The sequence below is a fragment of the Magnolia sinica genome, chromosome 3, assembly GCF_029962835.1.
Source record: "Magnolia sinica isolate HGM2019 chromosome 3, MsV1, whole genome shotgun sequence".
Classification (NCBI taxonomy): domain Eukaryota; kingdom Viridiplantae; phylum Streptophyta; class Magnoliopsida; order Magnoliales; family Magnoliaceae; genus Magnolia; species Magnolia sinica.
The window spans coordinates 3,021,045-3,093,133 of NC_080575.1; the positions used below are offsets into that span (position 1 = coordinate 3,021,045).

A 72,089-nucleotide genomic window follows, 5' to 3' on the forward strand; every position below is an offset into this window, starting at 1 on the left:
ACGAGTGAAGACTGTACTTGGCTGGCCCGGCCCGGTCATTGGAGGATAAAATTGAGTTAAATGGGGTCCACATTCCTTTTTAGGTGACCGGTTGGATTTTAATTTTTAATTTTTTAATTTTTAAATAAAATAATGGAAAGTGATTTTATAATGTTGCTCCTTAATTGATACTCTATCATGTTCGGGTCATACCATCTCCACAATAACATCTATTTGCTGCCTTTTGGTGATCCAATTTTTCATCTCCCGTACATCATTTAGTTGGGCCACACTCTAGAAGTCTCACTCCCAGGGCTGTCAACAGGTTCGGTTTGGGTTGGGTCCTATAGTACCCATTCCGGATTCGGGTCTTGCTCGGTCTAGGTCCTTTTGGGTCTGGTTCTAGTTCTTGAAGGCCAAGACTCTGATCCGATCTGGATCACATACTCATGGGGTCTTTGGATTCTACATTTCAAATTTGGTTCAGGACAAATAAGCCTAGTTACATGGTTTGACCCACGCAATGGATGGATTAGATTGCAAACCCATGTACTACTTCTTCGACATGTGCATTGCCTGTGAACTGGGTTTCTTACACACGGGTTCTAAAGGATGGGACCTGGACCCACTAAAATCAAGTTGGGTACATAGGTTACCCATGGTCCGAGTACCAACTAACAGCCTTATGCCATCCCCCATGGGGTGACTTGAACCATCTGACTTGGTCTTTTTTTTTTTTTTTTTTTTTTTTTAGGGCACCAGGGATTGAACCCTGGATAACTCACATACACTCTAGCGGGAGGCACCATCCGACTGGTTGTTGAGTTTAATTAAATGTAGAGTTGTGGATCATTTGCTCTATCGATTCAAGCTACCCATTTGTGACCCACCAATTAGACCATCAGGATGAACTATTTATCAGACTAGGATCGTTATGTGGGGGTATTTTTAAGACTGGACCATCCGATCGTGAGGCCATAGATGCATGTTATGCATAACTACAGGGGCAGCCCAGCTACCATTGTCAGCCATCTTTTAGTTATGCCATGGGTCTGGACAGCTAAAAGGTGGGCCTCACCTAATATGCACCCATGAGATGAATGGTCTGGATAACTAAAGGTTGACCTCAACTGGATGGTAGCTGGGCTGCCCCAGAAAATGCTATTTGTTTATGTGTGGGTGCGGGTGCGTGTGATTGATGGTTTCACGAACTCGAGATTTTCCCATACTAATTTTTTTCGTTTTAAAATAAAAATAAATCACCACAAGCCTGTGCCTCATCATAGATTAGTCTTTTCTTTCGGTGATGCAATCTCGTCCATACAGCATACGTTAAGAGTGATATGACAATATAATATACGTTTGCTGATTTTCGGAACAATTTCCTCCCTTAATTGCTACACAAGTACAATTTTCAAGCTACAAGATCGACTTCATCGCGGTCAGGAGAAACCACATCCAACCTCATCATACTCTGATACTCATCTGGGACCGGTGCCCCAGCCTGCATACACAGCTCTACAACTGCAGGCGCCTTCCCGTAGTACCTCTTCAGCTCATTAGCTAAAGTCGGGCCATGTGGGTCCCGCACATGCCACACGTAGTTTGGCCAGATCAAATCGTCGATAGTAGCTTCCTGCCACGCGTGCAGGCCATTCCTAAACTGATGCCTTGCAGCTTTGCACATCCTCACCTTATGTCCTTTGGGCCCCACCTGAACTTCAGGGCAGTATCCACAGGTTTTTACACTGTAAGTTTTCATCATCAGCTCAGCTCCTGATTTCATTTCAAGCCACGACTCCAGTGTCTTCACGCTCAACTCATTTGAGTTCTCTTCATAGTGACAAGAGTTCTGATCGCCACTGTTGGATTGAAAGGACAGAAGGGGATCCTCTGCTTGTGGGGCCCCTTCGACATCCTCATGTTCCATTTCCGGCTCGAAATCGACTATCCTTCCCTCGATCGAGTAAACTGGTTTTGTCCTTCTTCTTGTCGGATAGTCTTCGTGATCCAGACCGGCTTGTATGCACAGCTCTAGAATTGCAGGGAGTCGTTTAACTTGGAATCTTTCATCATGGCCCACCCTTGGCTTTCCCACTCTATCATGGAGATGATAGCAATAGGGAAAGCACACCATGTCCGCGAGGCATCCGGTCCTCCATACATGAGTGGAGTTCCTGAGGCCATTCTTGGCCCCCGAGCAAGTCCGTATCTCATGGCCCACATGGCCAATGTGAATTTCAGAGCAGTACCTGATCATAAACGTCCAAGGAAAATTACTCTTTCAGTTGAGATGGCAGAGCGGTCCAATATTCCACAATCCAACCAAAGGAAGAAAGGACAAGATTCACTCAGATCCAACAGCCTAGTCGGCACTTGGACCGAGATCAATCTTGATCAATGGACGAGATTGCTTAGAAGTGGGCCATCTCTAGTATCCAGAGGCTCCATGGGACCCGTGCTGCTAGTTCAGTGGGCCATCATTCAGAAGATGTGCCCACCATGATGAGCAGGCGCCCTAAAATCAGGCCATTCCAAAGCTCAGGTAGGCTACATGCACAATCTAAAATGTTTTTGATGGTATGCGTCCCCATCTCAATTGTTCCCTGTGGCATGGCCCTACTGAGTCTTGGATGGCCCAAAGAGAAACATGATGGACGGATTGGATGACATGCCCATCCAACTTTGGCCTTTTTCTGGTTAGGAATTGGCTGTTGCACTTTTCCCACTGTAGGTCCCATCAGTTCAACGGTTAGGATCACCGAAACATGGATTATACTTCTAAGAATCCAAGGCCCGAGGATGATAGTATTCATATCCTGGGGCGAATGATCTTTAATATAAATTCCTCAGGACAACAACAACAATCGAACATAAGGAAGAGAGATTTGGGTCGTCGATCTTACCTGCACCTCTTCACAGGAACGACCACCCCAGCGAGCTTAGACAGGCCATCGAGGAGCGATTCCCTGGCTTGGTTGACCCGACGAGCCACGTGGACGAGTTCAGGAACGAGTAATCCGTTCTCAGGCGGTTGGAGGATCCTGCACGGTTCGGCCTTCCTCGCCGCCTTCTCCTCCTTCGCCCTTCGTATCAGCACTTTCATCGGCGTTGGATATGGCTTCCGTTCCGATTTTCTCCGTCGCGGTTTCGGAACGTCCGCATACCGGGCATCTTCCGTGCCTGTTGCGGAGTAGGAATAAGGCTCGCATCGGAACGGTGGGGATATCCTAAGCCGAAGAATTTCCCTAAATGCCCTCCTCTGCATCATCGCTCTTTTCTCTCTAGGCGTCCAAACCCTTTCGCCCGTTTTGCCCCTGCTGCAATGATTCCATTCTACCGAGTTATTTGAAATGCATCAACCCAAATTAGACTGACTAAATCGTGGAACCCACCTATTAAACCATGACCATGATCGAAAGGGTCCGATGGCCATCAACCCTAGCCCATCTGATCAGCAAAGGGCTTGAATCGTCTGACTAGAGGACTTGCTGGGTCAGGCCTGAAAGCCCGACAGGACGGCCCAGCCCATTTACTGCCCCATGTAGAGGGGGCTTGATCTTTTGGTATGTGGATTGCCTGCAACAGGCCACAGTGATGTTTGTGAGAAATCCACCCCGTCCATTCATTTTTCCAGATCATGTTAGGACATGGGTCCAAAAAAGGCAGATCAAAAACTCAAGTGGGCTGCATGACAGGAAACGGTGAGGGATTGAACGTCCACCACTGAAACGTTCATGAGGCCACATAAATTTTGGATCAGGCTAATATTTTCGTGTATTCAGTTCATCCCAGCAAGAATAACCTTATGAACGAATGGATAGCCTATAAACATCACGGTGGACCCAGGGAGGTTTCACTGGTAGGCATTTCCCTGCCCGCTTTTTCCTTGTCGTGCAGTCCACTTGAGTTTTGAATCTGCCTCATTTTTGGGCCATGTGATCTGGAAAAACAGATTGATAGAATGAATTTCTCACATACCTCATGGGGGGCCACCTAACTTCCGGTCATAGGAAGTTCTGCCTCATGCTGTCTCAGGCAATCCGTGTCCTATCTTTTGCAGCCATTCCTTTTCCAAGCCTTGGATGGAATGGTTAGGATTTCCATTCTTTAGAATCATAGGCAATCATGCCAAGAAATACCATTATTAGCTATCAAGCATCAAGCACTCAAGTTTTGGATTTTGCTTCATTTTTCTCCTCATGGTTTAACTTGAGCTGGCGAAACTGAGGGTCCAGGCTATGAGTTCTCAATGGTGTGACCCACCTGATTGGATCAACCCCATTTTGCAGGCCCACATGAATTGATTAGGAGCAATTGATGCACAGTTCGGATGGGTGAGGTGGTGGGGGATTTTGGACTGTTAACACCCATAATCGTCCCACCTGTGGGTGTTGTAAGTGGAGGCTGTTTGGCTAGTGACCCAAACACCAGCCAGCTAGCTGGTTTCAAAGCTCTATGGGCCCACCACAATGTAGCTGTCCGTCCATTTTGTGGGCCCTAGGAAGGTTTCAAGGGTGGACACTAGTCTCCATACTGTTTCCTGTGGCGTGGTCCACTCAAGGTTTGGATCTGTTTTATTTTTGGGTTCATCCCTAAAATAAGCTGGCACTCACTCAATTTGTAATTCAATTATAAAGACTACCAAACACCAAATTGTAATTCAAAACATTGTGGTTTTGTACTATCTTTCCCCCTGGCATGCCACTTCTGTAGGATATTCAAGTTAAGAAAATTGTAAACCAGCTATGATGAGTATACCCAAAAAAAAATAAAAATCAGGTTGATCTACTCACCAGGTGGGCCACACCTGTATGTAGAGTTAGATTGACAGTTGTCCATTGATTCCAACGGTCTGGCACATCTGATGAGTGGCCTGGCCTGATTTTGGGGCCAGGTGATCCTAATGGTGGGGCAATTTGGGTGTGTGCTATCGAATCAAATTGCAGCTATTCACATTGAGGGTCTGATCGCCAAATTTCAATTTGTTACCTTAAAGTCAGATTAGAAAGAAACCCAACTGCAATTTGAGGGCTATTTCCTCACAATGATAATTTGATTGGCTTATGCATCCGAATGGTGAACTGTTTGGCACAAGGACAAAAAAAGAGCAATTAAAGGAAACAGAGATACTTACGGGCACATGCACGGACTATAGATTCAACATAATCCGACTTCCTCAAAAAAACCTTCCAGGAGTTTCAGCATAACGCATATTTGGCTTGCTGCGAATGGAACGAATATCAGTCCGCAACAAATTCCAGATGTGGTTTAACACAAATAAGCCACTGATCTTGAAACAATTATCGACTGATGAAGAAATCATTCTAGCATTTACCTCTCACTCGAGGGCTTATCAGACTAGTCCCTAAAGTAGAATATATTATTTTTTAAATTTTTTATTAGGGTGTTAGCTGTCGCCAGACTATAAATAAGACCCTTAAGGGATGTGTGACTTTTAGAGCTTGAATATCGAGAAAAGGTTCAAGAAAGTACTCTCTCTCGGCATGCTTTCCAATTGTGGCATGTGTTGCCTCTTGAATCTTTGCATGTGTTGCTAAGACTCTTCATCAAATCCCCTTCCCCGATGCATTTGGGTGTTTGGCTGTGTCACCAAGGGAAGCCCAATAGGAGAAAAAGATGGAGAACAGATTGAGATGGTTAAGATAAAGGGTCCATGAAAATTGGAGACAGCACAGTAAGGAAGGAAACTTTGATTACAGTTTAAGGGTCTGAAAGGAGGATGAAAGCAAGGGAAGAAAGGATTCAAACGATCGTGATGAGGGATCATATTAGCTTCAGGGCGTCTGGTTGGCTTGTTGCAATCGAGTCTCACAGTTAGACCATCTTGGCGACGGAAACATGAATATTTTCTAGAGATGCTGAGAATGTTAATCATGTTTGCCTCCAGTGCCTATTTGAGGCTGGTGCTTTGCTCAGTTTGCAAGGTATTATGTAATAGTATTGGTAAAAATACCGGCTGTATTTTCCGATAAAGCCCTGTAATTGCCCTACTTTTGTGTGTGTGTCTGTGGTGGTATCTCAAAATTTTATTGGTAAGTTTCTTCTTCTTCTTCTTTTTTTAAGTGAGGATCCCAAATATGTATACCATTAAATAAATAAATAAACAAACATGTATTTGATAGTGTAAAGGGTCATTCTTTGGTAAGAATCTTGTCTATTGGCCAGTGTTAGGTTGATCTGCTGAAAATTGACCATGTAGGCCCCAATTGAACACTGACCTAATCAAACATACTTGATTTGTGTCCAATTAGGGCCTTTTACATATAAATACAACAAAAAAGGATGGAAATTTTTTTATTTTTAATTTTTTAAGTGACGGTTTACAATTCTTTTGATGTCTCACAAAATGGTCCACTCTGCTTTGGTTCATTAAATCATACTCAATTTTTGTGTTTTAGTCCTCAAAATTGGCCTAGGTCTAGTTTAAAATTAGTTTTCAGCTTCATGGTTAAAATGATTAAAGAAGTTGAAAAACGAGAGAATATTGAAAATGGAAACTTTAATAATGGACCCTTTATGACCATATCAACCTGTAACAATCATATCGACCCCCTAACAATGCCACTAAGGCCCATTTTCTATCACAACAGACCAACTCACCCCCTGTATCGCATAATAAGGCTTACCATTTATTTTACATAATGGTCAATATGGCCATCACATAAACATTTTTTAATATCATGTAAGCTTGGCTTGGATTGCGAGATGCATGGATCGTTGGCATCACTTCTTGTGGCTTGATTACCAAAGCCCAGTGGCTGCAAGGGAAAGTTGTGATGGAAGCTAAGTTGTCTTGCACTATTGTGGGCAAGATATGGAAAGAGATGAATGGTAGCCGTAGCTCTAACAATTGAAGTGAACTGATTATCCAGGAGATGGAAAAAATTTGGACCTTGGTGAGTTTTTGGTCCCTGTCCTTAAAGGAATTCATGGGTTAAAAGATACTCGTCTTTGCAAAGGGTTGGGAAGGCTTTCCCTTGTGATGTCTTAAGCTGGCTTGCTCAGGTTGTATCTTTTGCCTTTTGGATGAGATGAAGAAAATTAGGACCTTGGTGAGTTTTTGGTCCGTCCTTAAAGGAATTCATGGGTTAAAAGATGCTCGTCTTTGCAAGGGGTTGGGAAGGCTTTCCTTGTAATGTCTTAAGCTTGCTTGTTTGCATAGGTTGTATCTTTTGCCTTTCGGATTTGTTTCTATAAAGTCATTTATGGTCCAGCCTGCATCAATCCAACAACTAAATAAGATTGGTTGCTCAAAAGGCTTCTAGGAGAGGGCTCAATTAACATCCTCGAAAGGTTTTATTGTGCATGGGCAACTGAAAAGCACCCCACTTGGATGATTTATCAGCATGTCAAGGAAACCATAAATAAATTAAATGTATTTATAAATATTTTTAAATAGTGATATATAAATAATGGGAAAAGATATAAACAAATGATGATTGACTTGCTAGTTAGAGACGCCCTCAGGTTCAAAGCCTCCTTTTTACCCTTTCATATAAAATCCTATGCGAGTGGCTCACTTCTAATTGCATTGAGTCGAGTCGACTGAGTCATTGAGTTGACTTGACGAGTCATGTTGAGTCGAAGACAAGTCACCCTCACAACAGAGTTTCATGGTGACTCGGTTTGAAATCTCATCAAGTTGACTCGGACGAGTTTCAAGTTGAATCATCGAGTTTTAGAACTATGCTAGACACTATAAGGAAATATTTTCTTTTTCTTTGTTTCTTTCTTCTTTTCTTTCTACTTTTTCTTTCCTTTTCTTCTTCTTCTCCTTCTTCTTCTTCTTCTTCTTTTTGGAAACTTATGGATACCAGATACTGACTTATCTGTTACAGTACAGGTTCAGGAGATGAGTTTTATAAAGAAAATCACATCCTTTGATTGAAAGAACAATGCAAGGATGACATGGACTGCTTGTACATGCTAGAAAACTTGAAGAGAACCAAAAAAGTTTAAAGACAAGGATCTGACCTTTCAAGCAGTGTTCAGAGCATGAGAAGCAGCCAGCCATTGATTTGTTTGCTTTGTGTAGCGCATAACAGTACTGGCTAGAGCACGTATCTCAAGTTCAATACACTTCTCATTTACAAAGGATTCTTCCACCCCAATATTTACAGTGTTGACCAGAAGTTCCGATACATGCATAGCACTTCTTAGAGCATCTGCAAAAGGGTATAATGTAATAAGCCTCAGTGACAGCAGTAAAACGAAAAAGAGAATGCCAACAAGACGATATGGGTGTTATGAATGAAAGAGATTTTTCTCCTTTTGCTTTGAGATTGAGCAAAATTTCATCATGTAATTAGATTGGTGGTGCGAAACCACGGGAAGCGATTTCCTAGTTATCTTTTCTACTTTTCTCTCTTCTCAACAAGGTATCATCTTTTCTCATCTTCTTCTTTTCTTACTTCTTCATCTCTTCTTCTTTTCTTCCTTCTTCTTTCTTCTTCTTTTAAACATTCATTCTTCTTCTTTCTACAAACACCTAATCCATCCAAACCTAGTTTTCAAAAACATAGTTCTCAAAACCCTAAATCCCTAAAACCCTAACCTAAATCTCTAAAACCCTAATCCTAATCTCCCCAAAATCCTAACCCTAAAATTCCCAAATTCCAAAATCCATAATTCCCACAACCTAAAACCCATATTCCCAATTCTAGAAACCCTAAATCCTAAATCCCTTAAGCCCAAAATTTGAAATCTTAACCCGAAACTTTCCAAAACCTCAACCCTAATGCTCCAAACCCTAATTCTTTTGAGCCTAGATACTCCAAACCTATTTCCCACATTCCCTAGTCTTTAAACAGCCCTAATACATCAAAATTCTTACAAGACACGTGATGTCTATTGAATTCATATTTAACCCTATGCTAGGATGGGGGTTTTTATCACCCATAGGTCCTGGTTAATCAGTAACTTATGAGATTAGCATTGCAGGACTGTCACAGGCTTGAATTTGGACATATCATGAATCTAAAATTTCTGAACTAATGGTAAATTAGCTTTATTTTGTCATTCCATTGCTCTAATGAATCTGCCTTTTAATTTCATGGCATCATATTAGGTTATATCATTCCGTCGTGCATCAAAGGCCAAACAACGGCTAGGATACACTGATTAGTGAGGTTTTTGACGCATTGGCCATCCATGCCAGGGTCCACCATACCCACGGTGGGGATCACTAAGCAATGGGCCCCAAATGTACAAAAATCATAAACAGATCAAACTGAGGATCACACAATAACTCTCCAGAGAAATCCTGTCCTCTCATCCGCACCCGCAATACTGAGTAGCGGGATCTCCCACCGTCCAATGATGTCCCGACGCAAATGCAAAGCAAGGTAGGTGGAAATCCCAAATTGAAGAGTGTGCGAAGTGATTCCGAGTTGCTTTAATTACGAAATTACGAAACCCTAGAAGACACAAGAGGGTAGAATGGTGAATACTGACCAGTTTGGTGTCGAATTCGGAGGGAGGACTGGTGATGTTCCCCAACGATTCGCAGCAGCGACGTTTTCAAGCTTCCAATCTCTCGTCCTGCAGCAGCGACGTTTTCAAGCTTCCAATCTCTCGTCCTGCAGCTGCTGCCGCTTTCTCCATCCCATTTACCAGTGAGGTAGGGAGGAGAAATTTACCACTGTGGTCGCTACCTTTTATCCAGCGGTTTTTATGAAATAAACGAAACTTAACTTGCCAACTTAGACTTACACGTACGGACAGCGAATTTGAGGACGACAACACCCCTCCTTTCCGCTACAGATCGATGGCTACGGATTATAACCGTAGCTATAAGTATCATTGATTGACTTGCCGATCGGGACTGGTCGACCGGGTCAACTAGTCGGGGTCGACCGAGCCAATTGTCTTACCCACTTGTTTTTTAGATTTGTCTCATTTTTATCTTATATCATAGTAAGAGTAGTCAATTCTTTTTTTTTATATTTGTCTCATTTTTTGTCTTATATCACAACGAGAGGTAGTTAAAATGAATTGAAGTGAGACCCACTTAGCTTTCAATAGTAAGAAGTTTCTACTTTAAGTTGTTGTGGACAATCTACATCCCTTTGGATTATAGGGAATTCATATAACCCTAGGTTACATGCAAGTTGCATAACTTTTAGATAATTTAGTTTGCATATGGCTCAATTGAGTTCAAAACTTTTTAATTGAGTAACTTAGTTAGAGTCGAACAATCCTACTAGGGGCTTTTATAAAGCTCACTATAATATGTGTGTTTTATTTAAGTTGTTCATTCATTTTGAAAAATCATTTTAGAACACAAACTTAAAAAGAATGCTGTAACACTCTGAATTTTTGCTATTTTGGGATTTGCTAAAAATTATTTAAATATTTTTTTATAACTAGTCACGTCATCACTTACTGACCCTTGACACTCAAGTTGGCTTATACACGGCTGGTACCGACAAGAACCGAATAAATAAGATTGATCAACCATAGAGAATTAATGAATCCAACCGATCACTTAAGCATCGAGTTCAGCCCTATGATTTATTCACATAGGCCCCAAATTTAACCGACCTACCACTGATCAAGATAATCGTAACTTAATTAGAGATCTACCCAAACCCAAGCCAGCTATAGGTCGAACCTTAACTAATGGACCAAATCAACCCAATTACTCTTTTAGCTTAAAACTGACGGTTTAGGGTGATCATGATCGAATCACCATTTTCGCTAATTTTGAATAGGCCATACTGTGAACTTATATAATGCCTCGGTTTTCAGAACTCGAGTACACAACTCGAATTGTAAGAACCCAGGAGTTAGCTAAAGATAATGGTAATCAACGAGTGAATCAAAGTGCAGATAGTAGGAAAAGAAACATGATATATATCTGAACCATCATACGAACAATATTCTGGCCCACTCAGCTAGGGACCAATTACATAGCCTCAAGTTTTTCAAGTCCCTAAATGTACTGAAAATAAAAATAAAGAGCTAATCTACTGGTTTAGCCCGAAAAAGGTGGCCGCCTCCTGTTGTGGCTCCTCGTCATAGAGTTCCTTCTCGACTGCCACATCTTCCAAGTCTGTCGCATACTCATAAGCTCTTCTACCTATGTCCTCTGTACAGTTGAACATTGATGAATGGGTGGCCAACTCAGTGTGATCTTCCCTCAAGATTACACACCGCCGCCCTAAACAAGGAATAGCATAAAAACATACAGACATTCCAAAATACAGTAGATGTAGTCTTATTAAATGCAGGAATATATGAATGTAATTATCACCCCTGATAAAACATCCAGACGGACATTGGGGTCATCACCCATGCAATCATTGACCCAGGTAAAACGTTCAGACAGTGTATGCCCCGGGCAAAACATCCAGACAGGCAAACATGTACGATAATAATAGATGATGGTTTGTACCCCAGGCAAAACATCCAGTCAGGCGAATCTGTATGTTACGTACGACAGCAATAGATATTGATCTGTGCTATGCATGCATGATTTGTCAACCCATTATTAGTCCACTTGCATCCAACTGATTTAAATAAGCTCACGGTCACTACGGGGAGCACATGGCCCAGCGTAAGCTGACGGTCCAGGCATAGTATCCCATGACTACCATCCCTGGCCCATGAGACTGCCGTCTTAAGGTGTGTGTAGTACCCACTAACATGTGGTCAATCAACAAAACCTCCATGTCGAGGGGCCTACTTATGTCATCCCTAGTTTAGTTACACCCCAAGCACGGACTCTCCTTCTACCGGGATTCCCATGGAGAGATTTCACCAATATGTGTGTTACATCATCATATCAATAACATCGATCTTATCATGAATAAGGAATAATGCATATATTTATATCAAAACACGCTAATTGAATTAACATAAGATACATGACATGAGTGGTTGGGCTGTTCACCTAGATAGTTCAGAGTATATAATCAAGAGCCTAAATAATGGTAAGCATGAGAATTATTTTGGTTAAATAGGTAGGTCAAGTGAAAGCAGTCCATTTCTACACACAATTTATCATTAGTCCAACTAACCATTAAAATTCACAAAACTATTATTTCTGGTCTAGTTATGGATGGAAAGCTTAAGGGAAGGAAATCATCACTTGTAGGGTCGTGTTTGCGAACTTGGTCCAAGTCTTCTTGCGGCCCGAGGTCACTCAAGGAATCTCATATAATTACAGTTTATATTTGTCAGGTATTCCTATGGTTTTGTTTAGTCAACATAAAGGTTCAAAGGAGTACAACAACAAAGCATTTTTAGGCTCTTCATATACTTATTCAATCAAGGTGGTCCAACTGGGCTCAAGCTCGTCCTTACCAGGGGTGGAACTGATCCTCACACATGGACCCCATATGTATCAAGAGGGCCCCGTGGATGGGTTTGGGTTACCCACAAAAGAAAATCGCTTCAATAGTCGCAAGCGCAACGCATGTGTCATGGTATATTATCATCTTTTGGGGCACATGGCTTACTAATGGTGTTTAAAATTTCCTAGCACAGCTCATGTAAATCAGTGTTGTTCAAATATAGCTCATGTGAATCGGCACCGTCCAAACATAAAATTGGCACCGTTCCAATGTAGTTCAGGTAATTCAATGGCATTCAGATTTGGCTCAACAGTGTCCCAAACGTTGTCCATCACCGTCCAGCATAATCTGGACGGCGTGGATGAAATAAATACACCATGGTGGCGTGACCGGCTGGGATGGATGACATTAATAAGACACATACACCATGCCTGGACCCGCTGGATTTATTGAAGTCATCACAGCAGCTACATGCTGCTGTGGCCCACAGAACTTGGTGGCATCAATGTAGCAGCTTAAGCTGCTAGCTGCAATGGGCCCACGTCGAATGAATGGACGGTGTGTACAAGACGCATACCTCACAGTGGGTCCACACCACTGTCCTGGCAGGTGTAAGGAGTGGGTATATAATACACACCCCAAGGTGGGCCCCACACAGATGGACGGAATGTTTAAAACACATGTCCATCAGTGGTGGACCCCCACGTGGTGTGGCCTGCATAGAATATAGATATTATATATATATACACACACATGTGAACATGTATACCTAATGGGTCCCACGTGGATGTGGGGCCCACATATAATATTTTATTATATGTTACTTGTAATGGAGGGGTACTCCAGTTAATCACAACAGTCGTGGGACCCACCACATATAGCATTATATTACTATATTATTATATATCCACCTTTCTTCCCTTTTCTTTTTTTTTTCTTCATACATATGCAGCAGTTTGTCCAGCACTGCACGTCCATTGATGGACGGCCAGGAGGCAACGTCCGTTGATGGACGGGCTGGATGTAAAACACACATCTAGGTGTGGCCCACCGTGATTGTCTGATGGTGCGGCCCACCAGGAATTCAGCTGGGGTCCAACACAGATGCAGCCCACCTGCATTTTGGTGAGGCCCAGCACAGTGCAACCCACCCGGACGTGATTTCCTTCTAATGGGCCCGTCCTCAGCCTTGCTGAGAGCTGTTCCCATGCAGCTCGCTCGACTCCCTGTTCAAAGGGCAGATTGAAGCTCGTTCACAGCCAAGCAAAGTGCTGGAATAGGCCTTGACCTGCGTCGGCCCGCTTCAAAGTTCTACTGAGAGCTCAACTCAGGCCCCTTTTTGGTGTCGGTTCTCAGCCAAAAACGTGGCCTGATGGAGCCCGATTTTAGCTCAACTGGAACCGATTCCCACCATCTTCTTCAAGCCTGATTTTAGCTTGGACAGAGGCCTGGATAGACCTGCAGCAAACCATGAACCGCGGCCATTCTTTGGACAACTCTCAGTTCAAAACAGAGCTTCGGTTCTACCCTGTTTATGGCCTGACACACGGCCATCGTTTGGCCGGGTCCTGGCCCGAAACGGGTGCTGCAGTTGGGTCGGATTCCGGCCTGGGACAGCCATGGATCGGCCCAGCTTCGGTTCAAAACAGGGACCCACTTCAAGCATTATTTTAGGCGTGAACACAGCCATTACTTAGCTGGCTTTCAGCCCATCTATGGCCAGCATTCAAGCCTAATGTCTGCCTTAGACTCGGCCATCGTTTGGTCGGTCCCAGCTCAAACAGAGGCTCGGAATGGGCAGCCTTTAACTCAACAACACAGTGGTTTTGTTGGTCGGTTTTCTATCCGAAAGCATGGCCATTGGTTGGCCAGCTTTCAGCCTGATACCAACACCACTATGGCCTCATCCTAGCTGAAACGGAAAGAAGGAAATGGAAGAAAATGGTCACCTGGGATGGGTAGATATCGTCCCCTGCGCTCGAGCTACAACAGGAGAAATGGCCTCCCCGTTTTTTTCCTCTCTCTTTCCACTCTCCCCTCTCACTCCTTGGCGTCCATCCCAAGGCTACAGGGCCCTTTATATAGAGGGAAAGAGAGAGGAACGGCTAAGAATGCTCCTACGACGGACGGCCGAGATTTCCCCAGCCCGTCTTTCTTAGAGAGGAAAGTTTTCTCACTGTTTTTTCCTACGCAGGCTGTTGCTTGGCCGTTTTTTGAAATGGGAGAGCACCGCCTCAGCTGAGAAACGGACGGGCCAGACTGGAACGATCATGGGCCGTTCACGCGGTCACAGATGGGTCCTGTCTCGCTGATGCCTGCCACGCTTAACCTAATGGACGGTGGCAACCCATCTCCCCCATCCACTTACAAGATATCAAGTGGCTATGTGGTTTTGTTAAGTTGGGCCCCATGAAGAAACTGAACGAATCAGATGGCTCGGAAAGTGGTCATGGTGGGCCACTTTGGGGCCAAAGATCCTCCGTTCAAATTTTTAGAAAATGGCGGGAGAGAACCATTTCTCTCATTTACACGGTCAAAGGTCTTTTGACCGAGCTAGTGGTTTTAGTGCAACTCATGCACAAACTCTCTCGGTGCACACACGTCATGTAGGGGCCTACTGCAACGTTAGCATCATAATCCACTCTGTCCATTTGCATTGGGGACACTACGCGAGGATCCTGACCCATTTTGGGTCGATGGTGAGCCCTAGGTGGGCCATTACACACTTCTTTGGGCTATTCTTGGCCCATATGATGCGATCTGTTGATTGGGTGGGCCTGATACTTATTTTCAGCGGTTAATATAAGGTACTGGTTATGATGAAGGCTTAATTTGTTGCTAAGTAACTCTCAAATCTTGGCAATACGTGTTTTGTAACAGTATCCATCGGCATAAGGGTCTTATTTTAGAGTGTTCGAATAACCTCACCCTCTTGAATGTTGTAGGGCACATTCTGACTCCTGAAGACCCTGATGGATGGTCTTAATTTCTACCGAAATCTCCACCCTGCATATGTTGATTCCAAGCTAGTTGGTTAATTCATTTCGATCTCGGTTGATGCAGGTGAAAAAGGTAACACCCGTGCACCAAAAGCATGGAGTGTTACAACTTAGTTAATCCATACCTCAACAATTGCGCCCAAGAAATTCCCCTACCCAATTTATTCCAAAAATGTCCCAATTACCCGAACAAGCTCTAGACCGCTTGTTAATGGGCCCTTAGTTTCGAAATTATAGAATAATGTTCATCCCACTGGGCTTGTGGTCCATCGCGGATAATAGACTCAGATAATGCCTGGAAATAGATAATTCACGCTGTCAAGTCTGCACTTGTAAAGTGCAACTCGCCCTAGCACAAGTCAACATTATGAATTTTAAGACAAATGGCCCCGCCACTTAGGACAATAAATTAAGACATTTGACCCATCGAATTTTACTCAAATTTGCACCATAGGCTAGAAATATTTCCCTGCCCTTGCTCATAAAATCTGACCATTGATCGTGGAACGGTGACCGTTGATCGCAAATCAGGCTGCTGCGGCAAAATCTCGCATCCGTTTGTGATCAAATTTTACCCAGCCCTTCGTTGGGCCACAGGGCACGTATCCCATGAATTAGATGGGTCAGGGGGGCATCAGGGCAACCCCAATAACTAGAATGGGCCCCATAGGGTCATTGAAGGCACTTCATAAAACTCAGGGCCAACAGAAATAAATCTGGACCTATATAAGTTCAACCCTCTCTCATTTGTTAAGATTCCAACAGCTGAAATCTGAGGGAAAGAGAGAGAGAGAGAGAGAGAGAGAGAGAGAGAGAGAGAGAGAGCAAGGGAGGAGAGAAAAAGGGCCATGGTGGTGTGCATGTGAGCGTGGTGCTTGGAATTTGGAAATTCCGGCACCCTCACCTCTTCATTACCAGAAAGCATCGACACATTTCGTTGTTGGAGCGAAATTCCGCCCCATCTAAGGTAAGATAGGGTCCTAAACCTCATTTCCTTGTTTATTAGCAACATGCATGTGATTTTCTGTCCGCTCTATGTAATACAGGGCCCCGACACCTCGAGCTTGCGGACTCGGCGCCGCTAGGACAATCCCAGCAACTTCCGGACAAGAATAGGTGCGGACCATTACCTTTAAGTGACCGATTATCACGCCTAGTGTATGTTTAATGAATATGTGTGGTGCAATGTTAGTGCGTGTTGCTGAAATTTCATTTGGATTGCATGAATGAGATAATAAACTAGGAATTGTTAAATTTATGGGAAGGGGTTTGGCCTTAATACCCCCAAATATGTGACTTGCTGATTTGCATGCTCATGTAGGGTATAAATATTTAATTTTTCCCAAAATATTGCTAATTAGTTGTTGATTTCCTGATTAGGTGTTAATTATGCTTGGGAATGAAGGCATGAAATGTTGTGAATTGCTAATTAGTGGTTGATTTCCTGATTTTGTGAATAATTATGCTTGGGTGAAGGCATGGAATATTATAAATTGACTGACTGGTCGAGTTACTTGCTTTAATATTCGATGTACGACTGAATTGAGTACTTTATGATTGATCTATTGAAGATAAACTTCGATGTATTGTTATATGACTGCCTATATGATGTATAGGCTGGATTATGATATGCATAATCTGTAAATTTGGGTGGAGCTTTGCATGTTGCTATCCATCTTGTTACGATTGTTGGAATATGTTGAACATGATCCTCGTAGTTTGGTGAAGATTGGTATATTGTTATCCATATACTTAGAATGCTGGATTTTGTTGCCATTTGTGAATTTATTCTTGAATTTGCTGAATTTATGTTATCCATATGTGAACTTGTCCTCTCATGGATTGGCCGATAACCGAAAATTATTTGGGAATCCCATCGTTGGATCAGCCCACGGTTAAATCTGACCCAACTAGTTAAGCTGCAAATTGTTTCAGGCCGTTCAGTTTATAATTCAACTTGTGGGAGCATATTGACTCTTAGGTCGGCCATCCTTGTACGTTAACCATGTTTGATCACGGCTGTATGAACCTGAAGTGCCCTAAGACTTTTGCGTCCACTATTAATTGTAATCTATGGCCCACAAGACTCATGAGCCAGGGATGGTGGTATGGGACACTATGCCCATGCTGTCGGCCTACGCTGGGGTGACGAGCCTTCCTATAGTGTCCATTGAGCACTTAGACTCGTGAACCGGGAACGGTGGTATGGGACACTATACCCATGTTGTTGGCCTGTGTTGGGGTGACGACCTCCCTACAGTGACCGTGAGTAGAACGTTTAAGTTCCAATTGATTTTGTCTCTATTTATACTTTCTTTCGGGATTGACGACCCCAATATATAGGGTTAAGGGTCGCAAGAGTCACATAACCACGACCCCTGAGCCGCGCGATCGGATTAGGGTAATAACCTCACTAAGGGTATTTCAGTTTTCCCAACTTGCTGGACGAATGAATTTAACTAATCAACTAGGCTAACATATTTCATGACATTGTATTATATTTATTGGCGATTATGCAGTCGAGGTCACTTTTGAGGGAGTATTGTTTCATTAGAATCATTAGATGTCATTACTTGAGGGAGCGTTGGTTGGCGAGGAGCATGCACATATCATAACCATGCAATTGCATTAATAACAGTATTTAGGGTTATATGTTGTTTGTTGTTCATTAAACGTATTCTATGCATGATAATTTGTGTGGCCTATTGCTAATGGTACCACTGAGTTAGCTACTCACTCCCACTCCGGGACGGTGTTCTAAAACACCAACGAGAATCCAGCATAGATGCAGGTATCTTGGAATGGGACACGCTGGACCATGTCGGTGCAGATGATGAGGAGGAGCAAGCGCACTCCCAGATTTAGGCAGTTTTTTCTAGTTTATGGTTGGATGGTCACAGGACATGGGCCAGGGCCCTAGTCATTATGGGATATTTATTTGGGTGGGTCTAGTTCCCGGTTGGATTTTCTTGATACTGTATTTTAGATATCTTACCTGTTTAGCGGCCTGTATTTACATTTATGATATTCTCATGATTATGGTTTGCTAAACCCATCATTGCTTATTTAAAATAAACTCAAATATATTGAAATCTAGAGCCCATTAATGCATACATGGCACCCGAGAATTCGGTAGTCGAGTTCTTACTCGCCTCTGAATTTTGGGAACGTTACAAAAGCAGATAAAAAACATAAGTAAATCACACCCACATCACAAGAATCAATAATGATGATGATATTGCTGTTGAAACCTTCTTAGAGCCCATCGTGATATATATTTGTCATTAAAGCTATTCATAAAATAACGTAACCCTGGTTAAAAGGAAAATATAAAAATATCAGCTTGATCCAAAACTTCTTGAGTCGCTAAAATAAGTTTTTGGCAAGTCGTATTTAAGTCCCACCATGTGGTGTAGTCTACTTTAGCACTAGAGCTTCTTCATTTATTTTATCATTAAAACCTTTCTAGTAATTCAGTGAGGGAATTTAGGAATTGAGTAAAGGAACCTAGGAATCGAGCGAGGGAACCTAGGAATTGAGCCAGGGAACCTTGAAATTCAGCGAGGCAACCTAGAACTTGCACGATGCAACGTAGAAATTGAGCGAGGCACCCTATAAATTCAGCGAGACAGCCTTGAATTTGAGTGAGGCAACTTAAGAATTGAGCGAGGGAACCTAAGAATTGAGCGAGGCAACTTAGGAATTGAGTGAGGCTAACTACAAATTGAGTGAGGGAACCTAGGAATTGAACGAGAGAACTTAGAAATTGAGCGGGGCAAACTAGAAAATCAACGGGGCAAACACGAAATTGAACGGGACAAACTAGAAAATCAGCGGGACAAACTTAACAGATAATTTCATGGCTTGAGCTCAAAAATCTAAATATATCCAATGTTCAAATGGACCACACCACATGATAATTTTGAATTGAACTTCTATTGTTGATAATTTTTTAGGGGCCATAGAAGTTTTAGATCAAGCTTATAATTGTGTTTTCTATTAATCCATGTCTGTATGATCGTATGAACAGGTTTGATAACAAACAAACATCACTATTGGGCCTACTATGGTTTCAACAGTGGAAATCATTATCCCCACTGTTTCTCATGGTATGATCCACTTGATCTTTTGATATGCTTCAATTTGGGGCTCAACCCCTTAAATTAGATGGAAAAATGAATGGACGGCGTGGATATACTACATACATTTGATGTGGGCCCAACTGAGTTTAAAATATACTTGTGGTGCTTACTTTCTTCACTAGACCGACCATTTTCCGAAGATGACAAAATGCTTATGTATGGAGAGGATGCAATCCAATGCTAATAAGGAAGGGGCCACAGAAAATGGGCTTTTGTCTCTCTTACTGGAAATGGAGTGGGGAAAGGGGGTGAAAGAAACGGTAGTGAAAGCATCGCAGTGAAAAGGAGGGGTATTTTTGTCCTCAATGTGGGCGTCCGTTCGTGCAAGATCTAAGTTGGTATGTTAAGTTTCATTTATTTTATAAAACCACTGGATAAAAGGTGGGGTCTACAGTGGTAAATTTCTCGGTAGAGAGAGAAAGGGAGACTGATGGTTTATAGTGCTCACGTGCACAGAAACCCTGCACGTGGGATACGTGTAACTCAAATCAGACCGTCCAGATAGAGAGATCTATTGCAGATGGAGGCTATCCCGAATATCAGATTGAAAAGACTACTCTAAATAGTGGTTGATGGGAATTTTCTTATTGGGTTCTAACCAATGGTTAGTTTTGTTTCGACTGTCCATTTAAGATATCTAGAAATCGTCAGTTTGTGATGTTTATTTCGTGTAGTTGTCAGTTACTGATCCATCTAAAGTGGATTCTACAATTTATACAGTTTGATTTGATTTAAGTACGTGCAATGTGTATCACTTTTTAGTGCATGTGTATTAACCTTTGTGTACTTCCAGAGCATCAGATTGTTTTCATAGATCGGGATGCGCGTCAGTTGCCTGCGACCGGAAACGGATTGCTGCTAGGTCGGTACTCTATGGGCCCCACCAGGATGTATGTGTTTCATCCATTCCGTTTATACATTTTTACAGATCATTTTAAGTCATGCAAAAAAATTCAGAGGTAGATAAGTCTCAGGTGGACCACACCACAGGAAAAGAATAGTGGTTGGATATCCACCATTAAAATCGTATTAAGGCCCCCTGTACTTTTAATTTGACATCCAATCTGTTGATTAGGTCATAAACCCTCAGATTAAGGGAAAAACAAAAAATCATCTTGATCCAAAAACTTTTATGGCCCCCAAAATATTTTTAATGGTCGACGCTCATTCAACGCTGTTTCCTATAATGTGGTCCACTTGAGACTTCTATATAACTCAGTTTTGGTCTCATACCATAAAATGATCTGAAAACATAGATGTACGGAATGGATGAAACACATTTGGGACCCACAGAGCACCGACAACCAGCCATTGACCGGTGACAGGGAGGGTAGCCAATCCGTTTCCCCTGCGACCCCGCCCGTTGGAAGTTCCCGCGGTTGGAAGCTACGTGGGGCCCACCGAGATGTCCATGAGAAATCCAACTTGTCCATCAGTTTCTACGGATCATTTTAAGACATCATCCTAATAATGATACAGATCCAAAAGTTAAGTGGACCACACTAGAGGAAAAAATAGGGATAGAAACGCACACCATTGAAGCCGTCCAGAGGCCGTCTATGATATTTAATTGCCATCCAAACAGTTCATAAGAAGTCATTTCTACTGAGATGAACTGAATAAACAAATATTAGCTTGATCTGAATTTCTGTGTCACCATAATGGTATTGAGGGTGGGCGTTCCATCCCTACTATTTCCTGTAATGTGGTTCACTTAAGTTTTTGATCTCGCTCATTTTTTGGGATCTTATCCTAACATGATCCGGAGAAACTGAGGGACGGGGTGGATTTCTCACAGACATCTCGGTGGGCCCCGAGTAGCTAGCTTAGGAGTGCAGGAACTTCCCACGTGCAGGGGTGGCAGGTAGGGCTATCAATGGGCCGACTGGTTCCGACGGGCCTCGGGTTTTGCCGGTATTGGGACGGGTTTGGTGTGGTGTATTAGGCTGGACAGTTGGCCTCAAGGTTAAATCAGGAGGCCGATAATAATCGCCTGACTCTGGCCTAGTAACTTAAAATCCCGTAAATCTGGCACGGCTGAATAGGTCTTTTCTAAATCTAAATTTTCTCATTTTATTTTATTATCTTCCTCTCTCTCTCTCTCTCTCTCTCTCACACACACACACACACACACAGACGTAAGGCACACCAAAATATCATTTATCCAAAGAAATATTGAGGGTCTGGGTTCAGTGGGTTCAGGCGGACTCGGGTCGAGCTTTGGTAAATGCCCTGGGTCGAATTTGAGCTGGACTATTTCAGCCTGTCATGGGCCCGGGGTAGATTTGGGCTTAAGTTTAGAATTGCAGGTTGGGTTTGGACAAAGCTCGACCAGCCCTAAACCGACCCATTGACAGCGTTAGTGTTAGGCAACTTGGGTGAGGTGGCATGGGGGGACCCGGCCCGGCCTGCTTTGGACAAGGCTTGGACTTATAAGTTTGGGCTGGCATCAACGGGCCCATCAAGTTTTGGGCTGGAAAGACGAGCCTGGACCACTTAATTTGGATCATCTATTTATTGATCATCGATTAAGCAATCCAAGGAGGGCACCCAGTTGAACCATTTTTGTTAAAATCAATTTGGACCATTCATTTTTACTAGCGACTAATCCAATGACTAGGATCATCCCATCAACACAATTGTTAGGATGTGGGTAATTCGAGATGTGATGCCATGTTGGACAGTTTACTATGGACCATCCCACCTCTTCCTCCCTCTCTGTCAGTCCGGCCGGCGAAGCTCCTCCCTCTCTCTCTCTCTCTACTCTCTGACTCTCCCTCATCCTCCCTTACCTGCACGGCCGCACCATGGCACGGTTGTCTTCCTCCCTCTCTATTAGTCCATCCGGTGAAGCTCCTCTCTCTCTCTCTCTCTCTCTCTCTCTCTCATCCTCCCTTACCCACACAGCCACATCGACGCACGGCCAGTCTTTCTCCCTCTCTTCTTCCCTCTCTATCAGTCCATCTTCCTGTTAGTCGGCTCGAAGTCTTCTCGAACTCGGCCGAGCCGGGCACGAGCTGATGTTCCAAGCTCAAAGGCCGAGCCAAGCACTAGTTGGGACTCGAGTAGTCCGAGTCAAGCATGAGCTGGGCAAAGCTCGGCTCGGCTCGATTCGTGTACACCTCTAAATGATGACCCTGACATAGGCCTGGATATTCAAATGTAATTACCTTCTCTCTCATCGGGCGGCATGCGTTGCCATCCAACTGCATCAACGCCCCATGGTGAACAAATCAGGCACATCCATCCATCAAGAGAACTATACGCCTACCAAAAATGAATGGTTATGAAAAATGGACCACGTGTATCCCACCTGATGCGTAGATAACCCCGAACTGTCGCCCAAAGAATTTAGACAGTGGGCGGTTAATGAATTGCCCGGTCTGATAGTTAATGTGTGAAGCCACTTGCAAGTGCTTCATAAATCCTGGCCATTAGTCAGGTGGGACCCTCCCTCGAACTGGGTTTCTCCTAAATCAAGCTCAGATACCTTTCATGTGGGGGGCGTGTGCTTGAGATAAAAGGGAGTGCCTCAAACGATGAGTAGTGTGGCCCGATTTTGTAGGGAGCAGATTAGGTGTATGGGGGCCATCTTGATTAATATGTTGTATATCCACACCGTCCATCCATTTTTCCAAGCTTGTTTTAGGATGTGATCTAAAAAATTAAGTAGATCTAAATCTCAAGTGGACCACACCATTGGAAACATTGGTGAATGATCATTAAAAACTTATTGTGGGCCACAAAAGTTATGGATCAAGATGATCTTTGCATTTTCCCTCTATAGAGGTCTGTTTGACCTTATCATCAGGTTGGATGACAAATAAACATTAGGTTGGCCCCATGAAGCTTTTAACGGTGGGTGTTTAATTACCGTTGATTTTTATGGTGTGGTACACGAGATTTGGATCTACTTACCTTTTTGGCTCACTTCATAAAATGGGCTTAGAAAACAAATGGACGGCGTGGACATATGAAAAATCATCAGGGTGGGCACCACGATGAGGGAAACACCGAAGGGAGGACTCGGATTGGCTGGTGCACCAGCCAGCGAGGGGTGCGGATTAGGTACTACCCCCCCTTATTCCGAGCTCGGTACAGGCGGAGGCTCCCAGGGCAACTGAGGGGCCACTGTGATGTATGGAATTTATCCACACCGTTCATACATTTTTAAATATCATTTTTTATCATGAAACCAAAACTAACGATTGTCCAATGCCCAAATGGAACACACAGTCAGAATTAAATTCCTACCGTTGAAAATTTCTTAGGGACCACAAAAGTTTTGGATCAAGACGATAATTTTTTTGGTCACTTCATCCAATTATATATGACCATATCAACAGGTTGGGTGGAAAATATTTGACACAGTGGACCCTAAAAAGGTTTCAATGGAGGGCGTCCTTAGTACCGCTGCTTCCTATGGTGTGGTCCATTGAGCTTTATATCTACCTTATTTTTAGTTTAGACATTTAAAATGATATGAAAATATGGATAGACGGTGTGGATAAAAGTCATAAATCTCGGTGGCCCCTCAGTGGTCATCGGAGCCTCTGCATGTCCCCAGCTCGAAACGTCCGCCAGTGAGCTATGTGGATCTCACCAAGATTTATTTGTTTTATCCACACCGTCCATCCATTCGGACAGATCATTTTAATGCATGAAGCAAAAAATGAGGTAAATTCAAAACTTATGTGAGCCACACCACAAGAAATGGTGGGAATTAATCTTACCATTGAAAACTTTTTATTCTCCATCCAACCCATTCATGAAGTCAGATTAAGGAAAACTTAAATATTAGCTTATCTAAAACTTCTGTGGCCCTCAGTAAGTTTTCAATGGTGGGCGTTGAATCCCCATTGTTACAAGTGGTGAGGTCCACTTGACTTTGGAGTTTGGACTGGCACAATGATGGACTGTGTGGATACCATGCATACATCATGGTGGGGCCCACGGAGCTTTTACCCCTGCTAGCTGGCTGGTGTAGGGTCACCAACCAATCCGCATCCATTCAAGGAACCGTCTCAACTGATGAACGACCCGAATTTGTGTCTGCGAACAGTAGCAAATAAGCTGACAACCTCCCTCATTTGCTTGATCGTCTCCGTTTGTGTTGTCCTCTCCCTCCCTCTCAAAACCCTAGGATTCACTGCAAAACCCTAGAAACCCTAGAAAATCCTCTTCTTCTTATCTCATCAGAAGAAGAAAGAGAGATGGATCTTCCTCTTCTCCTCCTCTCTCCCTGCATCTCTTCTCCTTCACCTTCTCTTTCTCGCCGTCTCCTCATCTCCCAATTTAATTACAATCCTTTCCGCTTAAAAAACCCTAGAAAATCCTTTCTCACCAGAAATCTCGGCCCCAAAATTGCAGTTATCTAAAATTCCGTTTCCGAGGCTATCGAACCAGACAATTCCGTGAATTCGGCCATCTTTGGGGGCAAGAAGCAACTCCCGGGCCCGCGAGCCCTCATCGACGGGTTGTCGCCTCTAGTCTGGTTGGTGATGTCGGCTGTGGTAGTTCCTGGTGCACTCGCTGCGGGATATGGGCTGGGGTTCCGGTTCGGTGGTATGCAGGCTACTGGATTGGGCGGTGCGGTCGCTCTTGGTGCGGCCGACAGGGCTGTGGTGTATGCAATGAATGCTTGTATTCTGGAGGTTATGGTAGTGAGTTTGCACAATTATTTGGTGGGTTCTGACGATCCTGGGACATTGAAGAGGGAGGATGTTGAAGAGATTGTGCAAAGGTCGAGTTTTTTTTTTTGGGGGATTGGATCGGATTGGATGTGAGTAGGGGTCGTTTGGCAGATTGGTTTTTTGGGCCTTTTGGATTTGAAATCCAAATCCAGGCCAAAATCTTGCGTTTTGCCCCCTGGAGTTTAGTGGAGAATCTTAGAAACGACCACTTTTCAATTCATCTTTATAGGTTGTGTTGCAAATCGTAGTATTTTCAATCCTCTATGACGGTCTTATTTCAAAGGGATCCCTTGCTTTCTCTATAATCCAGGTTGAGAATCCAAGTGTCAGACATAGTTTCTTGATTCCACATTGAAAGTCCAGGTTGCCAAACACAACTGATAGAGTGAAAATTTCAATGATTTCAAATCCTAGATTTCGCTTCTTAAGTAAAAATCCAAATACAAGCTGTCGAGCGAAGGGTTTTTGAAAGAATTGGGCTTTTTATCATGGAATTGGTATAATTGACTTACGAAGAAACATACTACTTGGCTGAGAAAAATGATGGGTGACAATCGTAAGAGGAGGAGGTTTCGGAGAGTGAAATGGAATAGAAGCAGAGGTGGAGGCAGTATGGTGACTAACCGGTGATTTTTCTGACCAGTAACCATTACACTTCATGTATAGCAATAGCTGCGATGTGTTGAAATGGAACTTTGTGGGGTTATTCTTCTGAAAGACTGGATACCTAATGTGTGTGTGTGTGTATTTGCAAAATGTTACTCAAATCAGGTTAATAGTAGCTTGAGTCATGAGTGGTCATTCAAGAAGGAAAAAAAAAATCATTTACACCTCTACCTGTTTGAACGTACTCAATAGGAGCCCTGGGCATTGTAATATCTAGGTTCTTAATTAGGTGGCCATGTTTGCATGTGTTGTGACTCTAGTCTGGAAATTAGGGTTGTCAATGGGTCAGGGTTGTGTCCTAGTCAAGTTCTTGAAGAACTGGACTGGATCCAATTAGGTTCAGGTTCCTGCAGGGTACTCAAAAAATGAAGAAACTTGTCAGATTTTCAATATTACTAAGAGTCAAACTAGCAATATACGGTGTCCTCCCTTCACCACTCTCATGGGATGGTTGATGGGGTTATAAGTACAACTATACCATGGGACACTTACCTAGTCAACATTTGATCTAGTTAGGTGTTTGCATCTGGGTTCCAAGTTGAGCTGGGGACATGTGAGAGCATTTGCATGGGCAGGCCCACCTGCTGGATGGATTAGATTGCCCACTCATGCCACTTAACACTAGTGTTTACATGTTCATCTCTTACATGTGTGGCTTGAAGGACCTCATTTCTTTTGCTGGAATAAACAATATATATATATATATATATATATATATATATAGAGAGAGAGAGAGAGAGAGAGAGAGAGAGAGAGAGAGAGAGAGGAATGCTCACCGGCGCACCAGTTCTCATGAGAGCTCCTTATAACTATTTCAGAACTCATCTCCTGTGATATCAGTACAAAATCTGAGCTGTCCATGTGATGCAGTACCCCATGAAACCCTCAGGGCCTAACTTTCACCCTGATACAAAACTTTGGTTGGGTGAGTCACTATTCAACTCATCTCAACTTGTATTTAGCTACTTATCAATGCAGACACAGTTTTCATGGTTTTGACTCACCTCAAGCCCGATTTTTGCTACAAGTGATCCTTATGGTGGTACCAACTTACTACTGGAAGGGTTGGATTTCACATGAACTCAACAGGTTCTAAGTTATGTTCTGGGTGAACCTCACCTAGACCATGGTGGTCCATCAGTTGGATTTAAAACTGTCTCGAAAATAAATGTTCCAAATCAAAGGTTTACCAACACGAGAGGTTGTATGGTTGATTGTGTGAAATGAATTTCTCTCAAAAGACTAATAATTATATACAAATATTAGAAACCGTTGATTTTTTTAAGTGGGCCCACTTTTATAGCTCACCTAAGGGAGTTTTCTTAATTTTTGACCAAAGTAAATATTTCAATAAGCTTATAACAATTATTATATCAAATGTCACATATATTAATTTAAGGCCCATTTGGAATCAATAAGATACTTTTTATACTTACAACAATAGTTAAATGACTTATTTTAGGTAAGTAAGTTTGGTTTACTATTAGTTATAAACAACTTTTTTAATTAAAAGTAATTGATTACTTTAGTTATTTTATTTATTTATTTTTTATCTTTTTCTACTTTTCATAAGTTGCTAAGAGAAACATCAATAGAGACAAAAGAGGGGAGAAACTGATGATCATGTTATTTACAAAACATATTGATTCATTTAGTAAGTAAAAACTAAGATAAATTACCTGGAGCATAAATAGCTTATCTTAAGCAACTTATGATCGGGATCCTTATCCTGGTCAAGGATTCGAATACCCATATGTGGTGAAATCCCACTATGGCGTGAGTGCATGGACGTGTGTGTAAATAAAAAATAAAATGAAAAATGGTATACAACTGAAGGTGGCAACTTATCATTATTATGGAGGGCATATATAATGGATGGACATTTAATGTGTTCCCGCGTGCTTGATCAATGATAACCATTTGATTGGGTTGGGACACATAGAAAGTATAATCAGACCATTAATGCGGTTCCAAAATTTTCATTTCTCCCTTCAACAGGTCCATATAATTAAATAAAACAATCCCGACCCCTTGATGAAGCCCAGACATATAATCTAGTGGGTGTGATGGTCCAGATATGTAATTTAATGGTGTAGATCTTAGATACGGATAGTTGGACGTAACAACTCTTAGATCATAACCGTTGATGACTAGAGACAAGCAGAGTTAGCTAGGTAACTTGCTCGACTTGACTTGAAAAAGCTAGACCCGACTCGGTTCAAAGCTGAGTTCGAACAGAGTCGAATTGATTTTTGGTGCTCGAAATGAGTTCGAGCCGAGTTAGATCTTGCCCCAACTCAACTCGGCTCAACTTGAATACTAGTATACTACTCGAACTCGGTTCGACTCGGTTCGACTCGGCTCGACTTGGTGCAGGTTATATATACCCTTCAAAAAAAAGCTCTACTCCCCTTTTCAAAATATATCCTGCCCACACGACCTTAGCCCTACCCCACCTCTTCCCCTCTCTCTATCAGTACGGCCGGTGAAGCTCCTCCCTCTCTCTCTCTCTCTCTCTCTCTCTCTCTCTCTCACTACTCTTTGACTCTCCCTCATCATCCCTTATCCGCACAGCCGCACCAACGCACGACCGTCTTCCTCCCTCTCTTCCTCCCTCTCCGTTAGTCCGGCCAGTGAAGCTACTCTGTCTCTTTCTCTCTCTACTCTCTCCCTCATCATCCCCTACCACACCGACGCACGGTCTGTCTTCCTCCCTCTCTGTCAGTTCGTCTTCCTATCAGTCGGCTAGAACTCGGCTCGAACTCTGCTCAAACTCAGCCGAGCCGAGCACGAGCTGCTGATCCAAGCTCGAAGGCCGAGCCGACCACAAGTTGGGACTCGAGCAGTCCGAGCCGAGCACGAGCTAGGCAAAGCTCGGCTTGACTCAACTCGTGTACACCTCCTCTCTCATCGGGCAACATGCGTTGCCATTCGACTGCATCAACGCTCCCATGGCAGAAAAATCGGGTACATCCATCCATCAAGAGAACCATACGCCTACCAAAAATGAATGGTTATGAAAAATGGACTGCGTGTGGCCCACCTGATGTGTAGATAACCCTGAACTGTTGCCCAGAGAACTTAGACAGTGGGCGGTTAATGAATGGCCCGGTTTGACAGTTAATGTGCGAAGCCACTTGCAAGTGCTTCATAGATCCTAGCCATTAGTCGAGTGGGATCCTCCCTCGAACTGGGTTTCTCCTAAATCAAGCTCAGATACGTTTCAAGTGGGGGGTGTGTGCTTGGGACAAGAGGGAGTGACTCGAATGATGAGTAGTGTGGCTCGATTTTATAGGGAGCAGATTAGGTGTGTGGGGCCCATCTCGATTAATATGTTGTATATCCACACCGTCCATCCATTTTTCCAAGCTTATTTTAAGATGTAATTTAAAAAATTAAGCAGATCTAAATCTCGGGTGGACCACACCATTGGAAACATTGGTGAATGATCATTAAAAACTTATTGTGGGCCACAAAAGTTATGGATCAAGATGATCTTTGCATTTTCCCTCTATAGAGGTCTACTTGACCTTATCATCAAGTTGGATGGCAAATAAACATTACGTTGGTCCCGTGAAGTTTTTAACGGTGGGTGTTTAATTACCATTGATTTTTATGGTGTGGTCCACTTGAGATTTGGATATACTTACCTTTTGGCCCACTTCATAAAATGGGCTCAGAAAACAAATGGACTACGTAGACATACGAAAAATCATCAAGGTGGGCACCACGATGAGGGCAACACCAAAGGGAGGACTTAGATTGGCTGGTGCACCAGCCAGCGAGGGGCACAGTTTAGGTACTACCCCCGCCTGTTCTGAGCTTGGTATAGGCGGAGGCTCCCACGGCAACTGAGGGGCCACTGTGATGTATAAAATTTATCCACATCATTCATACATTTTTAAATATCATTTTAGATTATGAAACCAAAAATAACAAATGTCTAATGCCCATATGGAACACATAGTGAGAATTAAAATTCTTACCGTTGAAAATTTCTTAGGGACCATAGAAATTTTGGATCAAGATGATTTTTATTTTTATTTTTTTGTCGCTTCATCCAACTGTATATGACCATATCAACAGGTTGGATGGAAAATAATTGACACAGTGGACCCTAAAAAGGTTTCAATGGAGGGTGTCCTTAGTACCGCTGGTTCTTGTAGTGTGGTCCACTTGAGCCTTATATCTACCTTATTTTTGGTTTAGACATCTTAAATGATATGAAAATATAGATAGACGGTGTGGATAAAACTCATAAATCTCTGTGGCCCCTCAGTGGTCATCGAACCTGTACTTGTCTCGAGCTTAGGACGTCCGCCATTGAACTGGTTTAAAAGATATGTGGATCTCACCAAGATTTATTTGTTTTATCCACACCGTCCATCCATTCGGACATATCATTTTAATGTATGAAGCAAAAAATGAGGTAAATTCAAAACTTATGTGAGATACACCAATAGAAATGGTGAGAATTAATGCTTACAGTTGAAAACTTTTTATTCTCCATCCAACCTATTCAAGTCATGTTAAGGAAAACATAAATGTTAGCTTATCCAAAACTTCTGTGGCCCTCAGTAAGTTTTCAACGGTGGGCGTTGAATCCCCACTGTTTCCCATGGTGTGGTCCACCTGACTTTAGACTTTGGACTAACAAAATGGATGAACAGTGTGGATACCACACATACATCATGGTGGGGCCCACAGAGCTTTTATCCCCAGCTAGGTGGCTGGTGTAGGGTCACCAGCCATTCCGCATCTATTCAAGGAACCGTCCCAACCGATGAACTGCCCGGATTTGTGTCCGCGAACAGTAGCAGATGAAAACGGATTGGCTGATGTACCTCACACCAGCTATATAGCTGCAGTATCGTCAATAACTTTTGTGGGTCTGATCACGAGGTATATGTTACATCCGAACCGTTCATACATTTGGCGAGCTTGTCTTGAGGCCCAAAACGAAAAAAGGACAGATCTAACTATCAAGTGTACCATACTGCAAAAAGCAGTGGGTGATTGCGCGTCTACCATTGAAACACTTTTTGAGTTACAGAAGTTAAGTATGGTATGATATTTGTTTTTCCTCTTCATTAAGGTATTTGTTACCTTATGGACAGATCGGATGGAAAATAAACCTTATGGTGGGCCCTAAGAATTTTTTAACTGTGAAAATCATTATCTCTAATGCCATTTGTGGTGTGTTCCATATGATCCTTGGTGTGTTCCATACCTTTGGTTCTGACTTTTTTTTTTTTTGATAAAACTCTAAAATGATTTCTAAAAATAGATGAACGGTGTAGATATAATAAATACATCTCTATACGGCCCATATAACTTTGATCTCCGTTCGTACAACCCGGAGTCAGTGCTCGTCAACACGTACCGAGAGCAGATGGTGTGTGGTACACTAGCCAATCCGCTTCCGTAGCAGATAAGTTGTATCGTCGTCTCCATCCCTCTCAAAACCTTAGAATTCATTGCAAAACCCTAGAAACCCTAGAAAATCCTCTTCTTCTTATCTCATCAGAAGAAGAAGGAGACATGGATCTTCCTCTTCTCCTCTTCTCTCCCTCCGTCCCTTCTCCTTCTCCTTCTCCTTCTCTTTCTCGCCGTCTTCTCATCTCCCAATTTAATTCCAATCCTCTCCGCTTCAAAAACCCTAGAAAATCCTTTCTCACCAGAAATCCCAGCCCCAAAATCGCCGTTGTCCGAAATTCCGTTTCCGAGGCTATCGAACCGGACAATTCCGTGAATTCGGCCATCTTCGGGGGCAAGAAGCAGCTCCCGGGCCCGCAAGCCCTCATCGACGGGTTGTCGCCTCCGGTCCGGTTGGCGACGTCGGCTGTGTTCGTTGCTGGTGCACTCGCTGCGGGATATGGGCTGGGGTTCCGGTTCGGTGGTACGCGGGCTACTGGATTGGGCGGTGCCGTCGCTCTTGGTGCGGCCGGCGGGGCTGCAGTGTATGCAATGAATGCTTGTGTTCCGGAGGTTGCGGCAGTGAGTTTGCACAATTATGTGGTGGGTTCTGACGATCCTGGGACATTGAAGAGGGAGGATGTTGAAGAGATTGCGCAAAGGTGGGGCTTTTTTTTTTTGGGGGGATTGGTTCTAAATTTTTCTGGTATTAACTTAGTTCAATTTAATTGTATTACTGATTCTCTTGGAATTATTTCATATATTCCAATGGATTGTGGAATCTTGGGTATATAGAATGCATGTTATTGAAATTATGGTTTGCTCCATATAATTAGTTTGTTCCTTTCATTTTATTGATTTGAATATAAATTAGATTTTGAGATTTAATGACTGAGCTGGTCTTGATAATGGATTTAGTGTTCATGGTTTGTTGATATGTGCTATGGTTTTTGGCTATGAAAAATCATGGTTTTTGGGCTAGTGAGAAATTGATCAATGTAATTCTTTTGGTTTCCAAGGTTGCTTTCTGTGAAACATGGTTCCTTCAGCTTGTTTCAATTTGGTTTCTTTTCTGTAATGATGTGCTTGTTTTCATTAGGTAAGGGGGCTCTTGCTCGGTTCATGATAAGGTTCTTGTTTTCCAGGTTTTCTTTTGGTTCTTACCATTATCTTGCATCTGATTTTATTTTCCTCCCTCTTTTTCCTGTGTTCAAATTCAACCTTTCAGATACGGTGTTAGCAAACAAGATGAAGCCTTCAATGCAGAGCTTTGTGATTTGTATAGCCGGTGAGTCAAATTGATTTTTATTATTTTCTTTTTTCTTTATGGTTCTAAGTTGTACATGTTATTATTTCCTACCCAGATGCTTCCTGCTTAATGGTTTCCACCCGTTTACTCGCCCTTTGTGGTGCGCATGTAATAGTTGGACTGTGGTTCAATGCTGGGTGGGCCTGCATTCGTATGTGAGTGGTGTCAATGTGAGCCTCTACCATGACTGGTTTTAAGAGCCCTGGTAAAAGATGAAGGTAGATTTCTGGTGGGAAGACGATCATTAAACTTTTACAATTGACCATTTAAAAGACAACCCCAAATTGTTGGGAGAGGTTAAGTTGATGGTGATGTGTTATTCCCTACTCGTATACAAAAATTTTGTTGGGGTGATCTTGAACCTTTTGATATGTCAAATTTAAGATGATTTTTTTTTGTTTCATGCCAAATGCCAAGTCTTTCCAATGATTAAAAGCGCATGCATATCTTTGCAATTGTAGCATCAGGAAAATGTCTTCTTAAGGTGTAATTTCTATTTACTCCCTTGGTAAACAGAGAGGACACCTTTTTGAGATTATTTTATGATCATCATCGTTTCATGATCGTGATCATTTTGTATAAAAAAAAATCGTCATCATCATCATAGCCTTGTCCCCGTTGTCTGTGGTTGGCTTATTAATCATGTATGTTTTTCTAGAAGTTCCTATGAAAGGTTCTAAAGAATACATCATCATCATCACATCTGTCTCAGTTATTTGGGGCCGGCTTTATAAATTCTGTTTTTGCAATTCAATCTTATCGAAGGCTCTATCAGTCTATCCTCAGTTATTGAACAAGTATCCCTTCTCACCACCTCATTCCAAGTCCTTTCAGGTCTTGGACAAGCATCCCTTCTCATCACCACATTCCAAATCCTTTTAGGTCCTTTTCCCTTTCTCTTTCAGGCCCTTCAACCTGGTCAATGTTTCCCTCCTTTTCAGGGCCATCATTAGTCTCTGTCACACATGATGAACCATCTCATTATGCTCTCCATCATTTTCTCTCTTATTGAGACTTATAGGTTGCGTCAGGTGATCTCATTCATAATTTTATGCTACCTAGTAGTTCCACACATCGGTCTCAACGTCCCCATTTCTGCATTATTGAATTTCTGCTCATGATGCGATGCAACCAAATGGCCACACAAGCTGATTTATCAAGATTTGAAGAAAAGGCCCACATCTCAAGCATGCACACTATGCACGTGTGCATAAGAAAAATGTCCACTTTCCATTTTTAGTCAAATCTCAATCTTAGGAAATATTGTCACTGTCTAAGACTAAAAGAGCTTTAATTGAATGGGCTGCCAATGTTGCTTCTTTTATAGATAGCGATTTTCTCTTCCTAGGTTTCTAGTTTCCGTTCTGCTATCTCAGCGGATCGTCCTTGTTTCTGTTTTCTGTTTTTTCTTTTAATGAAATCGTCATCTTTCAAAAAAAAAAAATCAATCTCTACATTAGATAATTTCCTTTGATATCTTTATATTAGGCAATACGTAATCTTAGATTCTTTTTATTTAAGTAATTTCTTATTTAACTGATTTCTTATTTAGGTAGTTTCCTATTTTCTTGGTTATCGGCTAGCTAGGAATTTTATCTTTAGATTCCTTTGCTTTCATTGCAGAATGAGACAAGTTGAATGATATTCTCTTTTACGAAAATTCTCTGGGTTTCTCTAGGGGGGAGCAAGTTCTGCTCTTGGGAAATTGAACCATAAACTATTCTTATCTGAGTTACTTCGATTATGAAGATCGCTATTCATATCACCTTTGAGTCATTTTCATTTTCTTATTTCTCTAAGGGGGGGGGGGGGGGGGGGGGGAAATATTTAAAGAATAGAGGATTGTTGGGTTCTTCCCCGCAAGCTCTTTCTTTTCTTATTGATATATTTGCTTTCCCTTTTGGGTTTTGCATTATGACGTCTTCTAGTAGCCCAAAACTACCCCATATAGCACAACCATTTTTTTTCTTTTTTATCAGGAAAAAAATATTTAATTTCTGCTCATGATGTCTTCTAGCGGCCCAAAACTACCCCGTGTAGCACAACCAATTGAATAGCTATCTTTAAAAATTTCCGTCAAGTCATACACATGCGACACTGACATGACATTCTAGAGATATCTGTCCGCATCCACCCAGCTCTAATTCTATTGGAAACATGCTCTTCAATCTACCCATCCTTTTGAATAATAGAGCCAAGGTAATGAAACACGTTACTCTGGTATGCTCTCTACTGGTTTTAACTAAATCATTTCCTGTATAATTGTTTGTACTAAAGTTGCATTCTTAATGCACTGTCCTGAATCAGTTAATTGTTGAGTCTTTGTACCGTCAAGCCTTTTTTATTTATTTTATTTTTTTTAAAGATGGAAAATTATATTAAAGCAGAAAGAAAACAAATAAAGAGAAGCCCAGAGCAGGGCAGATACAAAGCCTGAAAGAAAAACGAAAACAAAAGCAAAAACGCTAGGAAAAAGCTAAACAACTCTAAACAGAAAAAGCAAACAGCTCCGTGGTGGCAAACCCATCATCTGCAAACAAGTTACAGTAAGGGACCTCAGCGCAAATCAGTTTGTAAATCCCAAGATGACACGACGGAGGGAAAAAATTACCCACTGAATTGGACATCCCATTGAAACGGGAAGGATTTGAGGTTTAAATAGCAAGCACAATTTTAACACGTGGAAAATAAATAGAGGATAAGGTAATATATGGGATAACAAACTTCACTCATTGAAGAAAGTGGTGGCAAGTTAAATCAGGGCAGTTCTAAAGAAAAAAAAGAAAAAGAAAAAGAAAAGAAAAAGAGAATGGCATCTATGGTCGATCTAGGGATAGGATTTAAATAAATCATTTAGTTTTCAAGACTATTATTATCCTAAAAAAATATTAACATATCTTAATAAAATATTGTTATCTTTCGAAAAGAAAAGTGATAGATCTTGAGATAGGATTTAGATAAACCACCAGTGGAGATTTAAATGAAGGAGATGTACAAAGCTGCACTAACTATCGTGGGATTAAACTTGTGAGCCATTCTATGAAACTTTGGGAAAGAGTGATTGAGCAAAAGACCAAGGCATGAGATGAACACATTAGAAAATCAATTTGGTTTCATGCTAGGAAGGTCTACAATTGAAGCTATTTTCCTATGTAGACAATTGGTGAAGAAATATAGGGAGAGGAGAATGGATCTCCACATGGTTTTTATTTACTTAGAGAAAGCTTACAATAGGGTCCCAACTCCCTAGAGAGTTAATTTGGTGGGTGTTGGGAAAAAGGGGGGAGTTTCAAGAGGATATTTTGACATGATAAAGGATAGTATGAGGGAATAGTAACAAATGTGAGGACTACTAGCGGAGAGGCAAGTGAGTTCCTAGTTACTGTAGGCTTGGACTAGGGGTTGGCATTGAGCACATACCTTTTTGTAATGGTTATGGATGAGTTAACAAGGCATTTGCATGAGAGATCCCAAGGTGTATGTTGTTTGTAGATAATATAGTTTTGGTTGACAAGATGAGAGAGGGTGTAAACACGAAGCTAGATTTATAAAGAGTTGATCTAGAATTTAAAGGATTTAAAGTTAGTCGGACTAAAAAAGAGTATATGGAGTGCAATTTTAGTAACAATAGGAGTGGAAACGAGGAATTAGTTTAGATTGCTGACTGAGAAGTTTCCAAAATGACCACTTTCGATATATTGGGTTGATAATTCATGGGAGTGGAGAGATTAAGAAGGATGTTGCCATAGAATTCAAGCGAGGTGGAAGAAACGGAGATATGCCTCTGGAGATTTTTAGGATGCTCAGATGGATGAGCGTATAGCATAAATGAGGATGTCGAGATGGATGAGTGGCAAGACAGAAGGATAGAATTGCAAATGAATGCATTTGAAGGAATTTAGGAGTAACACTAATAGGTAATAAGATGAGGGAAAGTAGACTTAGATGATTTCGTCATGTGCAACGGAGAGGAAGAACTATGCTTGGTTAGGAGTGAGTTGGTACGAGTTGAAGGCTTTAAAAGGCAAGGGGAAGGCCCAAAAGGACGTGGGTGGAGTTAGTAAGAAAAGAATTTTGGTGACCTATGGTCTAACTGAAGTTATGGCCCATGATAGAGTGGAATGGAACAGAAAGGATTCATGTAACTGACCCCAATTAGTTGGGATAAGGCTTAGATGATGATAATGATGATGGCTGGTGATATTTCATTAGAGGACTTGGCCTTTCCTATATGAACCCCACAGTTGGGCTTGTGAAATGCCTCCCATGTACTCTTTTGTTGTATAAGGGAAAAAGCAGCTTGGTTCTCTTTCTCTTGCCTTTGGGTGAGTTTAGTTCTCTTTTTAGATTTCAATTTCTTCCTGATTTATCTTCTTTCTACAACTTATTGTCCTATATATGCAATTCCAATCCTTAGTTTGCATTAGACCACATTCTGGACCTAGTGGTTTCTGGACCTAGTGGTTATTTCATTTAACCACTTGCAAAAAATGTAAGGGCTTAATGCCAACCTTTGATGAAGTCCCACTGCTACTGGGAGCCTATCAGTTCCACCACTGGCTGTTCTCACTCTTGAATACATTTTCTCTAACAAGTAGTTTGATGTATGACAATTAACCACTTGATCTAAAAGCTCGAACTGTTAGAGCATGGCGAATTAATCCCTTTATCTCATAACCCATGCCCCACATCTCATGGGTTAGGACCTCGGCCGAACCCCCCCTCGTGGGCCCCAAATCACATGGGTACCGCCTCACACGGGCCGCCCACCCCGAGTGTGTCCCCGCATCTCACAGGCTACCCCACTTGAGCCCGGTGTGAAATGCTCATTAATCACCCCCGGTGAGGAGTCTCGAACACGACACCTCCCTCGTGGGCCTTGTCTATCCCGAGTGCGCTCCTGCATCCCATAGGCGACTCCACTCGAGCCCGGTGTGAAAATGCCCCTGCATTATAGTTTATAAGCTTCCGTGGATTACAACATCAAGTTAGACACTAGGAAGAAATCCTTCATGTATTTCCTTTAGTTTCTAGAACAATTTGAATACTGCACGCCATTAGTAAATTGCCCAGTATATGATAATAGTTGGATCTCTGCTGTAACTGGTGTATCTTGTTTATTAATTTCTTATTTGTTTCACTCAGGTTTGTATCTTCCATCCTTCCACCTGGGCATGAAAATCTCAAAGGCAATGAAGTTGAAACCATTTTAAAGTTCAAAAATGCTCTTGGCATTGATGATCCTGATGCAGCCGCTGTGCACATGGAGGTATGCCAGCGACAATGATTTCTATAGCTTTCTTGCCTTCCGCTGGTAACCATCATATACAAAGCTAGATATGCATCCCATTCCGTCTCTCTGACCCATCTTGTTTTTGGCACCCTAGATTGGAAGGCGCATTTTCAGGCAAAGGCTTGAAACTGGAGACCGTGATGCTGACATTGAGCAGCGTCGGGTAGGTTTCTTGTAATTGTGTGTTCTGCTTTGGTATGTTGGTGCTCATTCTGTGTATTTTTTGGCATCAAGAGGAAATAGTGGAGCTTGACCATTCTTAGTGAATTTCCAGTGCAGGCATTTCAGAAGCTAGTTTATGTTTCGACACTGGTGTTTGGAGAAGCATCAACATTCCTTTTGCCTTGGAAGCGTGTTTTCAAGGTCACTGATTCACAGGTATTTAAGCGTTCACTAAATATTTTGTATGTAGATGGTTTGCATGTTTTGTAAGTTGACATTTCATTTGCTTGCTTGAGATGAAGTCGATACTTGTTTGATGTGTGTCTTTACTCTTGAGTCTAAATGGTAGAATTGAATATACTCTACACATGATTTCATTCTTTTTCTTAATTGTTTCCGTAGGACCCCTGGATACTCGCATTTATCAGAACCTTTTTTTTTTCTTCATTTAATTGACTTATCATGATGAAGCTTTGGTGATCATGTTATTCCTGCTGGTGTGCATAGTGATTAGTGAGTGTAAGGTTCCAGTCAGGTTTCATCTTTTAATTGCAGGCCATTTTGTTTGAAAAGTTCTTTTCGTTGAGCAATTGTGTAGTTTTTTTTTCCAGAAAGTTCTATTTATTTATTTATCCCAGTGGCATATCAGCTCTATTGAGTGTCTTTAAAATGACTTGGAAAATTTCCTTATTCATATACCAAGGCGATTTCCATTATAGATTCTATGCATGCTTTAATGCTCTCCAGTTCCCTCACAAGTTACTATTATTTCATTGCCAGGTTGAGGTTGCCATTCGGGACAATGCCCAGAGACTCTATGCAATGAAGCTGAATTTAGTTAACCGAGGTTGTACAAGAAGCCCTATGCAGTGACTTCTGACCTAGCTTAGAAAATCTTTTTGCTAATTTTCGGTAACTAACATGGTTGTTGGCCTTTATGTATTGCTTTGTAGAAAAACTTTAAAAGCTAAATTTTATGAATCATGAACTTCTTGTGCATTTTACTTTATTTTAATTAGATGTTTATGTTTATCTTAAGTGGAACTTCTGCAATCACAAATGCCAAAGTCCAAAACATGATGATTGCCTTGTTCATCTGCTACATGGGCTTTCTAGGATAAACCGTTTCATGTTAGAGCAAAAGTTGTTGCAATAATTACATTCATGTCACTATTGCAGTCAAGTCACAAGAGGAAAGTACTTTGCTATGCATGCTTGGCCAACTTTTATCTTCTCACTATGCTGTGCTCCTGCCTAGCTGTTCTGGAAAGAGCACGAAGCCAGGAGTTATGAGCCTATATACTCTGAAGCTTTCAACGGAAATAACGCAGTCAGTACATGTTATAGAATAGAGTAACAGCTTTCAACGGATCTAACAGGTTTTGCCCTGTTGGCTTGTCCCCCCAACAAAAGGCTTGATGCTAAGGGCCCATCTGTTGGACCAAATTGCTGGTTTACGTATTTATTTTTATTACTGAGTAATGATTGATTATTATCTGTACACGACTTAGTAACCACGCTGTGCTATCGAGGTATTGGGTCTTGAAGATTTGAAGCTTAGATAAACTCTGGCCTTACCATGGTTGTATCAAGGGGGGGTGCATTCAAACCAAGTTGCTGGTTTGCTTATGTACCTTTACTACTGAGCATTGATGGATAATAATCTGTATATGAGTTAGTAGTCACATTATCCTGTCTAGTAGTTGGGTTTTACAAGACTCGAAGCTTAAACAAGATCTGGTCTTGCCACGGCTCTATCAAGTGGCTTTGCAGTTAGGATATTTTCATAGGGAATACATTTGGAGGAAAGATTAACAAAATGAGTTAATTAGAAGTTGAAGAGAACTATTGCAGAATGCATCTTATCATTGAATGTATTTTTGTTAGTTTTGTAAATAGCATAGTGTATTGCATAGCGTTCAGCCCCTTATAGCATGTAGCGTACACGATACTTCTATTTTTTAAAATTATAAATAGAAGAAAAAAATGATAAATAGTAAGAATAAATGTAACAGAAAGAAAAAAATTACAATGGACTGTCACAACACAGAAAAATGGATCGACTCTGCTGGACTGGGGGATGGGCCACACCATAAAATCAATGGCTAATTGTGAGCCACCTAAGAAGACCAAGTCTATCCAACCATCGTGTGGGCCACACCATAGAAAACAATGCACAGCCACTCAAACACCTTCATACACACACCCACAAAAAAGAAAGAAGAAAAAGAAAAAGAAACAATGCGTAGCATACCATATACACACATTGCATAATAACCAGCTAAAACACACCGCAACGGACCCCTAAAACAAACAAAAAAAATTGCATAGCAACTCCTATTTTACAACATTGCATTGCAACTGGTCTCCTAAAAAAAAATTCCAAAAAGAAAGCATAAATCTTCAACTAAATTGAAAAGGAACTCATTAACAGATTCAGGGGCAATAACATACCTGTATCAAGCTCAATAAGGGATTCAATCCATAAAAAACTGGATATTTGAGCTTCGAAGCCATAGGGATGTGAAAGGGGGAAATCTGATTTTTTATTTCCTTTCAGCCACAATGCTCTTGAAAATGCAACAAATTGATCTTCTTGCAGGGTTGATTGATCGGTCAAAATGTTCTCTTCAATGGCTTTGTGGATTGAGAGAATCGAGAGTTTGGGTTTTGGGGGGCTGGAGGAGTATGTGCATTGAGTGTTAGGTTTCAAAAGAGGGCTTGTGAGCCCAATTTCGAAACCCTTCTCAGCCGTACACTTGAAGGCCATTTATAGAGGGTTAAGATTGTCTGATATGGGTACATGTACAAATATTTTCCATTTACAGTAGGACACAGTATTTGGATTGTCTGGATGGCTCTACAACATTGACATGTGTGAGAAGGATGGGTCACCGCCATTTTACAGTAACACTTGAACTATCGGCATTAAACTTTGTTTCTTTAAAAAGACCAAAAAAATGTATTGCAAATGCTACATGCGCTACACGCTACGTAGCTTGTAGTGTACGCTACAGCCCTTGTAGCGTACACTACAGCCTACAGGGAAATATGCTATTTGGTTGCGCTATGTAGCGTTGTAGCTACGCTACTCTACAAGTGCTATTTACAACAATGATTTTCGTAAAATAGCAGGAATTGAAACAGCACATGTGCTGTCAATGAACTTCTATTCTACTTCTTAACTGTAATTGTCTAAGATTCTTGGTAATTTTTGGTCCACATTGTATCCCCTCTTAGTCATTAGTTTGTAAGCTCTCTTAATCATTAATTCATGGCTGCTTATGATTGCCATACTCTTTGGTATTCTTCAAGGAAATGAATGAATTCTCTTGCGTATGTTTGATACCTATGGTTGTGTTTGAAATTCTGAATAAATAATTTTAGTCATTGCCCATAAGATGTGATGATAAATGATTTATCCATTGTAAACAAAATTAGTGTCAGCATTTGGCACCAAGGTATTCTGTAATGGTAATGGTGGCTGTAATGGCCACAACTGTTACCATTACGATACAAGCTGTAATGGCCGTTGCAGCCTTTGTTTTTAGAAGAAAACTTGTATCGGCCTCGTAATGGCCGTAATGGGTCATTTTTTCTGTAACGGCTGTTATGACCCCGTAACACGTAACGGTTGCCACTGTTACTGTTACGTAACGGCCGTACAGTCCTGTAATGGCCGTTATAGCACACCATGTTTGGCACGCATCTTCCTTTAATTAATTTATGGCAAGAGGTGAATGTGATTGCCAACACACTAGTCGAGGGGACTTTCATGATATACTTTATGTATTGGAATGGTTTTCCCTCTTCCTTGGCATGGCGATTCTGCTCTTTGTAGTTTGTACTCATCCCGGTAAAAGTTGTTTCCTTTATAAAACACGGAAACAATTTAATTATCACTTGGTTGCTTTTGAGTGTGGATGATTGCCACGGTTCGGTTTACAAATTCTGATTCTTTTTCCTCTGTGTCGTTGGTTTTTAGATATTGATGAGAAAACACTTATTAGCTTGAGAGAAGCACAACTTCTATACCGGCTTTCTGATGAGGTATCTCCTGCAAAAATGCTGATGATATATAATTCATAGTGATTCTACTCCATGGTTTATAATTTATTTAGAAGGCATTCTTCCTCTTGTTATTTCTTGAAGGTTGCTGCTGATATGTTTCGGGAGCAGACAAGAAAACTCGTTGAAGAAAACATTTCAACAGCACTTGATATGTTGAAGTCTAGGACAAGAGTGTATGATCCCTATTGCCTTGCTTACTAGTATTGGTTAAACACACTCTGAGGCTCACCTTTTATTATTATTATTATTATTATTATAAAAAAAGAAATTGCTTCTTTGTATTTTTGCATTAGAAGGATTGCGTCTTTTGTTCTCAATGCCTATGATGTTTATAGGTTGCTTGCACTGTTGCTTTGGACTGGTAATGAACTATTTTGGGCTTTTCTAATACTAGTTCTTCGCAAGTGATTCAAACATTTTATAATGCAAAATGACTCACAGAATTTTCTTGAAACTGATACTCGTTTCATTTCTATTACATTTATGGTTCACAAAAGCATTCTTTAACTGAAGATGCCGATTGTTCACCTTACCGTTTCAATAATCAGCTCTCTCTCTCTCTCTCTCTCTCTCTCTCTCTCTCTCTCTCTCTCTCTCGCCTTGCCTTTTCCTATTTGCTAACAAAATTAGAGGCTGCCAGTAGGGAAACAGCACCAGTTGTTGAGGAGCTTGACCAGATTCTGGCATTCAATAATTCACTTATCTCCCTAAGTAGCCATCCTGAAGCTAGCCGCTTTGCCCCTGGGGTGGGGCCTGTTTCTTTAATAGGTAGAGATACTTCTTAAAATATTGCTTTATGTTGAATATGTTTTTTATTTATTATTTTTTAAATCCGAACGTCAAGATAAATGCTGGCATTTATCTGCATCTTTATCATAGGTGGTGAGTATGATAGCGACAGAAAGATGGACGATTTGAAGCTCCTCTACCGAGCGTACTTGGCAGACTCTTTTTCAAGTGGGCGTATTGAGGAAGACAAGGTATGTATGGATTCTTCTAGCATGTAATGCATTCAAATATCTGTGTGGGTGACATGCAGCCGTCGTCCAATCCTTATGGTACTAAATAACTAAGTACTATGTTTTCATTGAACAATTCAGCTACATATCAGTTTAGTGAAGTTATTTGTTGTGTTGATTTTCTCAAGCTTAATTCCCATAATTTAAAAAAAAAAAATGGTGATACTTTATCAAACGCTTATAAAAAAACGAAAAAAAGAAGATGATACTTAATTTAACAAAGAAGGCAAGAATCACAGGCTTAAAGCTAGTCATCCGCTCGTCAGTAACTTGACAAAGCAAGAAGAATAAAAACATACAGCAGCCAAACAAAAAGACCCACAGAAAACAGCCCAATGCTGCCCCATTGCGACTCAGTGGTGCCCCAAATACTCCTAACCTCCTTGAAGGAGACCAGCTCATGAACTTGGGCCTAATCAGGGCCAGGTTACTGATCATGGGAGTAATGCCCCTCTTCAGTGATTAAGGAGAGCTGTACCTCAATGATTCTTCTATTCATTTCCTACTAAAGATCCCACAAAATGCCACAAGGTAGTGCCTTCCAAAGAAAGTTCCCGAGTAAGCGGAGGAAATGATCTTTAGGTACATCACTGTGGAGAAACAAATGATTGATGTTTTCCTTCTGATTCTGGCCCATAAAACATGTGTTAGGGATAGGCATTCTACGTAAAAGGAATTTTCCTCGCGATCTCATAAAATATTCTGATTATTTCAGGTATTTTTCTTAAAAAGGATGTTATTGCAGTAATTTCGAATCAAATTGTAGTTTGTGCTTATTGTGGTGATCAGATGCTTCAGTAGTTATCTCACTTGATATAAAATGGGAAGTGCAAAATGGAACATCTATCGACTTGGTTAGACTTATGCACAAGTAAGAGACAACATGCCAAAGTGGAGGACAAATGCATTCTATTTTGGGTATATTTATATGATGTTTCTTGATTTAAAGTTGGAAACACACCTCAATGGTTTCAGAAAGTATTGGCTCACTAGTGAGTTTTTGTTTGAGAGAAATTGCCAAGTACAATTGAAAGCTACTAACAAGTCATTAAATGGATAAATTACTTGTAAGCTTCTAAACCAATACCATTTTGGAGAATCATAGCAACCACAGCCTTGTCCGAGCTATTTGGAGTTGGCTTTACAAAGCCTGTTTTGCCAACCATATTTGAATGGGAATTCTCTTGATTGATTGACAAAAGTTCTATGATCCACTGCCCTGTTAACTTGAGCCCTCACCCTTTACCCGAAAAGTTTCCAAGAACCCCTACATTATTATCAACCAAAGAAAGAAGAAAATGAAAGTTTTGTTAGTCTAGAATACATCTCTTCACCAACTTTTCATTTATTTATTATTTGCTGGATAATCATCCACTGCTTCCATTGTTTTGGCTGAAATAGATGTGGCAAACAAATCCTAGGTGGACGAAGTTACTTGTAGGTATTATTTTAAAAATGTGAACAGCTAATGAAATGTAAAAGATACTAACTATTATCCAAGAAATATTAAAAAATGCCATATTCTCTCATTCGCCATTGATACTCCATCAACAGACTTCACATTTATGAATATCTTCTGTATTTAATGAATCATTAATTGTCATTTTTTACACAGAATATGCTGTTAAGTCCATTGCTTTGTCCTCTGTGTAAACTGAGGAATTTGACAAACATAATATGTGAAAAGAATTATGCACTTATGAACCAGACAATATAAATTAAACACCATAACTTGAAGGAATACACACCATCTCTGTTATATTTTATTAATGCATTGATTGAAACTACCCTTTTTTGCACTTGTTATGGATGGATTAACTGTTAGTTTTAAGGATGAGGCCCCTTGGTATATGTTCTTTGTGGATAACTTGGTATTGGCTGACAAGACTCAAGAGGGGGAAATGCTACTTGGAGGTTTGGAAGAAGACTCTTGCATCTAGAAGCTTAAAAATTAGCAGAACTGAAGACAGAGTATTTGTAATGCTACTTTCATAGGAATAATTATAGAGGTGAGGTTTGGATGAAGATTTTAGGGTGTAGAGGCTCAAAAATTAGCATGACCAAGATGATGTATTTTGACTGCAACTTTTGTAGGAATAGTTATAGAAGTGGCGCTCTAGTTAAAATCAATGGTTAGAAAGTGATTTGTTTCATTACCTTTGTCCTGTTATTCAAAAGGATGGAAAGATGGATGATGATACGTCCAGTAGAATAGGTTGTTGTACCCCGAATCCGGAAACCGGAAATGTTACTTTCTGACTCCTAAATCTGGTGCTGACGGGGGTAATTTTTATTTTGTTATTATCTTTTTTGGTGCAATGGATGGATGTGTGATGGAACTAAGAATGAGGTCCTCTAAAGTAGCCAAGGATAGTTAGAGTAAAGAGAATGATGGAGATTGGATCAAGATGGTATGGCCATTTGCAACTAAGACTAGTGACGGCTTTGGTAAGAAGGGGAACATTGATTAGGGTTGAAAAGGGGATGAGAGGAAGACCTAAACGGACTTGGATGGAGGTGAGAAGGGATATGAAGAGTTCTTCACTTACCAAAGATCAGGCCTTAAAAATGATTGGTGAGTGATTATTTTAGCTTTTGTGAGGAGGGAACATTGATTAATTTTGAAGGCCCTGAAAAGGGAAATGAGAGGAAGGCCTAAAAGGACTTGGATGGAGGTAATGACTAGTGAGAAAGGGTATGAAGGGTTGTTCAGTCATGATAGTGCCTTAGTGTGATTGGAGAAATTGGATTCTTAAAGCCAACCCCAAGTGGCTGGGACAAGGCTATGATGACGGCGGCGGTGGTGATGATGATGATTTGTTAAAAAACCATAGAAATCAAGACTTCAACCATTGATATCTTTTTGTTATTTGTTGTCAGTATTTTGTGCCACTCACTGATTAGATTTTTTAGGAAGAGATTTTGTAGATTGAGAGATCAAAGATAAAAGAGGGAAGATGTGGAGAAGAAAAGAAAGATATTTGCAGGGAGAAGGGAAGAGTGTTCGATAGTCTCTACCCCTTCACAATCTCCTATTTATAGAATAGGTTGTTACAACTGATATGCTTAACACGTCAAAAAAACACACTGATTTTAATCATCTGAGAGCTGCTGAATATGGCACACAAATCAATTTTTATTTATTTATTATTATTATTTTTTAACATTCCATATACTTGAGTATTTAAAATACTAAAAATTGAAAATTGTAGTATTAGGCAGGTGTGCTCTGATTAATTCATGTAGATTAAAGTTCTGGGTAACACCGCCCTATTTCAGTGATACGATGTGAAATCTGAACTGGGCCACTTTACAGCCTTGGTTTTGGCTGATATGAGAAGTGCATCTGATCTCTTCCTTCAAATACCACTAAATGTAACAAGAAACGTGCGTCCAAATTGCAAAGTAGATATGATGCAGGATATGAAAATTAGATATGATGTGCAAAATTTCAGGCTTTAGGTCATAATAATTTAGAAACAATCACAATAATTCCACATCTCACATAAAGTCAAGCATTCAACAAGGGGAATCTACGAGGGTCTAAGCCTACACATGTTAGGGCTGAATCAATTAAAAATTATAAATCAAACAATGCTCAAAGGATAGTAGATTCATCCACACATGCAAAAGATTATTTCCCAATCCAAGGGATTCTCACGTTTCAATTCGAGAATACCTAGGGTTTCAAAAGTGGAATAGAACTTGGGGATTTAAGATGATCTAAATTTAGGGTTATGGAAACAAGACAAAAGAAGAGTGAAATAGAGACAAGAGGGAACCTATGATCAGCCCGCACGTGTGGACAACAAACCGGCCTGACGCACGTGCGTGAATGGCGACCCGCACGTGTGTGGGGCTTACGAATTTGGAATCGGCCAGCTAGGGCCTGGTTGGCCAAGGATGGGCCACCTTTCCTCCAAATTTCAGGCCAAACGGATGATCGGTTTGAACACGGTGCTCCGCAGAAGTTTCAGTCCTCCTGCAGGGTTAGATTTTGGAAATCTACCTTAGGGAAAAGATTAGCTGTTAACGTGGGCGGATTTGATGAGGGGATGGCTATAGGAGATGAGAAATATGGAGGGTAGGATATGGGGGCGATTCGAGAGGGGTGTGGCTTCGCACCACGGTAGTTAGCCCTTAGAAGAAGGGAGAGTTTCGTGCCCAATTGGATTTCCACAACTCAGAGAATTAGAGAAGCATAAAAACACAGAATTTTATTCATAATATTCAATGAAGAAAAAATGACTACAAGGGATGTTATTTATAATAAAATCCTATACCTCAAAACTTGCGCCATGTGCGCACCCTATTACTTGGAGACGAAGTAATAGAAAATAACAACTAATCAAAGCAATCTAAACCGTCCATGATATTCCTAATAATAATAATAAGCAAAATCCAAAGTACTAGATTATTTAGAATAGTGGGTCACGATCATGAGAACCCATGGTGGGATTCACATGATGATCAGGTCCACTCTAATGAACCAAAACGCAGTCCTCTAACTAGGAGACCCTCCCTGGACGATCCAGATCGATGGTGGGGCCCTCCTCTTTATGTACGTGCGTAGGGGGGCATGCGTATGCGCGTGATGTCCCCATCAAGACAATTCCTAGTGAACTCCAAATACTAAAATTTGAAAATTGTAGTATTAGGCAGGTGTGCTCTGATTAATTCATGTAGATTAAAGTTCTGGATAACACCACCCTATCTCAGTGATATGATGTGAAATCTGAACCGTGCCACTTTACGGCCTTGGTTTTGGCTGATATGAGAAGTGCATCTTGGCACAAATCTTGGTGAGCGGCTGTGGCCACTTCAAATATTTGATGGGAATTGAGAAAGTTAACCAGGAATTGTCTACTTTGCAATTTGGATGCACGTTTCTTGTTACATTTAGTGGTATTTGAAGGAAGAGATCAGATGCAGCACCTTGGTAGGTCTTTGGCTCGAGTCAAGCATCATGGTTCTGGTCTCCTTGAAATTGCTTTTGCCATAGTAGAGTAAGTATCAATTCTAGAGTCAGTATCAATTCATAGCTCGCAATGCAGTTTAGGGCTTGTTTGATTTTCCATGATACATGTAAATCATGGTAAATAAGTAATTATTACTTTTTCACCTTGTTTGAAATTCTGAGAGTAATTCCACCTCGAAAATCGATACAAAATTGTGTACTTAAATCTGTGGACCCCACCGTAATGTATATGATATATCCCCAACGTCCATCTATTTTATTTGAACGACATGAGCCGAAAAATGAGGCAGATCCAATGCTTAAATGGCCCACATGAAAGGAAACAATGGCCTTAATTCGTCCATTGTTAAAAGTTGTTTCCTTCACTGGGTCCACATTGAGGGGGTTTTTTTTTTATAAAAAAAATCATCTAACCTGTTCATAACATAGACATGGATAAGGGGAAAACACAAATATCAGCTTAATTCAAAACTTTTTAAGGGCCCTAAGAAGTTTTTAATGGTAGCCGTTCGATTCCTGCTGTTTCCTTTGGTGTGGTCTACTTGAGCTTTGGATCTGCCTCATTTTTTTGCTCATGCCATAAATTCAGCTGACATAACAAATGAGCGGTGTGGATAAGTCACATACATCATGACAGGCCTCACATTGATTTCATAAAATTTTCGATTCAATCGTTAAAAAAGTAATTTGTCACATCTGCATTTGAAAAGATGCAGTAATTACTAAATGCAGTAATTGCCTAGGTAAATAATTATTACCTATTTACATGGTAATTACAATTGAGCAGAAAAATCAAAACAGGCCCTTAGTAGGAGAATCTGAGATGCATGATAGACTGTTCACTGATTATTTTGCATGTTTCAAGGAACATGGTGTTAAAAAAATTGTAGGCAAAGGGTCTGTTTGCATAGGCCATAACAAAAAAGTTTTTTGAAAGACAATTTTTTACAATGTAGCACCTAGTCATTGATTTTCTTGCCAAGAAGTGTCCTGGAAGGTCCGTTAGTTCCATCTTGCTCCTAGAAGAGAAAAATTATTGAGTTTTGGTGCTTTGTGCTAAACAACCGAGAAAAAAAATTCTTAATTGGAGGCTGATCCCTTTTGCTGTCTGATGGACAATTTGGAAAGAAAGAAACGCTAGAATCTTTGAAGACAAAGTAGCCCCAGTGGACTCTGTAGTTTGTCGCACCATCCTCCAAGTGGAGTGGGCGTTGGCTTTACTGGTGTTTGATGGGATCTCATTCCAATCGCTTTTGAGGGATTGGGAAAGTTTTTTATTGGATTGAAGCCACTTAATCTTTGTTTTTTGTTGGTCATTAGTTTGGTGGGTCTTTTTTGTTGCCTTTGCACCTTCAGTTCTCTTCTTCTTTCTTTCTGTTTTTTGTTTCCTTCGCAGGTTGGGGTGATGAGAGGATCACCACTACACCTCTTTTGGAGTTTCTGTGTAGCCTTTCTTGCTTTTAGCTTAATGAATTTGTCATCTTTACAAAAAAAGAGTCTTAACTGGAGGCTTTGTCAGTACTTATTGGAGAGAGAACACTCTGCAATCCATATCTGTTATTGCAATGAAGTAGCACCCAAAAGTTTTCACCTTTTCTCCATATGAACTGTATGTGTTAAATTTCTCACAGCCATCTCAAGAAGCCATGGCATTTTACAGCACATTACCTATTGATTGTCGCTGAGGTTTTAGTAGTAGTGGTTTGTTGGTTGTATTTCCATGTCATTGATGACTGATTGATAGTTGCAGAACAACTGATTATGCTGGAAAGGAGTGTGGCAAAGATTATAACACAGACGCGCACACACATCTTTTTCTCTCGAAGTTTTCCTTGTTTGTTCTAGATCCTTATGTTTCCTTACTTTTTTTTTGGGGGTTTTGTAGCTTGTGGCTTTGAACCATTTGAAGAATGTATTTGGCTTAGGAAAACGTGAGGCTGAAACCATCATGTTAGAAGTCACCTCAAAGGTCTACCGCAAGCGGCTTTCACAGGTTGTTTCTAGTGGTGATTTGGAAGCTGCCACTAGCAAAGCTGCTTTCCTTCAAAATCTCTGTGATGAACTGCACTTCGATCCGCAGAAGGCGAGTGAGATACATGAAGGTATTAAGTAACACTTTCTTATTTATTTATTTTGTCGATTTTGACATTGATTCAATAATATCATTATCGTTCTTCTTATTTATTTATTTTGTCGATTTTGACATTGATTCAATAATATCATTATCGTTCTTCTTCTTCTTCTTCTTCTTTGTTTATTTTGGGTCATTCTTCCATTTGATTGGCCTCTTTTTCGGGTTTGGCATGAAGGCTACCATGACCCTAAAGGCATAGTTGTCTGGCCTCTTTTCCTATTGGCAGGTTTGTGGTAGATGTGGGTGGAGACTTAAGTTGTCTTTGATGGCATGAGCAAAATCTTTTGTTTGTAATTGCTTAGAGACAGATGTTAAAAGATGCATGACTACACGCTTAGGCCTCAAAATATTATTAAAAAATTGATTATACATAATTTGTTTACATTGTATCGGGGCCCACACTATGCATTGTCGGACAAAATTATTAATTTATGAATATGATTTTAATGCACTAATAAGAAATAATGCAATAATTGAATATAGGTAATGCACTAAGCTTGGGCAGCTTACCATCACTCTTTGTTTTCCTCATTCCTTTTGCTAGGAAAATTATTGTTACTTCTCAAAAAAAAAGAGAAAAATAAATAAAATAAAATAAAATAGAGAGAGAAAAAAGAAGGAATTGCCTTCCGAGTAATGATATATTTTATTGTCCGTTCAGAAATTTATCGACAAAAGCTTCAGCAGTCTGTAGCTGATGGGGAGTTGAGTGATGAAGATGTTGCTGTTTTACTTCGTTTGCGAGTTATGCTTTGTATTCCTCAGGAAACTGTTGATGCAGCACATGCAGATGTCTGTGGCCGGTTGTTTGAAAAGGTGAATCATGCTTCTTCAATGGGTTTATTTAGTTTTTTTTTTTTTTTTTCAAAAATTCTTAGCTTCATGGTATGCATTGCTCCACTGGAACTCTATACAAGTCTCTTTTTCCAGTATGCAACAGATAGATCAAGGTAACTGACATGTTTTCTGACATTCATGTCACATTAGAATCAATTTAAATGGCAGAAAGGAGTCCCAGGACATTTGATTGAGACAGCATCAAATTCTCATTAAAGGATCAGATTGTGAACAATATATTATTACTATTGCTGTTACTCTTCTATTATTGTAATAATCTAGAAATGGTTGATCTCATACCATATCTACATGATTGAAATTTTAATTTACCAACAAATTCTGCAAATATTAAGCATATTTCATCTAAGGTTGTAAGTATTTATTGATGGATTCCCCTTGAGCAAGGCCACTTATTTTATTTATTTATTATTTTTTGGCTTGATAGTGATTCTTTTAGTAATTCTTTTCAGGTTGTTAAGGATGCAATTGCAGCAGGTGTAGAGGGATATGATGCTGATGTCAGAGCCTCTGTCAGGAAGGCATCAAAAGGCTTGCGCCTGAAAAGGGATGCTGCTATGACCATAGCTAGCAAGGCGGTGTGTATTCTCTTCAATCTCATCGTATACACACCATGCAACATGCATAGTCATTTTCATTTTATTAGTTTTAGGGTGTGTTTAGACATGCCCTTTTTAAAGATGTTGGCGAGGTCACCCGATTCTTTTGCACTGCTTCTGGGGTGGCACAGCCAAAAGAAATGGCAGTTAAGTTGGCTTCCGTTTCTCCACCTTTCTCATCCAAAATGGATATCCATGCTTTAGGGAGATCTGAAATGCTTGTGCTACTGGTTTTCATGGAAAGGAGTTCTTGCCCCCTCTGCCCCTTTTGAGACATGCAAACATCCTCTTCCATTGGATACATGATGGTATAACACGTCAAAGCCAAGCAAACAGATTGTGCTATTCTATGTTTTCACCGCCTTATCTCCTATGCAGGTTCGCATGATGTTTATGAACTATATAAAACGATCTAGGGCAGCTGGTAGCCGAATTGAGGCTGCAAAAGAACTGAAGAAGATGATAGCATTCAACACTTTGGTGGTCACCGAATTAATAGCAGATATCAAAGGAGAGTCCACTGTTACAACCTCTAAGCCAATAGATGTTGAACCCGAAAAAACCGAGGAAGATGAGTGGGAGTCCCTCCAGACTTTAAGAAAGACTAGACCCAGTAAGGAGCTCGAAGCCAAGCTAGGAAGGCCTGGTCAGACTGAAATAACTCTTAAGGATGACCTCCCAGAGCGGGAGAGGACCGACCTATATAGGACCTACTTGCTATTCTGCCTCCAAGGCGAGGTTACGGTTGTGCCGTTTGGGGCGCAGATCACCACGAAGAAGGACAATTCGGAATACCTGCTTCTAAACCAGCTAGGCGGCATCCTCGGGCTGACTGGTAAAGAGATTGTGGATGTTCACCGGAGCTTGGCTGAGCAGGCTTTCAAGCAACAGGCTCAGGTCATTTTAGCCGATGGGCAGATAACAAAAGCCAGGATGGAGCAGCTCAATGAGGTGCAAAAGCAGGTGGGCCTTCCGGCAGAGGCTGCACAACAGGTTATAAAGAGTATAACAACATCAAAGCTGCAAGCCACGATTGAAACAGCTGTGAGCCAAGGGAGGATGAGTGCAAAGCAGATCCGGGAACTGAAGGAAGTGGGCGTGGATGTGAGCGGCATGATCTCGGAAAGGCTACGTGAGGAGATCTTCAAGAAAACTGTGACTGAGTTCTTCTCGTCAGGTACTGGAGAGTTCGATGAAGCAGAGATTTATGAGCGCATCCCATCGGATCTGAGCATTAATGTGGAGAAGGTCAGAGGGGTTGTTCACGAGCTTGCTAAGAACAGGATATCTGAATCATTGGTTCAAGCCGTGGCGTTGCTACGTCAGAGGAAACCTGCAGAAGTGGTATGTTTTCAGCTATGCTATTTTGTTCTTTATTGCTCAGATGAGACTGCATTTGGCTGTTTAATAAAATCAAATTGCAAATTGTTTCAATATGGTTAAAAGAGTAAATGGCCATTCTGGGGCGAGCCCTGACCAACAACAGTCATAGTGACAGATGGACCCCAAATTGCAATAACTATTGTTTTGAGTCCAACTTGAGAAACAAAGAATTGCAATTTGGGGCTTGGTTGTCACTATGAATTCAAGACCCCAACCCGACTAGACATCTCCTCTTTTAGGGTGTGCTTGGTTGCTCCAAATATCCATGAAATTTGATGATATTTAATATCATGAAAATTTCATGATATTTGGTGTATCAAACTGACAAATTTGTTCTATTGACATCCAAGTGCACCCTACATTCTTCCATGCCAAAATAATTTTGCCATGTGAAAACAATGTGGACTACTATGTCTCTATGTACATATGCATGCACTATACATGCATGTCTTTCTGTATGTATGTAGGTACTTAAATTTTTTTGTAGGAGACCATTGCTTAGAAAAGAAAAGCAATAGGAGGAAATCATTTTTTTTTTGGAAATCTAAGCTGACCATGGAACTGCAAATTTCCTTTTACTGTGCTGGATTCGAATCAAATTCAAATTGGACAGATTAGCACAAACGTTGATACGACCGTTCATTGGTTGGGTGCCTCTGTGGACATGATTCCTGCAAATTATGAACTGGATGTGCCCATTGTCTGATTGGTGGATTTTTTTCCCGTTTGTGCCGACTGTTGCAAATATTCTTTTCTACCATCAGTTCATGGTTCTCAGATCAGATGGCTAATAATATTCACCGATTAGTGAGATAATTCTCCTTGGCTGATCTTAGTGGGACCCACCCGTTGAACAGTTTGCATCATGAATCTCTCGGGAACATTCTGGTTGCTTGTGTGAACCATGGTGCATGTTGCACAGAATAGGTCATTTTCTAGCATTGAGCCAAGTGTCGTAAAATGAAGGCAATATCAGCAGATGTGCTGGGCTTCCTTTTGTTGCAGGTATCCTCTCTTAATGACATGCTAGCATGCGACAAGGCGGTGCCATCCGAGCCGTTGTCGTGGCAAGTCCCGGAGGAGCTTGTGGATCTCTTCTTAGTCTACATGAAGAATGACCCACCATCCCAGAAGCTCTCCCGCCTGCAATACCTGCTCGGTGTCAGCCACTCAACCTTGGAGGAGTTGCAAAAGAGGCTAGAGAAGGGAGGACTTGCCAATGGCGACGAAGAGGAAGCATTTGTATTTTAGGCTGAAATTTTGTTAGTTTTTAGTGGATGCACTAGTTATATAAATTTTTTTTTTTTTTCCTAAGAATTCTTGATGGATTTGCAGGCTTCTTTCAGGACGGAGGCGGAGGATCTGGTTCCCCTCCCCCGATAATATCTTTGTGATGCATAGAAACAATGGGAAGATGATAATGGTCTGCCTTTTGAATTGGTTGCAGAAGCTGGATTGCAATAGCAGCAGCAATATATGGCAGATTCTTGCTATCTGAGGGCAATTTCGAGGTGATAGGCTGAAAGCGTAGGCCAGATTGTTGCATTATGAGGGCAATTTGGAGGTGATAGCCTGAAAGTGTAGACCAGATGATTCCCAAGTGTCCCAGGAACCCAGACTAGGGTGTTTTACTTGGTGGGCCATTCCACAGAAATCTGCACTGATTAGATATCTCTGGTGTGTGGCCCGCACAAAAATGGGTGGTACTGACATTTTAAATGGATGAATACCCATTTTCAAACAAGTAGAACATCCATTTTTTCTAGATTTCGTTCACTTTGGGGCAACATCATCTCTGTGGTGGGGTCGGATACTCTGGCCTGAAAATCAGCTGGGGCTGTAAATGATGGGTTGAACCCCAGCCCATGGGCTAAATGGGCATATGGACTAGTAATAGCTTGCAGACGCCCTTGCCTGATAATCCCAGCTCCGATGAACGCGGATTGCGTCCTACCCCCACCTGTCTTCAGCTGGGAACGGGCAGGAGCTTTGAGTGGCGACTGTGATGTATGGGTTTGATCCACACCGTCAATCCATTTTTTCGTGGCATTTTATGGGATATAATCAAAAGTTAGGCAGATCCAAGGCTCAAGTGGACCACACCACAGGAAGCAGTGGTGATAATTATTCTCACCGTGGAAACTTTCATAGGGCACATCGTGATGTCTATTTGACATCCAACCAATTCAAAAAGTTACATAGACCTGGGCGAAGAGAAAACAGAAATATCAGCTTGATCCAAAACTTCTGTTGCCCTCAAGAAGTTTTCAACAGTAAGAGTTTAATGCCCATAGTCTGGTCCACCTGTATCTTGGATCTGCCTTAGTTTTGGGCCTACATCCTGAAATGATACGGAAAAATGGATGGACGGTGTGGATAAAATCCATACATTACAGTGGCCACTCAAAGCTCCTGCCTGTTACAAGCTGGAGACAGACGGGGGTAGGACAAAATCCGCATTCAGCCCCGATCACCCAACCTGGCTTGGCTTTGGACCGGCTTTGAACCTACTACTAGGTTAGCCAGTAGGTCGGGCTTGAGCCTCACATGCGTAGCCTTATAACCCTTTTTTGATAGTGAAAAAAGATAAAAGTCGATATTAGCCGTTTAATCAATTCAACTCCATAAAAAAAGAGAGGATATGTTAAGCCATTTGAGTCGACTCTCATAAAAAAAAATTAAAATGAAAAGAAGGTAAATAAGACTCTGATTTCAATCACACACGGCTAACACATTTGAGCCGACTCAACAAAACAGCCTTAGAGAAAACTCGCTAAGATAGGATATGTTAAGCCAACCCCAGATACTTTAGAGAAGGCTATGGTGATGATGACAAAGATAAGGATAATGATTAATGCTGACCATCGGTATAGTTGAAAGAACACTTATGACCATCAAGGTTGATAGCGAAAAGCCGGCTGATAAGTGATATCACAATTTATTTAACAAATCTAAAGTCAAATCACATTGATTAGGTTTGATAATGTACCTCAAGGAACAACTCAACAATGGAAAAACATAATTAAAGAAAAAGTACCACCTGCGTGTAGCTCGAGCAAGGAAATTACAATTTAAAAATGGACACCTAATGATCATTTTTCATGTTGCATTTGATGATTCCAAGCAGGCCAAAATGGAGAAATAATCCAGACAATGGAATCTACTCCCATATGTTTCTTGGTTGAGGAGGAACTCATACAGACCAAAATTAGCTGTGCACCCAAACCTGAATGTGCCATGCAATTTCTCAACTCCAACATTTTAAATTTTATTATATATTTTTAAATTTTTTTTATAATTGTCATTTCTTTCCAAACATGTGTGACGTGGGGAGGGACATGATGAGCTCAATCACAATCTTCCTCAGGGAGCTTCTCTGGACTCTTCATAGAGATTCTTTGAATCCAAACGAGATTCTTCACTATATAGACTGGACCCATTGGAGGAAAGGTCAAAATCAATTTTCGCATTTGCCACATTGAAAATGTGATAAGTGATTCTCCTAACTCCCACATTCACCATAAGGGCCTGTTTGGGAGCCTAGATTTGGAACCCCTGGATTTGAAATACTCCTATTATGTTTGGCACCTGCATTGGGAATCAACTTTAATGTGTTTTAATATTAAAGTAATTATAGTGATTCAAAAGTAGCTATGGATGATATATATTAACAGGGGTTTGAATTTAATTACTAAATCAACTTTAATATATCTAATTAGTGGCGTATGTAATGTTTAACACAATGGTTGTAATAAAAGTCCACTGAAATATATGTTTTGCCTGAAAATGATGAAATTCCAAGTCTCGGATGGGCCACAAGCACAACATGATGTCTGAGTGACTAACCAACGATTTTTAACCATTGATTTACATGGACAATGTTTGGACGGTGTTGATCATCATATTAAAGTAATTATAGTGATGCAATTGATAATGTAATTGTTTTGGGATATCATTAGTGTGCCATGTGCCCAATAGAATAATAGTATGGTGACACACATGATACACATGCAACTCTTGAAAGGATTTTAGATGTAATCCAAGCTCTCATCATGGATTTCAAGCCCCCTCTCTGAGGGGATTTGAAACCCCCAGTTACTTTATGCGGCCAAAAAAAATGAGAAATCCTCTCAAATCCCCCCAAATCCATGATGCCAAACGACCCTTAAGAATTTCCATACATACTGTTGCCACATTGAAACTATTGAAAACTGATTTCATTTCCACGACTCTATATTGAAGCAATAAACAATCACATTGTACATACCTTCCTTGCCACTAGCCACACTTCGTTGAGTCATTTTATCAAACACTTGGTGAGCAACATCAATGGTAAAGTAATTGAGTCATCGAACTGGTTCGATTCGAGCTGGATTCCATCTGAGTCGAGTTGAGCTAGGGCTTGCTTGATCTAAGTTTCGAACCGAGTCGAATCGAGCTTTTTCGAGTCAAGTCGAGCAAGCTAACCGAGCTAGCTCGGTTCGTGTACACCCCTAGTCTCAACACATTTTCCCACAAGGTTCGGTACAATTCATGAAATGCTGATGCAACAATCTGACGCAGGGATGAACGTGATGAGGCACCGTCTTCCTCAAGGATAACAACCCCAAATCTATGGAGCTTCTCTGGATTCCTCACAGAGACTTCTTGAATCCATGAGGAAAGAAAGAAAGAAGAATAGAAATAAATTCTAATAAAATCAAAATTTGATTGATGATTGAAATAAATGAGTTCACAACCCTTTAAATATAGATACTAAGAAAATGAGAGAGAAATCAAAAGCAAACTATAACTAAAACTCCTAGAATTCTCAACTTAAAATAGTAAACTTACTATTTATAGACGGTCGTGATGTCTACTACTGCGCAAGGTTTTTGATAAAAAATAGTAAGTGTCCTATTTGGCTTCACCAAACCGTTCTCCTAATTATTCTAAACTCTTTTCACGTTGGGTGCAACTCCTAAAGCCCGACGAATGAAGAGTTATAATCAAACTAAAACTTACTATTTATAATAAAAATGGAATTAAAATAGGGAAATGACCGTCGATCCGGGGGTAATTCGCAAATCTGGCTTGTGCAACCCGTTTTACCATAAAATCATATATTTTACGTCCGATAACTCATTCCGGATTGTGAGATACGCCTGATCTAAGGTTTGATGGTCCGGATCACTTCTGTCGTCGACCGGGCCTTTTTTGATCCATCTTGGCCATGAAACTGTCCGCAACCCGCTCTACATCAGGGGGACCCGTCAACTATTCAGGAGGCTCTTGATGGGCCTGATGAAGAAAAGTGGAAGACAGCTATGGATGATGAGATGGACTCGTTACACAAAAATCATACATGAGAGCTGGTGGAGCTTCCAGTTAGTTGAAAAGCGATTTGATGCAAGTGATTATTCAAAAGGAATAAGATAGATACAAAGCGAGGTTGGTAGCGAAGGGATATGCTCAAAGAGAAGGAATTGACTTCACAGAGATATTCGCGTCGGTGGTTAAGCAAGTATTTATCAGATTTGTGTTGGCGCTGATTGCCTAATATGATCTCGAGATGGAACAAATGGATGTCAAGACTGCTTTCCTGCACTGGGAGTTGGAAGAGAAGATCTACATGAAGTAACCAAAGGACTACAAAGTTAAAGGGGCAGAAAAAATGTTTGTAAGTTAATGAGGTCGTTGTATAGCTTAAAACAGTCACATAGGTAGTAGTATAAAAAATTGATTCTTTCATGTTGAGTCAGAAATTTACTCGGAGTGAATACGATCGCTATGTCTATTACAAGACACCGAGTAATGATAAATTCATCATCCTAGTATTGTATATTGATGATATGTTAATCGCCTACATGATATGTCTGAAATGAATGTACTGAAGACTCAGTTATCAGGGACATTCAAGATGAAAGATCTGGAGGCCGCAAAAAGGGTTCTTGGCATAGATATTCATAAAGACAGGAAGATGAACAAGCTTTGGTTATCACATGCAAAATACTCTGAAAATGTGTTGATCAAGTATAAGATGGACCAGGCAAAGCCATTGAGCGTTCCCCCACGTGTCTCACTTCAAGCTTTCTTTAGAACAATGTCCTAAATCAAATGAGAAAAAAATAGGTTATGTCTTATATGCCTTATTCAAATATGGTTAACAGTTTAATGTATGTCATGGTTTGTATGAGACCAGATATTTCATAGGCAGTCGGTGTTGTGAGAAGATACATGTCAAACCTCGGCAAGTAACATTGGGAAGTGGTGAAATGGCTACTTTGATACCTTCGAGGTACAAAAGATTACGTCTTAACTTTTGAGAAGACAGGGGCAAAGTTGGTAGAGTACGTGGATTCAGACTACGTGGGCAATGTGGATTCCAGAAAGTCTATTTCAAGATACTCGTTTGTACTGGCGAGTGGAGAAATTAGTTGGATGTCGAAGCTTTAGTTCGTAGTGACTCTTTCCATGACCGAAGTAGAATATATGGCGGTGACAGAAGAGTTTAAGGAAGGTGTTTGGTTGAGAGGCATGATAGATCAATTGGGGGTTTAACAAGAAGTCGTGCTGGTTAACTATGACAGCGAAAGCGCTATAAATTTGGCTAAAAATTCTGTTTATCACTCTCATACTAAATACACTGATGTTCGTCACCACTTTATCCGACAGGTGCTTGAGGAAGGAGACGTAACTTTAGAGAAGATTCACACCAGCGTGAATCTAGCAGACATGCTCACCAAGGTTGTTACTATAGAAAAGTTCAAGTTCTGTACAATTTCTCTGGGCTTGGCGATGATGTAAAAGGAAGACTGTAACGCCCTGGAAATTGGGAGTCGTGTATACACTCAATTCCCATGTTCTCGAGTGTCACTTATAACCAATTTTACTAATTTGCGTTTGATCCGGTTTAAATGTGTAGTATGGAATTACTTGAAACATGAAACACAACCACAACCAGTCTACTGAAATGAAAGAGGCTATATATATACAGGTTCAAAATAATATAAATTGGTCGCGCAAGGCGTTGCTCAACAAAATTACAAAAGAATGACATGTCTAAAAGAATAGTACGCTAAGCCTACTACTCAGCGATCCAAAACCTGTCTATTAGGTCGATGGAGACTGCCCATCAGCTGGAAGTAGGACAAATCGTCCTCCTTATCAAGACTCGTGCCGCCAGGCTTCTTTTACTCTGCATCTACAGGAGAGTCTGGTTAATATTTTAAAACACTGTCCCAGAGTGGGAGTGAGTGATCAACTTAGTAGCTGCTATTAATCTTAAGTTACAACAGACATCAATTATATTATGAACTTAATAAAAGACAAACATTCATAAATCCTTAGCTAATCTTGTTAATGCATATGCATGATAAATGATATGATGCATGACCTCGCCACAACACTCCCTTGAGCGACTTCGTCTAACGATCGCACGTGATCAGCACTCCCTCATTGCGACCTCAATAGCCGAGTCGCCAAATCCTAGCTAATGCAATACATGAATAATGTTAACCGAATATTTAGTTAGTTCCGTTCATCCAGCAGATTGGGAAAACTGGTACAACCCACGGATCAATACCCTCAAGTAGTTGCGAGGCCAAGGCCCCGTGATCCTTGATCCCGTCGGGTTCCCCATCCCCGACTTCAAGCACATGAGGAGTGATGAGAAAAGGGATCGCTCGCGATCACTACGGGGAGGCTCGTCACCCCAGCGTAGGTCAACAGCTTGGACACAGTGTCCCATTTCACCATACCTGGCTCATGAGTCGGTGGATCGGTTTCAATTTGTTATCAATGGGTTACAACGGTTGAAGGGTGTTCCAGGTTCCATACATATGTGAGCAAACATGGTTAATAAAATAAGGTTGGTCAGTAAGTAGACTGAACTGCATGGGTTCAGGCGAGTACGTGACATACAACATCGGGTACCGGTGACCCATGTAGTCTAACTATTGTCGCCTGTATGCACCCGCCCCAAATTCATGGGTTTAGCCTCAGGATAGTCCTACTAACGGAACCAACGTTTCTCTCCTCGGATTCCTGACCAACCTAATGGTTTGATAGTATTCAATAACATTTCAACAATCAGGGTTATCGACTAACATAATTAGTATCATGTATTCATACTTCTCAAACCAAATTTCAGATTTCCTACAAAGCAAATACTAACAATATTATGAAATAAAGGTGCATGTGTTATGTGGGTTAGTGAGGAAAGCAAGCATTTCATATATCTCCTAATTCCAAAATATACACAAGAGTTAATGCATCAAACATGTTATGGGGAAACATCAAACAAGAATCGAGCAAGGATTGTACAAACAATCATCAATTGTATACCCAATCATGTTGATGAACATCAAACATTCTATCACCATTCTATGTTGATTTGGGGAGGATTTAAAGTATAAGGTCTTATCTAGGTTTTTCTAGATTGCCCAAATACATCATCCAACAAGCAAAATCATTAGATTTATATTAAAATTGGTGCTAGGCCACCTAAGAACAATAGTTCGCACCTATGGATCGTTGAGGTCTTGGAAAACGACCTAAAAGCGCTGAACTCGGTATTGATCGGCCGGAATCCTAAGACAATGTATTTGTATGTTAGAATCTCATGCAAATCCTCCCTTAACATGAGGGGTTCTAAAAAGAAGAGAGATATACTTACCCAAATGGTGGAGAGGGGTTCTCCCAGTTGTGCATGAGGAATTTCCTTGAGGGAGAGGGAGAGGTTTGCAAGATGGAACTCCTTTGGGCCCCACTTCGATCTACGGTCCACCTTCTCTCTCCCCTTCACTCTCTTTCTTTTCTCTTTACTCTCCTTACTCTCTCTACTCTCCTTGGTGGTTATAGTAATGGTGGGAGTTATGAGAGAACGAGCCAGGGCTTTATTTCCTAGACTTGGGCCAATTAGCCCAAGTTTCAATAAATTCTTACAATGGCCCTCTAGGACCCCCTTTTGACTTTAGGGTGGCCCTATCACCCCCTTGGCCTCCAAATTTGGTGTGTATGTGACTCATGGCCCGATGAAGGGCCATGCAAGATTTGAAGTTGATTGGATGCGGGGTTTCATCGTATGGTTCCGATCTTTAAATGGCCCTACGAGGTCCATTCTGATTATTGGAGTAGTTCTAATGGCCCCATAACTATGAAATCTATAAGATAGGTGCTCTATGGCCCGACGAAGGGCCTTACAAAATTTGAGAACGATCGGATGTGGGGTTTGATCATACAGGTCAGATTTGCGATTAACGGTCATCGTTCCACGATCGGGTCCCAGATTTTGTGGATGAGCGTAGAAAAATACTTTAGGTTCTCACCGTAAATGTAGAAGAGATCCAAAGGCTGTAAAGCTTGATATCTTAGTTTATTTAAATGGTGCCAGATTCAATTCTGGCCTTTGGTGAGTTGTGTTTGGCAAGTGCTGCTGGGACGGCGTGGATAATAAATTTCTAGGTGTCTAGTGAGTCCGTGGTCCACTATGGACCCTAGTGAGATCTACGGTTTCCTAAATTTTTAGATTTTTTTACCTTCCATAGCCGCTGCATGGCCCGCACGGGCTGTTGTTAAGTGTTAACGGGCTATTTGGCTTGACGGTTCGTACTTGGTCCAATCATAACCAGACTGGTCCACCCCAATGGGCTAACCAGGGTTAATCAATTAGTGATACCCTACACACAAGCGGTTTAAACGAACGGTCTTGAAAAACACACAATAGATAACGAAAAAGAACAAGGTAAATACCGAAATTTTTACCTGGAAAACTCTTTTAGGAAAAAACTATAGCACAAAGCGACGATCAATCGACTCTGAACAATTAAAAGAGATGAAACAACCTACAGATAAAAACCCTAGGTTTTTTCCTTATGAAATCCTAGAAATCGTGTAGGCTCTCACTGTTCTACCCTAATCGAACTTAGAGACGTACTTATATACTCACATATAAGATTAGAAACAAAATCTGTACTTTCTAAAAAACTTACTGTTGAAAGCTAAATATTGCATATTTATCCCTTATTTTTTAGTGCTTTCATATGCAAGTTCATGTTAAAATGGCCTAATTAGATTAATTTCCAATGTTCCGAAGAATTTTGAAATTTAAGATGAATTGAGCTCAAACGGATATTTAAAGCCCGAAAGAAGTGAAGATGGAATGATAGAGGATAACAATTAAAGATCAAAAGAGCAAAAGTACCTGAGTTAAAGATTAAAGATCAAGTGAAAATAAATTGAAGAAAAAACAATAAGTTTTGATGCATCGACCAGAGTGTTCAATTGATGTTGATCGAACAGGAGATGAGTCAAGAAAATTCAAAACTTTGGCTAAACTCTCTTGACGTATTTTGACACCTTTGATCGATCAAAAGTGTGTGTTGTCATCGAATTTTGGCTAATAGATGCAATTGATCTTAGAGGTACGCCCACCAATATACCTGCAAGGACAAGGGATATGTGGACAACGGGTGTTCCAATGATCGGCAGTGGACCTCGATGCTTAAGTTATGTTGATAAGCTTGGATATATCAAAGACTAAGAGTGTAAGTTTTCACCTTACCTCCTTTCTTTTAAGATATTTGTACTTATATGGTCCTTCGAAAATGTGATAAGTTATTTTCTTAACTCCCATGTCCTTCCTGAGAGCTTTTTATATTAGTAGGAATCAAAATACAAATGTAAATATAAAAACCCAAACGTCACATAAGAAGAAGGAGAAACATGTGGGTTTCACAAATTGAAAGGCCATGGAAATGAAAATCAATTTTCACGGACATATGTGTCTTCACAAATTTGAAACCGTTGCCGATTTCATTTCCACGACTTTACAGTGAAACAATTAAAGATAACTAAACATATTTTTTTATATTATTAAAGATAACTAGAGCAACATTGAGTGAAGGAAATTAATAATTTGTTGTCAAATGGATGTCTTAAATCATTACAGCGCTGCTCCACCAGTCGAGGGGTTGGCTCGACTTGAAATCCAGCAAGCATGTATTTTGGATATCCAGGACACTCTGCTCGACCAGTCGAGGGGCCGGCTCGACTGGTCAAGGGTGCATTCGACCAGTCGAGGCCTGCTTAACTCGAAGTCCAGTGAGCATGTATTTTGGATATTTAGGATGCTCGACTAGTTGAGGGTCAGGCTCGAGCGGTCGAAGGGTCCTTCGACCAGTTGAAGCCCTGGCTCGACTAGTCGAAGGTAACGCAGACCACGCGCGGACTGCGTAAATTTGAAGCGGTTTCCAGACTTTTTTAAAGCCGGTGCGTAAGTGGAGTTTCCTAAACTATAAATAGGTGTTCCTAAGGTCTTTCTAAGTAATTCTAAGGCTTCCTAAAGATTTTCTAAGGGTTTTTAAAAGGGTTCAAGGGTTATCAAAGGGTGTAGCAAGGGTGAGATTCGAGGTTGTTCGAATCGGTTCACATTGGGTAAGTCCTCTCTCTTTATAATTTCTATTTCATAATGGATTTCTATTGCTTTATGCCGTGGTTTTTTCCCAAAATGGTTTTCCACGTTAAATCTTTGTGTTCTCTTGTGATTGCTTGGTGCTCTTGGATTGCTATCTTAGATCTAGATCTGTGTGATTCCGCAACACAAGTCCCCAACGTAATCTAGGTTAAGGATAGATGCAATGGTTGAAACGATGTTAGAAAGACGATTCAGGTTGTCATTTCTATGACTCAACGGAGATTTATGACTCTCCTCTTGTAATTCAAACGATTTTTCACATAGTCAAGCTTGAGCATCGACAAACTGGGCTTTTAAATCGAAATTCTCATAAACCTTAGAAGCCAAGGACATGAATGCATCTGAGATCCCAGCAAGCGCATGGTCGTATTTTTCAAGGCAAATGTTAAGCCATTTCTTCATAGAAGGCTCGGTGGCATTTTCCAACAAGTGAGAAATGTATCCATGTGTGTCCGTGGCATTGCGCAATGCTAGATCGAGAGAGATGTTAGCAAGTCCAACAAGATCTGCGTTTGCAGTTCGAGGATCAGAATCGAGGATGTGGATACAGAATTCGTAATCAATGGTTGACTTATAGGTCTTGTGAATTAATGAAGAGCTCATGGAATTTGAAATTTGAATTAAAAGGGTGATTGCTACGGGTAGAATTGGGAAGGAGAAAAGACGGCCTATCTTCTTTTTCTTTCTTCTCTCTTGGATGCTTTCATAAAAGGAGAGTGAGTTGGAATTTTGTAGGGACGGGACTTAATCAGTTGGGCCACAAACTCACCGTCCATTTAGTAGATGACTTCCAACCTGTTATATATGTGTATGTGACATCCAACCTCTGCAGTAGGTTTGACCAATCATGCTTTCAAAATCAACAGCTTTCACTCATCAGGTTGACCACACTTGTATTTTGTCAGTTACGATCGGCTAGACATTGCTTCTAATGGTGTGGTCATTTGATCAGTGGATGGGTATGATTTTTGCAGCTGATGATCTTCGTGATGGGGTCGACCTATTAGAAGGCTTGGATGCCTTGATGTTCATAACAGATTGGACGTTATCCATTGGGTGGACGGTAACTTACGGTCCAAACGATTGGCCCCCATACGCTCACGTAATGAGTGAGAGTGTGTTGAATAATGGCATTGATTGTATTAGTTGGAAAAGGTCTCACATACAACTGGTTGTAAATGTTAATAATTGGCGTGTGGGGCCCACCGTGGTGTATGCACAGCATCCAACCGGTCTAACATATTCGCCCCTTAATGAAATTGGGATACCCAAAAAATCATGCCTGCCTAACTATCAGGTAGGCCAGCACATGAATTTAAGGATTCTGGACGGTTGTCTTTTGTTTTCTATCATATAAAAAGCCCCTTATGATGGTTGGACCACTATGACTTTTGGGGCATCCTATTTTCATGACAACTATGAGAGATGGATAAGATGTCATACGTTTACCATTTTGGACCCCACAATATGCAGCTAGTTGCAGGTTTTTGCCTCTGCAATTAGTTGCGTTAGAGATATTACGATTTTATTTCTTGCCGCAAAGTGCCTTTTAACTAATTGTTACTAATTATGTTCATATTGCATATTGATTTCTTGCTTGTCGTCTCTTAAGCGGATCGTGTAGTTGTACGTTCTAATAAGTATTTTTAAGCCATGTTATAAGTTTTCACTGTTTTGGATGGGACACATGAGGGTATACCATTGCATACCTGGGTGTAATGAAAATGTGATGTGGTCCAAAGGTTCCAGCGGTCAAATTGCTGAAGTTAGGATTTTACACTTCATCACTGTTATAATGTTGAAAGTACAATTGGTGGTTAATTGTTTAGAGACAACGACTGTCCAATAAATCCAATACTAAGGTCCTCTCATCATCTGCTTATGAGGTAGGGGATTCATTTCTGGAATGAATTGGATGTATATGTTGCTACGTGGATGTGTCTGCATGATTTTTGAGGCTTCCCATTGTCATAACAGGACAACCATATAAGACCAGTTGGATGCCGTACATACGCCACGGTGGGCCCCACATCTCAACTAGTAATATTTATAACCGGTAAGTACGTGAGACCTTCCCAATCAAACCAATGTCATTATTCATACAAACTCATTTTAAGTGGATTTCGAGACCAACTCAGGCCCAGGCCCGTGAAAGGCCTAGACAATGGGTGTGAGTGCGGCCTGCAATAAAACCCTGACCCATCAGGTTTAGGCCATGCTGGTCCAGGCCGGAGCGCAGTCAGCAGAGTAAATCCCTGGCCAGAGTCTGGCCCAGACCCACAACGGGCCAAGACAAAGAAGCCCAATCCGACCCTTTTCAATTGTTGAAACCTTCCTAGGGCTCACCTCGATTTTTATTTGCTATATAACTTATTCATAAGGTCACATAGACCTGGACGAAGGGAAAACACAAATATCATCTTGATCCAAAACTTCTGTGGCCCCAAAAAAGGTTTTAACGGTGGGCATTCAATCTCTACTGTTTCTTGCGGTGTTGTCCACTTGAGCTTTGGATCTGTTTTTTTCAAGATCCTGCCCTAAAATAAACTGATAAAACGGATCAAGCGACGTGGATAATATACGTACATCATGGTGGGGCGCATAAAGCATGGGCCACGGCATGCGATGGACGAATATCGCGGAAATAGCAATCCGCGTTAGTTATTAAAACCTGTTACTCTGAAAATGACCGTTAGTTAAGACGCTTTTGACAAAAGCTCAAGTCGGAAAGCCTCAATTGCAATTCGTTGTAGATTAAAGCAGGTGTAACTAGCCGCATGTGGGGCCCAGAATGGTGTATGTATGGCATCCTATCCACCCAGAAGAGTTGCCCTATCATCAAAATCCAAAACACCAAAAATCATCCCGATCCAACCATCATGTGGGGCCATGATAGAAAACAAAGGACAATCGCCCAAAAGCCTTGAAATTCAAGTGCTAGCACATATGATGATCGTGTACGCGTGATTTTTGAGGCATCCCATTTTCATTAGGGGGCGATCATATATGTTAGACCAGCCAGATGCTGTACAAACGCCACGGTCGGTCCACACTCCAACTAGTAAGATTTTCAATCATACCTCCACCGATCAAACCAATGCCATTAATTATTCGGCACGCAGCCTCCTCGAGTCCAACCGGTTGTACCATAGTTTACCGTCCATCCAATGGAGAACTTCCAACCCGTCAGGAATCTGTGACATCCAACCCTTCTAATAGGTTGGCCTCATCACGAAAATCATCTTCTCCAAAATTCATTACCACTCACTAATCAATTAGATCACACTGTAGGAAACAATTTATAAGCGATGATAAGTGACAACATATAAATGAAGTTGTTAACTTTCATCACAATAATGCTAAAAAACGTTGTATGAAAACTATTAGTATGCTATGCGCCCAATCTCCATAGTATATATGTTTGGGTACTCTCTACTAGTTCTAATGTTCGGGTATCTTGTAGTAGTTCTATAATGAAAATCCACTCCATCCATCCGGTTCTATTTTTAGACTTTAGGCGTTGGGAAAAACTCATCAAGATCCACAAATCAGGTGGGCCACACCACAGTGAAAAATGAGGATATGATGCCAGCCATAGGTCCGTGTGTGGGGCCACCAAGGTGTCTACTTTTCATCAAAGCCAATAATCAAGTGCAAATAAAGAGGATGAAGCAACTCTACCAAAAATCAGTACAATCCAAAAAACAAAATTAAAAAGGATTTTCGGAAACATCTTCTCTTTCGCTCTCAAGAAGATCAGTCACGGATTGGATGCTCACAGGAATATCCTTTCACTACCACGCATCCCAAGCTCTATGGGCCCACCATGATGTATGTGTTTTATCCACGCCGTCCATCCATTTTTCTAGATTATTTTCGGGTACTAATCCAAAAATGAAGCAGATATAAAGCTAAAGTGGACCACACCACAAGAAACAGTAGGAATTAAATGTCCCCGTTAAAATTTTCCTAGGGTCCACCTTGATTTTATTTTCCATCCAACCTGTTCATAACGTCACATAGACCTAGACGAACGGAAAAACAAATACCAGCCTGATCCAAAACTTCTGTGGGCCCTACAATTTTGTAATGGTAGGCATTCAATCTCCACTATTTTCAGTGGTGTGGTCCAATAAAGGTTTATATATTCTCTCTCTCTCTCTCTCTCTCTCTATTTTTTTTGTATCATCCTTTATAATGACCTGTAATATGTATTGACGGTGTGGATAAGATACATACATCACGGTGGGCCCTACAGAGCTTGGGTCATGAATTACTGGAGGAATATCCTGGTAATAGCAATCCGCGTTAGTTATCATAACCTTTTATTTCTGAAAACGAACCGTACAGGGACTGATAACAGACTGCCTTCCGCGAGAAACTATAGTTATGCACCTTGTTCTCGGCAATTTCTCGAATTTTTTTCAGATTTTGACGTTTTGAGAGTGAAAGTGGCTGCGATGGGCCACATAATGTTTATCTAAAATCCACGATCGACCATCACATGTGTCACCCAATGTTATGCCAATGCTCCAAAGTCAGATACACCTGATTCAAAGACACTATAAAAACATTGTATAAGGCAATGCTTAACCTACAAATTGTTTCGACTAATGTGACCGAAGTGAATCATAAATGGGTATGATTTTTGGGCCACAGTTTTAAATTTTTGTGTGAAATTTAATGGTTGGAGTGGATTTCATAAAATTATCACTGCAAGTCCTATAAAAGATCAAGGGTCATCTCTCTCCCAATGTTTCTTTTGGTATGGCCCGCTAGAATTACAGGTCAGCCTCATTTTTTGCCTCTCAGCCTACTATGAGACTAAATATCCAATGGTTGGGTCGATTTTATTTCAACATTAAGATAGGCCCACTACAATCAAGAGGGGTGTCCATATAATTATGGTTTTTCTCAAATAATCTTATGTGTAGTGTACGAAATTAGATGGGTAATCCTATATTAAGCCCATAGCTGAAAAACGTAAACCCAACTTGTGATTCATGTGGATCATATTAATGAAAATAGTTGGGAGAAAGACATCTACCCTTGATTTTTGTAGGATTCACGGTAATGATTATATGAAATCCACTCCATCCATTAGATCCCTTATTAAAATTTAGGCCTTAATCCTAAAATTCAGGCTTACCAGTGATTCAATTGGACATTCCAAGGAAAACAATTTAGAGGGCGATCATTATACTATACACTGTTTCCAAATATGTGGTCCACTTGAATAACGAATTGAGATAAATTTTGGGCCCTTCACCTATTATGAGGTGACACACCTAGTGGTAGGGTGGATTTTACATAAACATTACGATGGGCCCATCCAAGTGGCTGACATGTGGCCTGCAAACAAAAGTATTGAAATGACAATTATTTATATGAGGTAGATTTTTGAAAATCTTTGTAAAATAGTTATCAAAATGTAAATTCCGTATTTCAAAAGACCCTTCTTGTATGAATTAATTTGTAAATAACTAAAAAAATTCTAAAATAGCAAATTATGAAAAATTAAAGGGATTTTAACAAAATAATACCTCATTATTATGATATTTACATTTTGGTACTTTTTAAAGAAACCTTTCACTAAACAACCTCATTATTTTAGGTAATTATCACTCCCATACATTCCAAGAATTTCTTAATGACAATTAAATTGAGCTGATGATTTTTTCAAATGACAAAATGCCCTTATGATGGGATTTACAAAAGTGAATGTGTGAAGTAGCGTTTGCTTGGCACATCTCCAATCTCTCCCAACACAATCGTGCCTTGGTATTTCTTTTATGTTTAACATATGATTAGATATAAGTGGACATTGGTAGGTTATGGCTAAGAAAGATGGTAATTATGTGGAGGTTTTAGATTACGAGATCTTAAGATGGGAACCACTGATATGATACCCGTCCACAAAATTGGATCCTGATCATTCGCCAAGGGCTTATTTGGTTCCTTGAAATACCATGGTATAACTTAGTGTAAAATAGTAATCTGTCAATTACCACCAACATGTATGGGAGGAGGTGCATTGACGTGCCATAGTTTCGTGGCCCCACCATAATGTATCTGTTATATCCACACTGTCAATTCATCTTGTGAGATCCTTTTATTGAAAGAGATAAGAAAATGAGGCACATCCAAGTAGTATATTGACCACACCACAGAAAATAATGGAGATTGAACACTTGCCATTGAATACTTTTGGCAGTCCATAGAAGTGTTAAATGAAGCTAATATTTGTGTTTTCCCTTCATCTAGGTTTGTGTGACCTCGTGAACTGGTTGGGTGGCAAATAAACATCCTGGTCAGCCATAAAAAGTTTCAATGGTGGGTGCCATTGTCCCACTGCTCTATTTAGTGGTGGGCTTTTCTCATTTTCACCCTAAAATAATATTACAAAATGGATAGATGGTTAGGATATAAAATATATTGAATAAGTTATATTCATTATTTATGCATCTAAGTACAGTAGCTAGGTATTTGCATGCATATGTAAGGTCAAAATTAAAGTTGTAATTTGTAATTAGTAATTTTTTTTTTACAAGGAAACACCGACGGCTACAAACCGTCGGCGCAATCCTTGTCCTAGCTCGAGCGTCAGTACTATTCTTCGACGGTTTAAAGCCGTCGGAATTTCCGACGGTCATAACCCTTCGTACTGGCTGTCGGTGATACGTTGACAAACCAGGTCTCATTTTCCGATGGCCCATCTGACCAACACAGACAATTAAAGGCCGTTTGCATTTCTCATTAAAAAATAGAACAAAAGATATTTACAAATGATCGAAGGCAGATTGCCTACCCATCTTTAGCTTGTAACGGGCAGATTTTTGTGGGTGTTGACCATGATGTATTTGTTTATCCACGCCATCCATCCCATTTCTTATATCATTTTAAGGTATGAGTCTAAAATTGAAGCAGATCTGATGGTCAAGGAAAGCTCATTTTCAATAAAAAAAAACAACTTATGACTTCCAAGAATTCATATAATGCCTAACTGAACATGTATTCGAAGCACTAAATCATATCTAGCGGCAAAAAAAAAAAAAAACCAATGATCTTTTAAAAAAAAAATAAAATTATTATTATTTTTTTATCAACAAAATAAATGAAACAGTTCTTAATAAGAAAATAACATTTATTTGGAACTTAGATTCAAGTATCACTCCGTATTTATCTGCTAGTTGTGTTTCTCAATACCAAAAATCAATTTCTAAGGTCTGTGGTTACCAGTGAAATGATAAAGATAAGACTTACCAGGATCATTTGGATAACCTCTGACACCCCTACCAATCTTGGGAGGCATTGGGTACCTTTAAAGAAACAATGAATACATTGTTAAGATTTGCGTTGCATGTGACACACCTAAAATAATGTAAACTCACGAGACCTGATTCAATCGAAAGGAAAGAAACAATACCTCCAATTCCAAGAATAACTCCAAGTGATAGTTTTGACAAGATGAGTTTTTGGTGTAACAATTCATGCATGACATCCCTGTGGGAAGTTAAACATGGAAATAATTATTCAAATTGAGAATATAACTTTGAAAACAATATACCACCATCGAGTGCGAGCCCTTGAGTAGCAGCAACAGAAGGCTTTTTGGAA

General features: G+C 40.7%; 3 protein-coding genes and 1 pseudogene across 10 annotated transcripts in view; 1 reads left to right on the forward strand and 3 right to left on the reverse strand.

The window, feature by feature from the left end:
* Window positions 1–1,318: 1,318 nt before the first annotated feature.
* Window positions 1,319–9,553, reverse strand: LOC131239297 (APO protein 3, mitochondrial). Of its 8 annotated transcripts, XM_058236927.1 has the most exons (5): window positions 7,978–8,140; window positions 5,476–5,584; window positions 5,117–5,204; window positions 2,886–3,299; window positions 1,319–2,231 (listed from the first exon to the last, which is right to left on the reverse strand). In XM_058236927.1, exons 3-5 carry the CDS (start codon window positions 5,122–5,124, stop codon window positions 1,394–1,396), a joined length of 1,260 nt encoding a protein of 419 aa, XP_058092910.1. In that variant the 5' UTR covers window positions 5,125–5,204; window positions 5,476–5,584; window positions 7,978–8,140; the 3' UTR covers window positions 1,319–1,393. The 8 variants fall into 8 exon arrangements, with proteins under 8 accessions (XP_058092910.1, XP_058092912.1, XP_058092909.1 ...); XM_058236929.1 differs by lacking the exons at window positions 5,476–5,584; window positions 7,978–8,140 and adding an exon at window positions 9,457–9,553 and having other exon boundaries at window positions 2,886–3,296; XM_058236926.1 differs by lacking the exons at window positions 5,476–5,584; window positions 7,978–8,140 and adding an exon at window positions 9,457–9,553.
* LOC131241369 (biogenesis of lysosome-related organelles complex 1 subunit 1-like) lies at window positions 7,207–13,989 on the reverse strand (annotated as a pseudogene).
* Window positions 13,990–31,224: 17,235 nt separating this feature from the next.
* On the forward strand, window positions 31,225–54,534 carry LOC131239299 (protein TIC110, chloroplastic-like). The gene is made up of 15 exons (XM_058236933.1): window positions 31,225–31,876; window positions 32,443–32,502; window positions 37,669–37,792; window positions 37,911–37,979; window positions 38,096–38,194; window positions 38,759–38,825; window positions 41,964–42,028; window positions 42,131–42,222; window positions 42,690–42,817; window positions 42,929–43,029; window positions 49,932–50,148; window positions 50,842–50,996; window positions 51,488–51,613; window positions 52,013–52,978; window positions 54,023–54,534. Exons 1-15 carry the CDS (start codon window positions 31,341–31,343, stop codon window positions 54,266–54,268), a joined length of 3,051 nt encoding a protein of 1,016 aa, XP_058092916.1. The 5' UTR covers window positions 31,225–31,340; the 3' UTR covers window positions 54,269–54,534.
* A 10,202-nt stretch (window positions 54,535–64,736) lies between these two features.
* Window positions 64,737–72,089, reverse strand: part of LOC131241370 (putative invertase inhibitor) — a 7,972-nt gene continuing 619 nt past the window's right edge. The window contains exon 3 of the mRNA XM_058240186.1: window positions 64,737–65,051. Within this exon, the coding sequence (XP_058096169.1) occupies window positions 64,737–65,051 (315 nt within the window). The remainder of the gene's footprint in view (window positions 65,052–72,089) is intronic.

Bases quoted from the DNA above. Each gene is read 5' to 3' on its own strand.
- LOC131239297 (XM_058236923.1), bottom strand. From the start codon at position 3,415: ATGGCCATCGGACCCTTTCGATCATGGTCATGGTTTAATAG. The intron at 3,297-3,374 runs GTGGGTTCCACG...TCATTGCAGCAG, and splicing joins TCATGGTCATGGTTTAATAG to GGGCAAAACGGGCGAAAGGG. The intron at 2,232-2,885 runs GTAAGATCGACG...GTTTATGATCAG, and splicing joins GTTCCTGTGAAGAGGTGCAG to GTACTGCTCTGAAATTCACA.
- LOC131239299 (XM_058236933.1), top strand. From the start codon at position 31,341: ATGGATCTTCCTCTTCTCCTCTTCTCTCCCTCCGTCCCTTCTCCTTCT. The intron at 32,503-37,668 runs GTGAGTCAAATT...TGTTTCACTCAG, and splicing joins CTTTGTGATTTGTATAGCCG to GTTTGTATCTTCCATCCTTC. The intron at 37,980-38,095 runs GTAGGTTTCTTG...TTTCCAGTGCAG, and splicing joins CTGACATTGAGCAGCGTCGG to GCATTTCAGAAGCTAGTTTA.